General features: G+C 38.1%; 2 protein-coding genes and 1 pseudogene across 4 annotated transcripts; 1 reads left to right on the forward strand and 2 right to left on the reverse strand.

The window, feature by feature from the left end:
- Positions 1-8,643: 8,643 nt before the first annotated feature.
- Positions 8,644-11,670, reverse strand: LOC100589058 (annotated as a pseudogene).
- Positions 11,671-25,320: 13,650 nt separating this feature from the next.
- Positions 25,321-40,159, forward strand: C2H5orf46 (chromosome 2 C5orf46 homolog). 3 transcript variants are annotated; one of them, XR_004033193.1, is made up of 5 exons: positions 25,321-25,421; positions 30,049-30,193; positions 34,773-34,830; positions 36,147-36,282; positions 39,200-40,159. XR_004033193.1 is itself a non-coding variant. In XM_003266603.2 (4 exons), exons 1-3 carry the CDS (start codon positions 25,352-25,354, stop codon positions 34,819-34,821), a joined length of 264 nt encoding a protein of 87 aa, XP_003266651.1. In that variant the 5' UTR covers positions 25,321-25,351; the 3' UTR covers positions 34,822-34,830; positions 39,200-40,159. The 3 variants fall into 3 exon arrangements, 2 of the variants coding, with proteins under 2 accessions (XP_003266651.1, XP_030682726.1); XM_003266603.2 differs by lacking the exon at positions 36,147-36,282; XM_030826866.1 differs by lacking the exons at positions 34,773-34,830; positions 36,147-36,282 and having other exon boundaries at positions 25,338-25,421.
- Positions 40,160-50,163: 10,004 nt separating this feature from the next.
- On the reverse strand, positions 50,164-53,190 carry SCGB3A2 (secretoglobin family 3A member 2). The gene is made up of 3 exons (XM_003266602.3): positions 53,043-53,190; positions 50,705-50,907; positions 50,164-50,326 (listed from the first exon to the last, which is right to left on the reverse strand). Exons 1-3 carry the CDS (start codon positions 53,095-53,097, stop codon positions 50,303-50,305), a joined length of 282 nt encoding a protein of 93 aa, XP_003266650.1. The 5' UTR covers positions 53,098-53,190; the 3' UTR covers positions 50,164-50,302.
- Between the last annotated feature and the right edge of the window lie 18,899 nt (positions 53,191-72,089).

Below are 72,089 nucleotides of genomic sequence, written 5' to 3' on the forward strand. Positions count from 1 at the left end.
AAATACAGGACATCCCAGTCCTTAAACTGGGAGAGAAAGGCCAGCTTTCACTGGAGAAAACCCAGTTTCCAACTGAAACAAGAAGACAAACACTAGAGTTTGCCTCTTAAATTCATGAACACCAACTCACAGCTCTCTACTCAAACACAGGCAAGTAAGCATTTCCAAAATTAGATTTTTATACAGCTCAGACACACCCTTAGCCTCCCAGACCATGGCAGAGCCACCAGCTGACCCCACACCCTCTTCCAGACTCAGAAACTGGGGGGCCAGAGACTTGCTCAATGTCAAACAACTATTAAAGACTATGCTCCAAATCCCTTCTTGCCCTTTAATTAACCCTTGGTGCTTTCTTTTGGGAAATCTGACAACCATGGGGTCATCTTGACCAATGGCTATGGAGAACTGCCCTTGACAAAATTCTCCTTCCCTCCTGACTAAAATAGATCCTCAAACTATCATATCCATAAATGGCCTTAGGGAAATGGTCTAACATCTTCCCAAATTACTGCAACAGAAAGAAAGGAAAAGGAAGGAAAGAAGGGAGGAAAGGCGAGAAGAAAGGAGGGAAGGGAGAGAGAGAGAAAGAAGGAAAGGAGGAAAGAAAGTCTGTCAATAATGAGTGCCAGAAATGCAAAATTACTTCAAGTTAAAGAGATGTTTTACTTGTGATTTCCTTATAAGGAAATAAGTTTCCAAACTTATTTGGCCACGTGTCTTTCTTACCTCCTCCATGGAGAAGCTTATAAGTTTAGTGTTCTATGAAACACAGTGGAATATGCTCATGTAGTCCAATATTCTTAAGATCCCATTTGCAGACAAGGTTCAGAAAGCTGAAATGACTTGTTTAAGGCCCTTCAGTATGCCTTCAAAAGAAGGAGGGTTGCAATCTATGTATTTTCACCTTTGAGGTCAATAATCTATCTACTGCATCATGCTTCCTCGTTATGCTTTGGTCCATAGGACTTGAAAACAACCTAAGCTTCATGAGGCCAGGAACTGTCTGTCTTGTTGACTGCTGAGCACCCAGGACAGTGTCTGGAACATTGAAGGTATCCATAAGGTTAAAAGAAAAATCTTAGGCAAAAATTTAACAGAATGTATTTAAGCAAAGAATGATTCATGAATCAAGCAGGAAAGTCAAAAGGAAAAGAGAACCAGAAGTTCAGACAGCCCCTCTCTGCAGCGGGAATAGCAAGCTTTTTTAGACCAACCATGAAAGCAAAATAGGGAAGTTACTTGATAGGCTACAGCTAGGCATTTGCTTTATTAGGGTGTGATGCAGTGGAGAGTCCCAAGCTAGAGGTTAGCTGGAGGTTTCTAATTGGTTAAACTTAACTTGTGTTTTACCGTTTACATTTAATTGAGTTTTGGTTTGCTTATGTTGGAGTTCCTATTACAGAGACAATCTCAGGCTAATGGCCTCCTTCTTACTTGCTTTAACTATAAGTATTTAATGAATAAGTGCTGCACAACAATACAGAATCGCATGTCGCATTGTCTTACTGACTCTTCACAACATCCCTAGGATTATTATTTTCAGGTTAGACCTTGAGATTCAAAAAAGTCAGTAACTTGTCACAAGTTCATAGAGCTAGTAAATAATAGAAGAGTCAAAACTCATAACCAGGTCACTCTGACCCTAAACTCCATATTCTTTAACTATAATTGTATACTATCTCCATATTTCCCAAGTCCTAAAGTACATATAAATCATCTGGGTATCTTCTGAGAATGTAGATTCCAATTCAGTAGGTTTGGAGTAAGGTCTGTAATTCTACATTTCTAACAACTTGCTAGGAAAAGTAGATCCTGCTGTTTCACAGATTGTACTGAACAGCAAAGCACTATCCACACTCATAGAATGTCAGAGGTTTAAAGGGAAACTTAGGCAGTCAAACTGGAAATATGGAGCCTGGGTGTTACAAAGTGCTTACCCATAGGTCATTTATTAATGCTTACATCACAACGCTGAGCTAAAACCAGACCCCAATCCCATTGGTCCCTACTGTAGACAAGACACCACAGTGGGACAGAGTCAACACGCAATGAAGCAGCATGGAGAAAACCAGAAGGAAAATACTCAATAACAGTTTACCACTGCCCTGTGATGGTCCACCAGTGTTCACCCATGTCCAAACCCAACAGGAAAACAGGAGGCAAGGAAGCCCCTTGACGTAATTCAACTAAGTAAGCCTCAGTGGGTCACAGGCAGGGTAAACAAAGGTGGATGGTGGTTCTGGAAGTGCAAACTGAAGCTAGCTGAGGTATTTGACTCTCTGTGGAGACCACACCAAGCAGATTTCAACTTTTTCTTTTATCTGGAGTGGAAAAAAACAATAAGAAAAAAAAGTAGGGATGGGAGGTGTTTTTTTCTACTCCGTGCCTACGTATTTCATCTAGAACTGGACCACACTCTTATCTGTGGAAAAGAAATATGTCTTTTTATTTGGGAGGTTAAACCCTTTGCAAGTGCTTATAGAATAATCACAAAACCCTCTCACTCTTTTCTCTCCCCAAATAGACATGCTTTACCACCTTAAATTCTCTCCTCTCTCAAACTCCAGATAATTAACTCTCAGAATTTTCCTGCAAGTTATCTGTTTCTTCTCAGATTCACTGCTAAGTACCTCTTCTTATACGTAACAGTTTTTTATGGTACTCCATCAACATTTTTTTTTTTTTTTTGCCTGTTCAAGCCTTTCTATCTTTGGGGATCCACCCTCAACTCCATTCTTTCAGTTCCATTTTGCCATCTACCTGTGGGAAAACTTTACCTAAACGCTGAAGATGCCCCTCAATTTTGATAAGTGCCCAACCGAAATTTACCATCATTCCTCTGATCTTCCTTCTGTGCTCCCTTTTCATGGTAAAGTCACTATAATTTCCCCGCTGATCACCTAGATTCCAAGACAGGTCTAACAAATTATAGCTTAATAACACTGCTAGGAATTTTATCCTCTGATTATTTTCCACTGAGAAAAAAATAATCATGTTTAATCCACCTTTTTTCTTGCCTGGGTTAATAGAATACTTTCATAATTAATTCCCTGCTTCTTGGTTTTTTCCTCTCTGGTACAATTTACACACACCACCATCCAAATAATATTCCAGAATTACAGTTCTGATCACATTATGTATTTTTAAAATAATGCAAGTTTCTGAACAGCCATTGAAAGGAAAGGAGCTATGGATGTGTACGGATGAAGAGAAAAGGGAGGCCAAGTTAACATTCCACCTATGTGAACTCCATTGGCTATTTTGTTCTTTATCTTACACGTCTTTTTGTTGGAGGTGAGTGGTATATTTGTTTCCCTTTTCATTCATTTTCTATTTTTTTTTAATTTTGATATTAGAGTTAGTACAAGAAGGAGGAAGGGGAAAAATGAGACTAGTGGTAACAGAGGAGGAGGGAGTCATGAAAAGCCTGAGTGACCAAACTGGTCATTAATAGTTGCCAGTCATCAATGAAGAAATTGAAGGGAGGAATGATCTTTTCAAAGAACCAGTGTTTCTATGTATAGCTGAAGCATAAGTCCTTCTTTGACTTGTTTTCTTAGTAACAATACTATTTCTGGAGACTTAGAAGTCCTGGCAAGGAAATGCCAAAATTCTAACAATTTCATTTGGAATGAAACCAAAACTTAGAAAGCTCAGTTTAGTAGAGTTCTGCAAAATCTTGACTTATTTAGCAGTCCTAAACATTCTTAGAGAAAGTATATTTTTCAACTGCTGCAGCAAAACATACTTAGAGGGATTTGGTAAGAAAAATAATGAATGCCAACTCAGAAGAGGAAGAGGATGAGTATGAAAATAGTGATAATAAAGATGACGTGGAAGATGAGCTGGTCCACCCAGAAAATATGAGGAAGAGGAAGAGGAGAATGAGGACAAGAGAGCAAGCTCAGAATTGGAAAAGGGAAAACAGGAAATAGGCTGCTCATTTTCAAAGAAAGAATAATTTTAGAATAAATATTATGACAGCTATGTTGACAAAGAGAGAAAGAGTAGAAGATAAAAAGAATACCTTTGAGGGAAAAAGAGGAAAAAGGATGTTAAGAATAAGAGAGCGAAAGAGATAACAAGATCATTCTAAAACCAGACTTCCTGATCCTGCTAGTTTTGCAATAAGATGATCATTAATGGTTATTTCTGTAGAAAGTAACATGTCACTTTTTATGGGAAGTATGTGTTCTAGCATTTTCACATTGTCATTATGCAAAATAAGATTTATTAATATGTTAGTGATAATATTTTATAGGGAGAAAATGTTCATTGAGATCATTGTCAAGTTCCATATACATTTATATGGAATTTTAGCTTTTCTCATTTTTTTTGTTAGTGATGATTAGCCATCAATTAAGACATGACTAATTTTACACAGGTTTAATGTGGTTCACTTCATTCATAATGTGTCAAACCATTTTTTTCATGACAAGTTGATCATTTTCATAGCTGACTCTAAAATATCTAGTTTGTAGCCTTTTTGTTTGTTTGCTTGGTAATGTTTTTAATAACTTTTAGAATTTGTTTATTTGTTCATTTTTTTTGTCACAAGAGTAGTTTAGAGAGTAGCAATAAGATAATGAAGATTTTATTTGACTATGTGGTGCATGGATTTTAATATTCTTCATATAGCAGTATGTATATTGTGTGTTAAGTGCCTTACAAATCGTTCCTCAAAGTTTTGAACTTATCTTCTGTGAATTTATGTTTTAAATAAAATCATAACACTTTTTATTAAAAAAGACAATTCTGGTTATTCTTTGCTGTATCTCTTCTCTGTTTTATCTGTATTACAGTTTAAAGTTTTTCAAACCTAATCAAGTCAAATGAAGTAAAGATTTGTTATTTAAAAAATAAAATTACATAATGATTTCATATTGGGAATTGCAACAGGAATTGCTTTTTAAAAAGAGCCCCATTTAACCCCACCCAGGCTGGGTGGCACCCAGATGGCTTATGGGTAGACTGACTCCACCCTCACCTCAAAGATTGACCCAGACCAGCCTAAGCCCATGTACATTATCCTATCTCTCATGCCACGCTGATTGTGTCAGGCATCAGTCAGTACATGACACTCCCTTGGCCATAGCAAAACAGTGCAGGAGTGGGCAGGGACATAAATGGGGCAAGTTCAAAAAGGTGCAGGAATTTATTTTCCTGTAGTCAAGATCAAGAAGAAGAGCACTTTGGGAGGCTGAGGCGGGTGGATCAGCTGAGGTCAGGAGTTCAAGACCAGCCTGGCCAACATGGTGAAACCCTATCTCTAGTAAAAATACAAAAAAACTTAGCTGGGCATGGTAGTGGGCACCTGTAATCCCAGATACTTGGGAGGCTAAGGCAAGAGAATTGCTTGAACCCGGTAGACAGAGTTTGCAGTGAGCCGAGACTGTGCCATTGCACTCCAGCCTGGGCAAGGAGAACAAAACTCCGTCAAAAAAAGAAAAAAAGAAGAAGAAGAGCAGCTCTCTTCTTCTGAATCATGTGTGCTGTGGTTTGAATGTGTCCCCCAAAGTTCAAGTGTTGGAAGCTTAAACCCCAGTGCAACAGTGTTGAGGGGTGAGACCTTTAAGAGGTGATTAGGTCATGAAGGCTCTTTCCTTATAAATAGATTAATGTGATTGCAGGAGTGGGTTTATTATCACAAGACTGGATTTGTTATAAAAGTGACTTTGGTGCTCTCTCTCTCTCTCATTTTCTCTGTTTCTTCATCTCACCCACGCAATACCTGCCACCATGTGATGGTGCAAGAGGAAGAGCCTCTCTAGATGCAGTCCTTCAATCTTGGACTTCCCAGCCTCCAGAACTGCGAGCCAACACATTTCTGTTCTTTATAAATTACCCAGTCTCAGGTATTTTGCTATAGCAACATAAAACAAAGACAGTGTCATTTGGGAGCTTGAGACCTAGAACTCCTTCAGCTATTTTTCTATATCAGAAAGCCAGCCTGAGAATAAAGCCAATACATAGAAGAAAAAAGACAGAGAAAATCAAATAAAAGCTCAGCAGAAACTCTGAAGCAGCTATTTCTGAAGCCAAGGTTATTTCTGGACTTTTCAGATAATTGAGCTAATAAACTCCATTTGTTGTTTAAGCCAGTTTAAGTTACATTTTGTTTCTTTTAACCAAAACAGATGTTGATACATCAACACAATAAAATTCAGATTCAAAATCTGGTGTGTGTGTGTGTGTGTGTAAATCTGATAATTTCTTACTCTCTATATGCAGCATCATTCTTTAGCCCAGCGCTGCTCAGTCGAACTTTCTGTAGTGATGGAAATGTTCTACAGCTGTGCTGTTCAGTATACTAGCGATTAGCTATATACAACTTATAAGCACTTGGAATGTGACTAGTGTGGCTGTGGAAATGAATTTTTAATTTGATTTGACTAATTCTAAGTGCTCATATATGGCTAGTGGCTACAGTATTAGACAATACAACTGTAAACTAATAAAATTTTCCCTGACTGTAACCTACTCTTTCCACCTTCCTTTGCTCACCTTGTTTTTTCCACTTGGAATGTCTTATTTTCTTTTGTCACATAATTAATACATAACCATCCTTATAAGTAAAGTTCAAATGCCCCATATTCTATGAAGCTTTTTTAAAATCACATTGTCCCAAACTATAAACATCCCTAATGTTTTATTTTTGATTTTTTTTTAATTCCTTGCATGATCTAGTTTGAGTATTTGTCCCCTTCAAATCTCATGTTGAAATTTGATCCTTAATGTTGGAAATGGGGCCTGGTAGAAGGTGTTTGGGTCATGGAGCCAGATCTGTCATGAACTGTCCTCACAATAATGAAGGAGTTCTTGCTCTATTCATTTCTGTGAGATTTGACTACTAAAAGGAGCCTGGCTCCTCCTCCTCTCCCTCCTCTCTCACCATGTGATACTTGCTCCCCTGCACCTTCCCGCATGAATGGAAGCTTCCTAAGGCCCTCACTGGAAGCAGATGCCGATACCATGCTTCTTGTACAGCCTGCAAAGCTGCGAGCCAAATAAACTTCTTTCCTTTTTAATTACAGCCTCAGATATTCCTTTATAACAACACAAACAGACTAAAGTCCTGGCATTTATAAATAATGCTCTGTTTTTTAAAAAATTGACATTTAATAAGCATTTGTTTTAAAAGGAGAAAAGTGGACAAGTATATTCATATTTGATATTCTAGGAAATAGGGAAAGTTAAAATAATTCCTGTAAATGGCTAACATAGACCTCAAATCTGTCTCTTTCTCCAAGTCACACTACTGTTAATATTGATTCTCAATTAATACACATGAACGATTCCCTTATTTCTCTCTCTTTTCCCTTACACCCACCATATGAATAATGCACCAAAATGACCATCTGATTATGTCTCACACCCACTCCAAACACATTGAGGAATCTTTGCTGTCAAATGAATATAATTGATTTTTTTTATTTTTGAGATGATTCTCGCCCTGTCGCCCAGGCTGGAGTGCAGTGGCACGATCTCAACTCACTGCAACCTCTGCTTTCTGGGTTCAAGTTGTTCTACTGCCTCAGCTTACCGAGTAGCTGGGATTACAGGCAAGCACCATGGCGCCCAGCTAATTTTTGTATTTTTGTGGAGAGGGGTTTCACCATGTTGGCCAGGCTGATCTCAAACTCCTGACCTCAGATGATCCACAAACAGACTAAAGTCTCTGAATATATTCCATAAAATCCAATAATCCTCCAACTATCAGATCAAATTCCACCTTCTCCAATCTGGATGAATAGGGACACCTTGGAGTGAATTCAAAAAAGTAGCAACAATGATAGAGAGGAGTCTTTAAAGCATGTTCTTTAAGAAAGTTTGAAGAAATTGAGATGCTTACCATGGAGGGGAGAAGATTTAATGACTGGAGAGCTGTAATGGGAAAATAGATTACACTTGTTGGCCAGGTCCAAGAGCAATAACTATGGCCAATGCTTGGGAATTAGAGAAAGACGCTTTCAGCCAAAACGATTAAGAAATATTTCACCAATCAAAGACTGGTAGAATCTTTCTTGTATTTTTAATTAAAAATTCTTTTTTAATTGAAAAAGAATTCTTGTTTAATTACAGGATGCTTCTTTAATTGAAAATAATTGTTTTTTACTTGAAAATTAAATTAAAATTCTTCTCAATTAAAAAATAATCTTGTAATTGAAAAGAATGCTTTTTCAATTAAATAATTCTTTTTTAATTGTTCCTTTTTCAATTAAAAATGGAAAAATTTTAAATCTATTATATGTTAACATATTCTCTTTGCCAAAGGCTGTGCTATTTTCTGTTTACATGCATCATCATATGTGAGTCTCTTAACAGGTCTGAGAGCTAGGTGTTATAATTCCCATTTCACATTAAAAAAAAAAAGACTCTTAGCTTAAATTCCTTGTTCAAGATATCACAGTCAAAGATTTGGCAGAGGCAGCATCCAAACCAACTTTCGTCTGATTTCAGAGTCCATGCTTATCTAGCACCTAGTAAGTTGCCCTAGTGAACTACTCACCTTTGGACGTGTGAAAACCAAGTCTGGATTACACTCAGGGAAACAATAGAATGGGGTTCTAAATAGCTGATGAGCAGTTGAATGAAAACGTCTTTTTACCGTCAATGTTCAGTTTCCTTTAATGATTCCCGTCTTCATGAAGGGCAGGTGCAGGCCGCTTGGCAATGGTAAAAAAATGTTCTCTTGGAGATCTTGTGCTGACTGAAGGCTTTGCCCAAATGCTTGAAGACCCTCTCCCAGGAAAAGTACTCTCCGACCAGTGTCTGGGTCTCTTTGCTTCCAGAATCCAGTTTCTGCCTTTTATATGACTCGGAGTCCATCTGCCAATCTGGACTCAGCAGAAAGGCAAGCTCCTGGCCTTGGAATACCCAGACTCAAGAAATGGAGCTGCTATTGTTGATTCTAAAGAGGATGACACTAGCAAAGGCATCTTCTTCAGCTCGTCCAATCGCTGGAACATTCCAGTGATGAGACTGCAACTCATGAAGGTCTGGGGAGTTCTTCAGGGAAGCGATACTCAAAGTACCACAGGGACCAGCCATCTTTATCAAAGTGCTCTCCAAAACATGTCATTGCCTCAGAGTGTGTCCTCGATGGAGTACTTGTGCTTAAATTCATTCAACTCAAAGGTGTTCTTGGGCTGCTCACATTCATCTCCGCTGAAGGAGCAGGGGTGGCCACCTTTTTCTCCTCCTTCCGCTCAGCCTCGGGCTTCTGCTTCTCTTCCCGTGAACCTTTTTCCGTGGAGTGTCCTTTTTAGGCTGGCTCTCTGCAAGTATTTTAGCATCAAAGTGGGCCATGTTCTCACACAGTTTCATTTCCATCCAAGACAGTCCGGAACTGGGGCTGGTAAAGGTAGGTGAGGAACCAGCAGCTGATAATGGGAATGGCCTGGTAGAAAGAAGATCAGCAAAGTTCACCCACTGCACCGCCTGGGCTGCTGCCTCTGGAGCACTTCCTCACAGCTCCTCATTGCTCGCATAGGTGGCAATAACATTGCTCTCCCACACAGAGAATCCATCATCATCCTCAAATGCTAGAACCTTGTGGGAAGGAAATTCAGGGGTACAGCTGGTTTGGCCAAAGTAAAAGTGAGCGTAGAGCACGCGAATCTGAGCTCCGCATTACCAAGCAGAATGAGGGCCTGCTCAGCATACACCCGCCCTCCGGTTTTCAGGACGTGTTCAGGCTTCCAGCCGCCTTGGTGATTTCGCAGAGAAAGGGGGTGGGGCTCTCCACGCTGCAGCAAAGTAAGCAAAGTAAACGAAAACATCTTTTTTTTTTTTTTGAGATAGAGTTTCACTCTTGTTGCCCAGGCTGGTGGAGTGCAATGGCACGATCTCAGCTCACTGCAACCTCCGCCTTCCAGGTTCAAGCGATTCTCCTGTCTCAGCCTCCCGAGTAGCTGAGATTAAAGGCACCTGCCACAACACGCCCAGCTAATTTTTGTATTTTTAGTAGAGACGAGGCTTCACTATGTTGGCCAGGCTGGTCTCAATCTCTTGATCTCAGGTGATCCACCGGCCTCCGCCTCCCAAAGTGCTTGGATACGGGCATGAGCCCCTGGCCCGGTGGAAAACATTTTTGAGAACGATTACAGCTGTGGGATTTTAGCCTTCCCAATAACATGAGAACTTTAAGTTTGGAGTAGTTTTACAACATTCAGAGATGAGTTTAAGAGGACAGTTACGATGGAAGCAGCAGAATTAGCAAAAGCAGAGTATGATTTCTCCCTTTCTCCTACGTACGCCAGCATTACAGATGTATCTTATTCTGCTTTATGTTGAAGTTCTTTACATTTGAGGTACTTCAGAAGTGCACAGGGGACATCAACACACAGGTTTCACAGATATGCAAGCCCTTGGAGAGACGTGGAACCTGATGGAATCTATTTCCTTGCCTTCTACTACCTCCAGGCACCAATGTAATGAGGCTCATCCCACCATTAAACTGACAATTTTCCTGTAGGTGACTAAAGACTTCCTTGTTTCTAGATGAGTAAAGCATCCCAAACCTTATCTTCCTAGATCTGTAAGCAGTAGCCAACACAGCAGAACAGTTCCTCTTTTCATAAACTGTCTCTTTCCTTGGTTTCTACGGGATCCAAGTATCCTCTTTTTTCTTTTTTCTCTTGAGTAGCCTTTTTGAAGTTTCTCCTGCAGGGCTTTCTTGCTATGTGTGGTCCTCAAGCACCTACCTAAGTACTCTTTTAATTCTACCCACTATCCCTGGAGAGTCTCATCTGCTCTATGGCTTTTTTCCCCCCATTTGTAAAATGATGACCCCGAATCCATCTCTCAAGTAAAGTCTTCCCTTCTGGGCTTAAGGTTTATATTTACTCACACAAAATTCTTAATTGCCAATCATCTCCAATGTAAATGTCTCAGAATCACTTTAAATTCAACCTGTCCAATACGGAACTCATGATCTTTCCCTTGTCCCCAGCTCTCTTCATTGGGTATCCACAATGCTGAGTAATATACCACAACCACACTACCACCAAAGACAGAAACATACTTGACATCTCCCTGCCCTCACACAACAAATCCAGTCATCACTGACACCTGTCAATGGGACTGACTGAATATCATTCAAATCTGGTAGTTCTCTATTGAAATGGCAATGCTTCAGGGAAGCACTTTGTAATTCTATGGAGGACTTAATTTCCTGGTGGAAATTAAAATACATATTAAATTATATATTATATTATTATATTAAAGTACATATTATATTATTTATTTTAATTCTTATTTTAAAATAAGATTATATTTAAATATTAAATACATGTTAAAATACATATTATATTATTAAATTAAAATACATATTATATTAAAATACATATTGAAATACATATTATATTATTATTAAAATACATATTATATTATATATTTATTACCCACATTATAATACATATTATATTATTATTTATTTTAATTCTTATTTGTATTATTTTTAATTTTTTATGGACTTCTGAAATTATGTGTGTTAGTAGAATATTTTATCTACTAATTTTAATAGAATGGAAGGTATATTACAAAAGATATGTCAAGATTGCAGCATTAGGGCTAATAAAGTTACAAAAGCTTACTGCTCAAGTCCATCCACTTGGTTACATTACCACTGGCTCCAACCCCATCTCCAAGCACTATCGTTATGGTCATTATTATAACAATGTGATTATAATGATAATAATGATTTCCTAAATGGTCCCATTGCCTTCAGTGTTGGTTCACTCTCATTTTCTACTACCGATCAAAAAAACTGGAAAATAAAATCTGATCATGTCACTTCTCTATTTAAAACCCTTGCATATTGCTCTTAGAAAAAGTCCCAGCCGTTTTAAAAACTTCACAGAATTCTGGATGAATCAAGCCCTAGATATTTTTCAGTTTCTTTTTACTCTGCTCCGTGACACTTTACTTCAAGTCCCTGTACTACTGAACTACTTAAGTTTCTCGTTTGTTGTCATGCTTTTTCCTACCTGTAAATCTTTGCCTAACACCTACTTATCTCTCACATCTCAGCACAGATGACTTTCCTTGAGGAGATTCCTTTGGTCTTCCTTTATCTGCCCACAATAATCTATTGTAAAAATTATGATGCTGAAGCATAATTCCCTGCTGAATTTTTTCGTTCCCCCCGACTAAAATGTAGGTTCCATGGTGGCAGGGGTAGTGCCTATCCAATCTCGTGTTATATCTCCTGTGCACAGTATATTTCCTGACACTTTGCAGTTACAAAATATCTGTCGATAAATGCATAAATTAAGGAATAGATAAATAAGTATATGAACAGTAACCGGGTTCCCATTTTTCAGACTGGAACCCTGTTCAATGCATTTTTATTAATGGTTTTAGTATTAGATAGCAGTGAGTTTAAGTCCTAGCTCTGCCACTTACTAGTAGATTGACAATAGGGTAGTGAATTAAAATGTTCACGCCTTTGATTTATTGTGTCATTGCTGCTGTTAGTTTTTTTTCTGTTTAATAATTTGCAAAATGAGGATAATTATATCCACGATGACCTACATTTGTGAGTAGGGTAATTGTGAAGAATGCATGAGTTTCCACCTGGGAGCAGGCATTAAGAATGGGAATTATTTTTGTTATACTCTATTGAGCTGTTCAATCAAGAGACACAACAGGATACCTGATAGTGTACAAGACGTTTGGGGTTTTTGTTTTTTTAAGTTCATCTTCGGGCTTTGGGTTGCTGTCAATGGCAGCTGTTCACAGATTAGTCATAAACAGCTTGGTGAAGGAGGCATGAGAAAGATAAAGGGTGGTGGCCTGATTACCTCTAGCCATCCTCATGCACAAACACACACCTACCTGTCATGTATGGAAATGTCTCAGGATGTGGGCCCAGCCCAGATCTCAACAAAAGCATTGGTTTCAAAGATTGAGGGAACATAAAAACAACCTCGGAAATCACCCCTTCAGTCATCACAGAATGCCAGTGCTAGAAGAAACCCTAGTCATCATCCCATCCAAATTTATCATTGGAAAATGAAGAAACTTGGACCTAGCAAGGGGGAAAAGAGGTATTCAAGATTACGCAGAAAGTTCACTGCAGAAATGGCATGTAAACATAACCACCACTTCACATGTAGTCTAATCACCACCACCACCATCAACAAGGCTATTATAAATATATTTTTTCCTTTATTAGGGTATAATTTACACATAGTTAAACATCAAGGTATATTTTACATACAGTTTAAATTTACCCTTTAAAGTAAGTTCTGTGAGTTTTGTTAAACACGAACAATTTTGTCACCAGACTATATACTCATGACGCAAAATGTCCACCATCCAAAAGAATTCCTCTGTGCTCATTTATAGTAAGCCTTCCCCTCTCTGCTCAGCCCCTAACCACCAAAGTTCTGCTTTTTGTTGCTACAGTTTTGATTTTTGAAAACATTATATAAATGAAATTAGAATTATACAGTTTGAGTCTGGCTCCTACCACTTAGAATAATACTTCGAAATTCATTCTTGGTGTTGCACAGATTAGTGACTCATTCCTAATGGTGCTGAGTAATATCTTATTATGTGGACGTACTAGAGCTTATGTTTAGGGCTATTACAGCCACCACAAACATTCATCTGTGGTTTTTGTGTAAATGTAAGTATTGATTTCACTTGAGTATATATCTAAGAGTGAGATTGCTGGGTAAATACTTACATGGTTATACAATAAGTGTATATACTGCCAAACTGTTTTCTTATGTTACATTCCCACCAACAAGGTATGAGAGTTTTAGTTTCTCTATATACTCTTCAGCACTTGCTATTTTTTTATTCTTTTTTTGTTTTTCTGGCTTTTTAAATTTTGTTTTTAATTTTTTAGTTTTAGATAGGTGGGTAGCAACATCTCATTATGGTTTTGATTTTCATTTCTCTAATGTCAAATGGTGCAGATTATCTTTTCATATACTTGTCCTCCACATGTCTACTCGAATTTCTGTTCAAATATTTTGCGCCTTTTGTTTAAATTGGGTTGTTTTCGTATTACTTAGTTTTGAAACCATAATTTATGTATACTGGTTCCAAATCTTTTAACAGATATATGAATTTTCTCCTAACTTGTGGTTTGTCTTTGCTGTTTCTTAACGTGTATTTCTGTCTGTGTCAATCATGTTTTTGGTATTATGTCTAAGAAACCTTTATCTAATCCAAGGATACAAATATTTCCCTCTATATTTTTTTCAAGAAATTTTAGAGTATAAGTTTTTACATTTAGGACTGTGACCCATTTTGAGTTACTTTTGATATAACAATATATAGATCAACATTTATTCCTTATTTCTTTTTGTCCAATTGCTTCCCATTATGTATTGAAAGTGTTATCTTTTCTTCATTGGTTGACCTGTGCACCTTCACTGAAAAGCAGTTGATCATGCAAATGTAAGTATATTTCTGGACTGCCTTCTGTTCCATCAATATGCCTAGCCTTTCTCTAATATAATACTGTCTTAATCTTTCAGCTTTATAAAAGGCTTGATATTAGTTTGAGTGGTGCCTCAGACTTCGTTCTATGTGGTTTTATTGTTTTCAATTTTTTTGTTATTCTAGTTATTTGCCTTTCCATTTAATATTAAAATTAGTTTGCTTGTTTTTATACAAAATCATGCAAGAATTATGATTAGATCTCTGTTGAATCTATAGATCACATTAGGAAGAGTCAATGTCTTCTAATTCATGAATACAATAAATATCTTCATTTATTTAGGGGTCATTTTTTACTTCTTTTAACAGAACTGTATAGTTATAAGCAAACATAATTTGTAGTTATTTTGTTAGACATATATCTAAGAATTTTATGGGTTTGATGTTATTAGAAAAGGCGCATTTTAATTCCAATTTCCAATTGTTCTATGCAAGTATGTAGAAATGCAATTGATTTTTGTAGGTTAACCATGTATCCATCAAACTTGTTAAACGCACTTATTATTTCTAATAGCATTTTTGTAGATTCTTTGAGATTTTCCACATAGCCAGTCATGCCTTCTGTAAATACAGACAGTTTTACCTCTCCCTTTTCAATCCTTTTACTTCTTTTTCTTCCATTATTACACTAGTAAGGACCTTTGGTTCAACATCAAAAAGGAATAGGGAGAGAGGATATTTGTGTCTTGTGCTTGATCCAAGAGGAATGCATTAATCTTTCATCATTAAGTGTGATGTTAAAATCTTTAAGCGTGAGTGTTTTATAGATGTTCCTTAACAAGTAGAGGAATTTCTCTTCTATTGCTAGTCCTCTTAGAGGTATATGCATAAAGACATATCATTTTATATATATATGTATATAACTATATATGTATATTATATAATAGATATTGAATCTTGTTGAATGACTTTTCTGTATCTATTGAAATGATTTTATGCTTTTTCATCTTTAATCTGACAATATGATAAATTGAATTTATTGATTTTTCAAATGTTGAATAAGATTTACATTTCAGATATAAACCCTACTTAGTTGATTTGCTAGTACTTTTGGGGGGATTTTTATTTTTATGTTTCTGAGGGATATTAATTTGTAATTTTCTTGTCTTGTCATTTCTCATTCTGATTTTGGCATCAGGGTAATGTTATCCTCCCAAAATGATTGGGCCAATAAGTTCAATGAAGTATGATCAGTATCATTAGCCATTAGGGAAAAGCACATCAAAAGCAAAATTATATTCCACTCCATATCTACTATGATGACTAGAATAAAAAGGATGCAATAACAAGGGTAGGTTATAATATGGAGAAACTGGAATTCTCTTAAATTGCTAGTGGGAATGTAAAATAGTGTAGATGCTTTGAAGAGTTTGGAAGTTTCTCAGAAGTTTAAAATGACTTATCATATGACCCAGCAATTCCATTCCTATGTGTATACCCATGAGAAATGAAAATATACGTTCATTCATACACTTATTCAGGAATGTTCACAGTAGCATTATTCATAATAGCCAAATAATAGTAGAACAAACCAAGTGTTTATCAATAGGTGAATGGATAAATAAAATGTGGTATATCTATACACTGGAATATTATTTAGCAGTAATAAAGAATGAAGTACTGATACATACTATTATGCAGAAGAACCTTGAAAACATGATAAGTAAAAGAAGCTGAATGCAAAAAGCCACATACTGTATGATTTGTTTTATATAAAATGTCAGTGGCAGAGGTGATTCCAGAGTACCACAGGAACAATAGCCAAAGCTCAAGCCAAGGAATCAGATGTAAACAAGGAAGGCAGGTAAGAGTCCAGTGGCTTTTGTTTTTCTAGCAGCTGGAGCTATGGCTGAGGGTGGAGGCAACATTTCAAAACAGGTACTACGTCATGCCTCACTTTGGTACACGGGAGGGAGTGAAGGGAACATTTTAAAAAATTATAAATTAATTACATGGAAATAGTGACTCCCCCCTAAATTAAGAAGGCCATAGTACAAAATTAATAGTGTAAATATTTCTATGCCAATTATGCATAATTTATCTATGCCAGATAAGGGTATAATAATACCTAAATGACAAGGTTTTTGTAGGACCAAATGAGGTAATAAATACATAATTGATATGAAAGCTATAAATTGTTAAACTATAAATCGAAAACTATAAATTGAAGAGTAACTGTGATCAGTTAAAGTAGGTTTATCTACTGAGTCAATGATAGAGGTAACACAGATCCGTAAAAAACAGTTAATCCAAAAGTAGGCCAAAAGATGGAAAATAAAACATCTAGCAACATTGTAGATTTAAAAGCAATTATATTAATAATTACATTAATGTAAGCAATCTAAACACATTAATTATAAAACAGAGATAGTCAGATTATGCTGTTTACAAAAAAAAATCCACTTTAAATATAAAAACATAGATGAGAGTAAGTGAATGCAAAAAGATTTATCATTAAACACACAAAAAAAACTTGGAATGGTTATATTAACATGAGAACAGATAGTATTCAGAACAAGGAATACTATCAGAGATAAAAAAGAACATCGCGGCGGGGCACGGCGGCTCATGCTTGTAATCCTAGCACTTTGGGAGGCAGAGGCAGGCAGATTGCCTGAGCTCAGGAGTTCAAGACCAGCATGGGTAACATGGTGAAATCCAGTCTTTACTAAAATACAAAAAATTAACCCGTCTCTACTAAAATACAAAAAATTAGCCAGTGTCTACTAAAATACAAAAAATTAGCCAGGTGTGGCAGGGTGCGCCTGTAGTCCCAGCTACTCGGGAGGCTGAGGCAGGAGAATTGCTTGAACTCCTCGGGTGGAGGTTGCAATGAGCCTAGATTGCGCCATAGCCCTCCACTCCAGCATGGGCGACAAAGCGAGACTCCGTCTCCAGCAAAAAAAAAAAAAACCAAACAAACAAGCAAAAAGAAACACTGCACAATCAGAAAGGAGTCAATTGACTAAGAAAACGTAACAATCCTATATGTATAAGCAAGTAACAATAGATTCTCAAATCTACAGAGTAAAATTTGACAGACAAGAAAAGAGAAGTATACAAATTTAAAATTCTAGTTGGAGACTTCAAAACTAGTCTCTCAGTGATTGATAGAATAAACAGATAGGAAATCAGTAAAGATACAGAAAACCTGATTATCACAATTAATGAAAAATGACCTAATTAACCTTTATAAAATACTCCAACTTAAATATAAATTTTAGTATGTGCAGAGGAAACATTAATCAGGATAGACTTTATGGAGTCATTCAACCAACCTTAACAAATTTAACAAAATTGAAATGATGCAAAGAATGCTTTCGTAACTTAATGGCAGTGGCAGATATATAAACAATAATTCATGTTATTGTTTATATAATAGAGCTGTGTGCACAGTGAGCACACAGGAAAAGAGATTAATTGTACCACGGATTAAGTCAGGGATGTGGTTACAATGTCTTTCCGAAGGATTTAATGTTTGAAGGATGAATTGGTGGGGATGAATTGGTTCAAGCAGAACAAGTAGAGTGATAAAATAAGTCAAGTTCTGGAGCATGCCTGGTAAGGTAAAACAGGAGGTAACATGGTTAGAGAGTGGTGGGAGGCGATAATGCAAATAGTCAGCATTTGTTAAACATACATGATGCTAAGCTTTTTACAGCATGATTTCATTTATAATTTATTTATTGCATTGATATTTTATTTCAGATTTATTAAAATTTTTGGCACTGATACTTTTATTATCTTTATATTGAAGATGGAGAACTAAAGTTTAAAGAGTATAAGCAAACTGCCAAATCACATTGTTAGTAGCTGAGAAGATATTAAATTATTCAACAACGATGCGAACACCAACCCAGCCTAGTAGACTGGATATGAGCATCCCAGTACATGCCCAGTAAATACCAGCCCTGGTGAGGTCAGAAATTGAATGCAGGCTACCTGGCTCTAGAACTTGTGCATTAAGATTATACTACTAAAGTGAAGCTAGAGATATTGATTGTGAATGAAGTATGAAAGGCCTTATTTATATGCAATCAGGAGCCATTGAAATTATTAGAGAAATGACAGAGGATGTAAACATAATTATGTTATAGAGTGATAAAAATGGCAGCAATGTGGAAGACAGCCTGGAATGGGGAGAGGCAAACATCAGAGAGACTTTAGATTGTTATTGCAAGAGTCAAGACGAAGCCCCAAACTGTGACACTTACTGTGAAAGTGAAAGAAGTTGATAAATTTTAAGGATATTTAAGAGGAAAATTGATAGCACTTTGTGAGAAAATTGTTTCTGTGGTAATAAAAGGTAAAGAAAATTCACATTTCTAACATAATTTGATGCACAGCAATGTCGTTATCTGAAATTCTAATTAGGGAACAGAAGAGAGAAAAAATTCCTAGCTATGAGTTTAAATACTTAATGATTTTTTACTCTCCACTCCCAAACATTCTCTGTTCCTTCTCTCTTCTCTTTCCCCTCCATTTTTTTTCCTTCCAACATGTTCATTAATTAAAACAAATTTTGAGATTCAGTTATTTCACTTCAATCTTCACTTCTAATAACACCGAAGAATTTGAGGTTCATTCCTAGAAATATGCTGTGCTTTTCCATGCTTCTGTGTCTTCACAGATGTCATTCCTCCTGCCTGAGGTGTCTTCTCCACACCTTAGTTGCATAGTGAACACCTACACAATCACTTTTCAAGGCCCAAACAATGATTTGCCCATGACCCCCTCCCGCAGGCAACGTTAACCACTCCCTGATAGTCTTCTACAGGAATCTGTTCACAACTCCATTAGCATTCTCATATTTAAATTGAAATTATTTGGTTACGTGTTTGCCACCTCAACAAAGGTAGGTCAGGGACTGTTGTTTTGTATTTTCTTGTCCCCAGTGCCTGGCAGAGTACCTGGCAAATAGTATAAGCTCAATAAATAAATGTTCACTGAAAAAGCAACTGTTAAATGGATCTATGGCATGAAGATTGACTAATGTATAAGCTACATAGAGGAAGGTGATTAGGGTAACAAAGAGTGTGACCATTCCTCAGCATGTAGACACCATGGGAATGGGACCCCTAGCTGAAGCCACATGCATCCCTTGCAAGACTAGTCTGAAACTTGAGCTGGAATGAACCAAGAACAAGAGAGGGGTTTATGATTTCTTTATGAGGCTTGCAAGGAGGAAACATATTCCAGATGTGATGTTAAAGAGGAACTAGAGCCCTTTAAGGACTTCTAGTTTCCTCATATGATTTCAGCTTCTTACATACTATTCTTCAATCCCTCATGGAACTTCTCTCAGTCCTATTCTGCACTCCCTGATCACGGGTTTTTTAATAAGAAAAGGATTATGAGGGCTTCTCCAGGTAGATTCACAAATAAAAGTACCAGATGCCTGGCTAAATTTAAATTTCAGCTAAAAATGTAAGAAACAATTAATTTCAGCTAAACAACAAATAATTTTGTTGTGAAATTATTGGTGAAATATTTGGTATATACTTATCCTAAAAAAATTCCTCATTGTTATCTGAAATTCACATTTAATTGGGCATCATGTATTTTATCCTACAGCCCTATCTCCAGTCCTATTTCTGCCGAGGATATAAAAGACACCGTGTAAACTGCATGTTTGCTATATCAAACTGAGCAAAAATATAGTGAATGAAATAGGCCAGAACTTTATTCAGAGGCTAATGAAAAAAAGCAGAGTTGGCATAGATGAATCTGTTGGCAAACAGGTTGGTAACATGGTGTTCCTTGCTTGGCCCAGGCATTTTGCCAGTAGCAACCATGAGCATATGCCAGTACAACTTAACAGAATAGCTAAAAGCAGGAACATTGGAATCACACCTTCACGTGTCCAATTCCCTGCTCTGGCTCATATATGATTTGTAACCCTGGGAAAACTCCTCTAAGCTTAAATTTCCTTGTATAAAATGAGGAAATGGTAGCCTCTCAATGATTTTACTGATACATTGCACCTAACTCAGTACCTGACCAGAGGAGGCAGCCTATTATTATTATTATTAGTGGTAGTGGTGGTGGTGGTGGTCCTAAAATGTCACTCCCTCCTCTAAGACAACTCAATGTAGAATAGAATAGAATAGAATAGAATAGAATAGAATAGAATAGAATAGAATAGAATAGAATAGAATAGAATGCAATGGAATAGACAAGTTTATTAGTTATTTTTCAATTAGTATTTGCAAAGCACTGTGCTAGTTTTACAAATTTTCTTATCTAATATTTATAACAACACCAAGAGGTATCATTATTCCTATTTTATGGACACTGGATCCCAAGCACAGAGAAATAAGAAAATATTTTAACGTTACAGTGTCACACATCTTGTAACGGGCAAATCTGAAATTCAAAGTCAGTTCTGTATGATCCCAAAACCCATGCTTTTAACCACTAATGCATACATTGACATCTCTCCATGAGATTGCCAACCCAAATTGTAATTCTTTTCTACCTTGAGAAAAAAAACACTCAGGTGATTTTTTAATTAAGTCTGGAAAAGTCTGTAGGAATTAAAACATTTCTTATTTCCTTCATTCCTATACCTTCTTACCAAGCTAGAATAGTGTTGTAGAAGAAGGTTCTCTTCTTCTTCCCAGCTTGGAGAAAACCCTCTTTCATAATCTCAGTTTCTCATCTAACCTAAAGCAAATTCACTTGCTTATGGCAATGGAAGATAAATCACAGCTTTTTAACTGTTATTTATATGGCCAACATTAAGGGCTCTTTACAGTTATCAGGTGTTTCATTTTTATCTCCTATACTCTTACAATGGTGCTGATATATAGGCAGAAATTTATATTATGTCCCTTTTACAGATGTAGAAACTGAGACCCAGAAGGTATCTGTCATTTGCCAGAGTCACACAGATAATAAGCAAAAGAACCTGGTTCCTCTTCTCAGAATTATTTATTAGCAAATTTATTCAATGCATATTTGTTGGGTATCTTTTACAAACAAGGCACTATCCTAGACAGCAAAGCCATCTCCCTGAAGAAGACTGATCAGAATGCTTCCCTTTGATATTTTAACATTTCTTGGAAAGACAGACATTAAGTCATCAAAATTTAAGTGCTGAGAAGAAATAATACAGAGTGTAGAAAAGTTAATCATATAGGGATCTGAATTGGATTTGAGAGTCACAGAAGTTTTCACCAAAGAAAATACATTTTAGCTGAGACCTGAAGCTATGAGGAACAAACCAAGAGGAGAGAAAGAATAAGAACAACAAGCAGGGAAAACAGAGGGTATTGAATCTGGGCCATGCAATGAGCTAGTGTTACTGACAGGAATCGAGGCCAGCTATCCTGACACTCAGAACAGTGCTAGATTTTGACACCAGACCTCCAAAAGCAGCTGATTTAGGATTTGTCTGCTTGCCCTATCCAGCTGCTATTCCTAAGAAGCCAGCAAATTTCTGTCTTAAGTTGCTGTATCGACAGCCTTCTCTTATCTATAGAGTGCCCTTTTGATGATTAGAAAAATATGCACCCTTTCCCAGCAAACACGGCACTGTGTCAGGATCCATGGCCTAACTGATAGAGGACACTTGAATGTCATTCCCCCACTAGTCTCTTGGACAATCACAGTGCTCAGTCATCAGTAGTGACCGTGATGACATAAATCTACCTCAGTGAAGGCCTTCTAATGTCTAGATTTTATTAGAGGCTCTGGCCTTGTCTGTCCTATACAAACAGTGGTGATCTAGAGTCTAGAGTCTAGATTCAACCCTTTGTACAAGAGAGACAAGACCAGTGTCTTCCTGAGAAGCTAGGTTGGGGAGGCCTGGGAAGACCACACCACACAAGGTGCAAGTAGAGCTCCCTGATTACTTTCCAGAAGTGGTTTGGTGCCTTGTGAAGAGTACTAACTAGTAAGTAAGAAACATTGCCATAGCCTTGGCTCTAAGATGCTGGATGAACCTCCTTTTGTCCATACTTTAGTTAATTTTCCCATTTATAAAATGGTCTTTTGACACATGCAAAGTATAAGTATTGGTAAATCAATAAGTTTAGGTATTCCCAAGTCCACATTCCAATTAACTGAATTTATAGCATTCCTCAGGATAACCAATATCATCTAAACTTGAACCAAACTTTATTCTTTTGTGTGTATTGCAAAGGGAGATTATTTTACACCTGAAATACATAGCAGCATCTCAAATCCAATATTCTGTTTCACCAAGTGCAAATATATTTAACCCAGTTAATTATTTCTTTTTTTAAAAAAAAGATGGTAAGGTAGACTTTATTCAAGGGGAACCATGGTGATGGGTATGGGTATAGAGACCACGGCAATGGAGTCTGGCAGTTGGGGAGAAAGATTGGTCTAAATTCCCAAATTATTTTTTCTTCTTCTTATGTTTTTTTTGTTTTGTTTTATTTTGTTTTGTTGTGTGTGTGTGTGTGTGTGTTTGTGTGTGTGTGTGTGTTTGGTATTTGCCATGTGCCTTGGTTAATATGTATTCAACTCTAAAAAAGATAGTTTTGCCTTCGAGAAGCCTATAGCCTATTGGTAAAGACATTTAAAAAGGACCGAGCAGGTACATCAGAGGATCATCTATCTCTGTTTGGAAAAACTGGAACAAACTTTCAGAGGAGGTGAAGTCAAAGGTGAGACCAAGACCAAGCAATAGAGTAGGCTCCATGAGGATTCAGAAGTAATAAAACATTCTTCTCTTGAGACCTACAGGCTAGGAATCAACCTAAGTGTCCATCAACAGGTGAATAGAAAAAGAAACCATGATATGTATACACTGGAATACTATTTACTATACAGCCTTTAAAAAGAAGGAAATCCTATCATGTGCAACACAGTTGAACCTGGAGGACATTATGTTACATGAAATAAACCAGGAGCTGAAAGACAAAGAAAGACAAATACATACCACATGATCTCATTTACATGCGGACTCTAAACAAGAAGAACTCACAGAGGCAGAGAGAAGAATGATAGTTACCAGAGACTGGGAGTTGGGTAGTGGGAGGGACTGGGGAGATGCTGGTCAAAAGATACAAAATTTGAGCTCAACAGGAGGAATAAGTTTGAGACATCTATTGTACATCATGGTGGCTATAGTTAATAACATTGTATTGTATACTTGAAAATTGCTAAGAGATCAGATTTTAAGTGTTCTCGCCACACAAAAAAAGATAAGTACAAGTAATCTGGGTATTAAATAGCCAGATATAGCCTTTGCACAATATATGCATATTTCAAAACATCATATTGTGCACCATGAATATGTACAATATTTGGCCAATAAACAAATAAGTAGATACACAAGCTGAAAGAGAAGAGAGCTGTTAAAACACTTAGTTCTCCTATGAGAACACATGGACACATTCGGGGGAGTAACACACACTGGAGCCTGTCAGGGTTTCAAGGGTAAAGAGAGCATCAGGAAGAATAGCTAATGGATGCTGGGCTTAATACCTAGGTGCCAGCCGGGTGCGGTGGCTCACACCTGTAATCCCAACACTTTGGAAGGCCGAGGAGGGCAGATCACGAAGTCAGGAGATTGAGATGATCCTGGCTAACATGGTGAAACCACATCTCTACTAAAAATACAAAACTTAGCTGGGCATGGTGGCGCATGCCTGTAGTCCCAGCTACTTGGGAGGCTGTGGCAGGAGAATCCCTTGAACCAGGGAGTCGGAGGTTGCAGTGAACCCGAGATCACACCACTGCACTCCAGCCTGGCGACAGAGCAAGACTCGGTCTCAAACAAACAACCAAACAAAACCTAGGTGACAGGTTGATCTGTGCAGCAAATCATCATGGCACATGTTTACCTATGTAACAAACCTGCACATCCTGCTGGCTACATGTGTAGCCCAGAACTTCAAATAAAAGTTGACAGAAAAAAAAGAGAAAAATAAAAGTAAAATAAATAAGACAGTTTGTTGTTGTTGTTGTTGTTGTTGCCTGTTTGTTTTCAGACAGAGTCTCACTCTGTCACCCGGGCTGGAGTGCAGTGGTGTGATCTCGGCACACTGCAACCTCCACCTCCCAGGGTTCAAGCGATTCTCCTGCCTCAGCCTCCCAAGTAGCTGGGATTACAGGCCTCTGCCACTACGCCCAGCTAATTTTTTGTATTTTTAGTAGAGATGGGGTTTCACCATGTTGGCCAGGATGGTTTCGAGCTCCTGACCTCTTGATTCACCCACCTCGGCCTCCCAAAGTGCTGGGATTATAGGTGTGAGCCACCGCGCCCAGCCAACACTTAGTTCTTATACAATGGGGTCAAGTGTGCTATAGGACAGATGATGAAGTAACAAACTCTGCCTGGAGAAGGGTGGAGTGGTTACCATGAAGGTATCACAAAGAAGGACCATTTGAACTGAGGAATACGTAGGAGTGATCCGAAGGGAGACGAGGAGGAGGGTAGCTGAGGAAGAAGGAAGAGGAAGAGCAGAGGCATGGGATGTGAAAGGGCATGCCCATGTGGAAACAAGGGATTATCCCAGAGCATGAGGGAAGGCATAGAGTGTACAGGGAGGGCATAGGCTTGCCTTGCCAATCTAATTTGTTGCCTGCCGCTTGACACTGACGAGTAATTCTACCTGATATCCCTTTAATTATCAATGCTGGCCTTGAAACTAGCCTCAAGAGATTCGCTCCAGAACCCTTTATAGATACAAATTTTAAAAATCAAGAGGGTTTTTCTTTCCCTATATGAAAAATGTTTGGTTTGAATGACAGGGTATGGCTCATTAGTACAGATCCAAAAGCAAGCTGTGCAGACATCTTGTGCAACAATCTAAATTCCAAAGCAGATGATGTCACCTATCTATGCCCTATAAATGGAGCATTGTTTCACATGTATCTGAACAATTTATCTGCATCAATACCCCGTGCTACCAGAATGGCTGTCTCAGTACTTCGCCTGACAGTTGTCCTGGGACTGCTTGTCTTAATCCTGACCTGCTATGCAGGTAAGTGCTTCTGATCACAGCCCATGAATTGTTCAGTAGTTAGCAGTGACTAGAGAAAGCTGATGGCACTGATTGAGAACATAAAAGAAAGAAGGGGTCTTTGGGCACTCCAGAAAGAGCACTGGCCTGGGAGACAAGAGGTGTATCTTCTAACACAAAGAAAGTAGAATTTTAACAAAAACCTAGCCTCTATTTTCAGTGGATGTATGAAGTTTGAAATTTTTTACGTGCTCTTATGATATAATGACACTATTCTAGTATAAATTCCATGGGAGCTGACTGGCATTTATTTTTTGATAATTATACCTAATAATGTTCAATGGTGGACAATATGTACTCTGGAATAAAACTCCTAGACCTGGCTCTATCACTAACCAGAAATGTGACTTTAGGAATGCTATTCAGTCTCTCTAGGCCTCACATATAATTGGGGACATTTAACTTTCTCGTAAAGTTATCATGAAAATTAAATAAAAGGAATGAAACAAATTGGAAGGGTACCTGGTTGATAATAAGCATGCAATAAATATTACCTGCTATTGTTGTCATGTATAATCTCATTTGGCTCTCATAGTAATCCAATGATGTAAACATGTACAGTTTTATCATTTTCCTTTTTACAGGTTAATAAACAGGTTGCAGAGGGCAAGTTACTTGAGCATACATACAGGTGGAAGTGGCACCTGGGAGTGAAACCTAGGTTCCTAGATTCTTTCTACTATTATCGAGCAACTATTTCTTTCCCACCTTTTCCAAGCACATAGAAGCTCTATGCTGCCTTCTCATTAATTAATTTATTGTTTATCTGCAAAAGACTGTGAGGTCCATTCAGAATGATAGACCAGAAAACAGAGACAGTGCAAACATTTAGCGACAGAATCCTTTGAATGTAATTTGGCTGAACAACACACAGGCAGACATTACAACAGAATTACTCTAGATATGGCCACAGAGATTATTAAGTCCATTCTACTCCTAAAGAAATCACTACAGTGAAGTGAAAGGAGAGATTTGATACCAAGACCAGTCACCACCCTGTCTCTTATAAACTCTGAAACTGGTTAAATCAGTTCACTGCTTTGAACCTCAGTTTCTTTATCTGTAAAATGGGATACTATCAACTTCACCAGGTCAAATGAATATGCTTTTATAATTACTTTGTAAACTATTAAAACTGTACAAATATCAGCAATACTGTTTCTTAAGAACATTATATTCACATTCACTAAGAAACTCAACAAGATAGTTACTGTAAATAAAGGCTATCCCATATAATACTTGAAAAAAGAAAATATTAAACTATTGGCTTTGAAGATTGTTTCTAGGATGTAAGTTCATATTTTAATAGCATTTTTAAAATTTATATTATCTTCTAAAGCACTAGAGGAGAAAGTGAATTATAAATCATTTTGTTGCTATTACTATTAATAGTAACAATAAGACAGAGAAAATTTATTTATTCATTCTTTCATTTATTATTTATTTATATAAGGTAAGTTTATCTTGGGATTGGTACTGTTAAAGGCTGTATATATATGATATATGTATGTATATATAATATAGATATATGTATGTGTGTGTATATATATAATTTATAAAATATCTTTCAATCCTGACAACATATGAGGAAACTGAGACACGCAAAGTTAAGCACTGTGTGCAAGTTTACATGGCTAATTTTTGTTAAAGGCAGGAATCAGACAGGTCTATAAAACTCCAGAGCGTGCAATCCACCACACTTTAATACCTCTCAATATATATGGGGTTCACAAGCTAAGGCCAAGATTTTGATTTCCACCCACTCCAATCCCAGGCTTCTTGTATCTTGAAAAGCCAGCTTTTAGTGTCATATTGAAATAACAAGTCAATAGAATTTATTTTGCAAGTAGCCAGATAGAAACACGGGAGAAAAAAATCTCATCTTTCATGCAAGAAATTACTGCTTTGCACTTGGCAAATGTCTTTACAGAACAATTGTTTGGAGGTTGTATTATACAATGTGAATAATGTGCTTTGTGGAGTTAAAAAAAAATTAGGTTCAAACCCTGGGTCAGCCACTTTCTAGATGAGTGATTTCAGGTGAGTCATTTAATTTTCCTGATCATCTGTCTTCTCTCCTGTAACTGTGATACCACTGCTGAGCTGAATGACGATTAAGGCATGTGCTGAAAGCACTGATGCCGTACCTGCACAATAGGCACCTTACACATGGGTTCCGCTTCCACCTCCTTCCCACAATAAAAACAAACCAATCCTTTTGAGTACCTGGGTTGCCCAGCACTTTATGTGAAGGTCATATCTATAGTTCTTTTTTTTTTTTACCTTGACTCTTAGCATAACTATGCACATAATAGTGGGCTCAGGCCAGGCACGATGGCTCACACCTGTGACCCCAGCACTTCAGGAGGCCGACGTGGGCAGATCACTCAAGCCCAGGAGTTCGAGACCAGCCTGGGGAACATGGCGAAACCCCACCTCTACACAAAATACAAGAATTAGCCAGCTGTGGTGGCATATGCCTGTCATCCCTGCTACTCAGGAGGCTGAGGTGGGAGGATGTCTTGAGCCCAGGAGGTTGAGCCTGCAGTGAGTCATAATCACTTCGCTGCCCTCCAGCCTGGGCGAGAGAGTGAAGCCCTGTTTCAAAAATAAAACATTAAAAATGTAGGCTCAAAAATACTATTTGAATGAAGGAACCAATAATCGGATATATGAATAGGTGATGATTAGTATATTGATTTTGGTTATAAGTCCCAAACTGGTGCTTCTATCAAATCTTTAGTTGTGTCATAGTAAACAATAAATGCTCATAGAATTGCCTGCCAATCTTTTTTACTAATAGTTTCCATTTTAGGATATAATATAGATGTAAAGTTTCTGACATAATTTGGCAGCCTCCACACAAAAGGTAGTTACATCTCCTTTATCCAAAGTCAGGGGTACATTGTCTGGAAGTTGAGACTTCTTGAGTTAAAACTTGTGCTGAGTTTGCCAGATAAAATACAAGAAACACAGTTAGATTTGGATTTCTGACAAACAACGAATAATCTTTTAGCATCAGTGTGTCCTAATTATTGCATAGATCTTTCTTATAGTACCAGAAAAGCATTTGTTGTTTATCTGAAATTTAAATTTAACTAGGCATCTTGTATTTTTATTTGCCCAGTCTGGTAACATTACTTGTCAGGGTACAATACAATTAAAAAATAAAGGTCCCACTTAATCCTGTGACCAGGGCTCAAAGGGGAGACCACATGTAGCTACTGTCACTCTTCCATCTCTTCTCATCTCCTGGGAGTAAAGACAACCAAGCAAAGTCAAAAAGCCCCCAAGAGATCTTGAATATAATCAACAGACTCTGAATCCTTGGCCCTCTTTCCAACGGGCCCTTAAGAATCCAGTGTAAGAGGCCTGCAGTTATCGTCCCAGAATTTTCCTTACTCTCTATGAGGTCTTCTGTAAGCCTCTTAATCTTTTCACTTTTCAGTTCAGTGAGCTAAAAAAATGCATACTCTGTAAGATTGCTCAGGGGATAAAATTACACAACATTTGTAAAATCACTATGAAACTACTAGGTGATATGCAAGTGATAAAATTTCTTTGTCATCGTTATCGTTATACTATCTTGAATCTTCCAAAAGAAGTGCAAATTGCATAACTTTTCCATCAAAGACTGTGCAGCTCATCAGAGTACTTTAGAATCCAAATCTTAATGCCAAACTGACATGGGTTTGAATTGTATTTCTGCCACTTACTGTGTGACTTTCAACCAGTTTCTAAACATCTCTCAAATTATATTACTTTACCTTTAAATTGGGATAATTGTTCCTACCTTGTAGAATTGCTATGAGGATAAAATAAGATAATCCATGTAGATCATCATAGGCATGTACTCAACAAATATTACCCATTGATATTTCATTTTTATTTATTTATTTTATTTCTTAGAGACAGGGTATCACTCTGTCACCCAGGCTTGGAGTGCAGTGGAACAATCATGGCTCACTACAGCCCCTATCTTCTGGGCTCAAGAGATCCTCCTGCCTCAGCCTCCCAAGTAGTTGGGATTACAGGTGTGCACCATCACACCTGGCTACTTTTTACTTTTTGTAGAGATGGAAGTCTCACTATGTTACCCAGGCTGGTCTCAAACTCCAGGCCTCAAGGAATTCTCCCATCTCACCCTCCCAAACTGCTGGGATTACAGGCATGAGCCACCTCACCCAGTTGATAATTTATCTTTAATATGATTATTACCATGGGCATGGAGATCATATGGAAAAACAGACATTCTGTATGTCAGTCCTGGCACTGGCACTTACTGGCTGCTTAACTCGGGGAGAAGTACTTAGCCTCTGGGAACTTTGGTTTTCTCACTCACAAGGCGGTGCCAGTGTCTACCTAAATATCAATATCAGTCTGTCTATTTGTTTATTTTTACAAATAAATGAGATAATGCATGTGAATATTTTATCCAGACAGGCATTAAATGTTCAATGAATATAACCATATAAGGCTATGAAATTAGTGAGTGGGTCAGAAAGAATCCCAAGCGTTCCCGCCACAAAAAGGAGGATTCCTTCTTTGTTGCTGAGAATCACTTCTGAGATTCTGTTCTGTGTTTCAGACGACAAACCAGACAAGACAGATGACAAGCCAGACGACTCGGGCAAAGACCCAAAGCCAGACTTCCCCAAATTCCTAAGCCTCCTGGGCACAGAGATCATTGAGAATGCAGTCGAGTTCATCCTCCGCTCCATGTCCAGGAGCACGTAAGCACTGAGAAAAACGTTGCTTTTTGTCCAGTTCTCTGTTGATAATGAGCACACAATGACCACATGGCATTAAAATATATGAGAAACAAAATTTGTGGCATAAGTAAATGTGTTATTTTTCGTTGAAAAATGTTGCGCTACTTAAAATATATTTTGCATCTGAATCAATTGCCCTGAACTTTTTGGGGGAAAGTACATTCCCATCAAGTGGTTCCATACAGGATTTTTTTTTTTTTTTTAATCTCAGGAGCAAATAGGGAGGAGGAAAAACACTAGACTAAGAAACAAAAAGCCAAGTTCTGATCCTAACTCAGTTGCTATTTTACTAGGCGGTCTTGAACAAGGCCCTCCCACTCTGAAGGCCTCTATTTGCTCATATTTTAACTGTAAAGTTAAAATAATAGATGGCCCGCCCCTTGTAAGCACTGTGATTATGTGATGAAGGTAAGAGGTAGTGATACGTTCATTAGTGATGGGTGTGATGAGTCCTGCCTATATTTTCTAGCTTGAGTAGCTCAAGAAGATTAGCAGAGACAGTAGATAACCTCTCTTTAAAGACAATCTAGAGAACCTCTCAACATGAGTGTTGGTTTTCATCATGAGGGACTGCCTTCGGGCAGATCACCAATCCCAGAGTCTTCCCGGTGTTCTCAGCCTACTTCGAAGCCTGTGTCTAATTCCCAATACATGTTATTTTTGCCTACATAGTTCTGATTTGACACTACTACCTCACTGTATGCTTTATTCTCCCCATATTAATCTCCCAAATTTCAGTGCTCCAAGATGAAATTCACTCTTTCGAATTTCCAGGTGCTTTCAATTTCCACTGCTCTAAGCCTCTGCTCTCTAATTTTCTCCCATATAGATCCTTAAGCAGAGTTTGACTAGGTGTGGTATATCCACCTGATACAGAATCCACTGGGGGAATTTATTTTTAAAAATGCAGATTTCTGCATCCCATTTTGCAACTTTCTAGGGACAAGGCCATGGATATGGTTTTCAACAAGCTTTTCAGGTAATTCTGATATACAGAAATTTTCAAAAGCCATGCCTTGATCAGATGTTCTGGGTTGCATGGATGGGCCTTAAAGATCCACAGAGCCTTTACATTTTTATTAATATTTTGTGTCAGTGTGATTTTTTTTTTTTTTTTTTGCATTTTCCCGGGGAAAGTGTTCATGACTTCTATTAGATTTTTGAAGGGGTCTTTAACCAATAACAGATTAAGAACCACTTCCACGTAGGAGTAATCAGGGGTTTTGTAATCTCTGATCTGCTTAAAGGGATAGATTGTCATCTGATTGGGCAGTGTTCTACAGGCAATCCTTCTCCACAAATTGTTAAAACTCACAGGTGTTTTTTTTAATTGTTACATTTCCTATTGTGGTTGCTTTTGCAACTGTTATCTTTCCAAGATTGTTAATGTAAACAAGGAGGAAAGTCATACGCCAACAATAGGAGCACCACCCATTAGATACAAACTAAAGATTAGACCCCAGTTGAATTAGTATTGTTACATTCACACAGCAAAGCAAGGAGTTAGAACATTAATAATTCTTTTCATTCCTTCCCTAGGGAATTTTCCAAGTATAACATAGGACATTTTTCTCTGTGTTAACTATAAGAGTCGACTCTCTGATATGCTAAAGAATTGCTGTCGGCTCTACGCTCAGAAATGGCCCTTCATCTACTGGTTTCCTTTTCCCTCATTATATTCTGAGTAAATGGCCTTCTTTCTGTTGCTAGAAATGATTACCATCTCATGCTCTCTTCCCTTACTCTCCCTCCTTCCTAAAATACTCTCCTTTTCTCATGACTAGTTCTTGAGCCTGCGGCTAATCTAAAAGTCACTTCCTCAGAAACTGTTCTATGACCATTGTTGTTAATACTGTCCGCTTCCATTCCCACTGCCTGCTATTCTCTATCACTGTACCTTGCTACACTGTCATAATATTTGTTACCATCTGAAATGACTTATTTATTTTTAATCAAGTAGCAAGTGAAAGTAGAGACCAGATCACGTGACTGGTTGCAAGAGCACAGTACCTGGCATACAGTGTCAGGCACCTGAATTAATTAATTATGGAAAGATATCTTGCAGATCAGACCTAAAGCCCATCTACCTCAATTTGACTGAGAAATCCTGAAGGATTTTTGCTCAAAGACACAGCAATATCTGCTCAAGAGATAAATCTGTGGGTGGTAGAGCCAGGACCTAAGACATACCCATAAATCCCTGTTCAAGGGAAGACCATAAGCAAAATAGGGGGTGGAGGATAGGAGGAGACATCAGAAAGTATTGCTAAGCACTTAACATGTACAAAGCAGGGACACGGATTGTGAAGGAAAAGTCTAGGCTCTTAATCCCTTCTCCTCAAATAATCTGCAGTCCTTATGGTAAAATTACTTAAGCCAATGCAATAACTAAAAATGCCTAGCAAGGTAAATGTCAGCCAAAGATCACAGGCAGTTTCCAGTGAAAGGAGTTCTCAATGGGTCCAGTGTGCTTAGGGAAGTGTTTATGGCAAAAGCAAGATGTAATTTGGGCCTTGAATGACTGAACAAGATTTGATTTGGAAGAGACAATGAGAGGAATAACAAAGATTCATAAGGGTGGGAATTTTACTTTATTTACTCCAATGTGTCTGATGCCTAAGTGGTGTGTCAGATGCATAGTAAATGCTAGAGACATGCTTTTGGGACAGTGAATAGACTGGATTGTTCTCTCCACTTGCTTTTGGATCACCTTGGAGCTACCTAGACTGCATTTTGCTCATCATTTTTCTGAAAAAATATACATATTCTTAACTCATCTCACCCTTTGAGAGCCCTTAATTCTTGGGAATATTTTCTCCTCTGGGTTCCATGATGTATTTTCCTGGTTCTGTCTCTACCACTAGACATTCTTTCTCATTCTTTTTATTTGACTTTTCTTCATGCACCTGCCCTCCAAATATCATTGTTCCTCAGAATTCCAAATGTGCTTGGTTTTTCACATTGCAGTTTACACATTGGGAATACTGCCTATAATCTAATGAGTTTCAAATTCACATTTCTGTTGTAATTTTTTCCTGAGCTCCAGATGGAATAACTGATTGCTTGCTACAAAATTCCATCGTTTTTCTACCACTATTTCAAATTCCACTGGTCTAAACCCAAGCCCATCATCTCACTCAAAACCTTTCTCCATATCTCATTAAGTCACATTATCATCCACCTAGAATCCAGAAACCTAAGGATCTTCTCAAATCCTTCCTGCTCATCACCACCTTTATCAAATTGCTGAATATTCTACCGTATATACCTTCCTTGGGTATATGTATATGCACCCTATATACATTTCTCTTTCTCAGCTCCACTGACTAGCTGGTCAAGTTGAGCCCTTCATCATCTCTTTCCCAAGTTCCTTTTATTGGATTTCTAAAAAGTTCCACTCTTTTCTGTCTCTCTTTTTATTGGATTTCTAATAAGTTCCACTTTCTGTCTCACCAATTCATCTTCTACCTACTACCAGAACTTATATCAGAAAAATGTAAATTTGGTCATATCACTGCCACGCTTGGAAGTTTTTCACGAATTTCCATTGCTTCCAAAATACAAGCAAATGCATAAATGCATTAGGCTGATGTCAAAGGTCCTTCTCTGATGCCAATGTATCTTTCAGTCACATTTCTCACCTCTGCAACCTGAAGCCCCAATGACTAATGAGTTTCATTTTAAAGCAGGTCATGTTTGTATAAACCCCCAATATCTGTGCATGTGATTTTTCCCTCTGCTGAAAATGCCTAGCCCCAAAGCCAAAACCCCACTCTGTTCACTTGGCAAGTCTAATCATTTTCTAAAGCCCAATTCAAAAACAAACTCTGTAAAAAAGTCATAGACACTTAACATCAGAAATTTCAGTTTTTCATATTCAGGGATTTCATAATCCTTTGCAGAAATCGTCATAACAACTTTTATCCCCACATTGTATTAAATTACTTGTATCTGAGTTGTCTGTTTTCTCCACTAGACTATAATTCACAAACCATATTTTAGTTATCTTTTATGATCTCAGCAGATACCCTGGTACCCAGTCTTTAAGCCATAGGGCATCATGTTTCTAGCATTTAGTAATGACTCTGGAGACCTCAGTTTTTAAATTTTCTTTGCAACTTACCAGCCATGTGCTTTGGACAGGTTGTTTAATCTTTAAGCTTCAAAGGTTTTCTCACACATAAAAAGAGATAATAAAGATGCATTCAACAAATATTTATTAATTTCTACTATTTGCCATGCACTGTTCTAGGTGCTGGGGATATATTACTGGAAAAAATACCAAAATATATGTCTTTATGGACTTTACGTGTGAATAGATACCTAACTAATGGGTTTGTTGGCAGGTGCAAAAAGATAATTATGCATAAATTACTCGTCCACTATGAACTATGTGGATATTTTAGGTCTTATTTCTTTCTGACATAGAAAAATCTAGAGAAGAACAGTATGGCTCAAACATTATACAGCACCTTAGTGATCATTCTAACACTCCTGTTCAGTCCGAATTGTAATTCTTATTTTCTCTTTTTTTCTCAAGAGGATTTATGGAATTTGATGATAGTGAAGGAAAACATTCATCAAAGTGACCTCCTCAGGTGATTTTTCACTTAAAATTTACAACTGAAATAATAGTGTATTGGACAAAGGAAAAACAGCCTGTCTAGTTTTATTTAATAATTTTGGTTACCCATGTCTACCTACAAGCAGAAAAAGTACATTTTAAAAAATTCTTACTGTAGTTTTTTTAATTAATTTTAAATGAATGTATTTTTATCATGTACAAGTTTCTAATAATAAAATTTTCTTAAGAGAGGAGGTACAACTGTGAGATGAAGTGAATAAGGATGGCAAGTTTGGGGACGTGGTTCCTGTCACAAATCTGCTAGGAACTTGCTTTGTACAAGTTCAGCCTGTGAAATGAGGGGCTAGCACGCACTAACAATCTAAGGACCCACGTAATCATGCAGTTAGTTACTCATGAGAAGAGTGAAATTTGCTGAACCTAATTCAAAGAGAAAGGATAACAAACTTTCTATCTCACGCAGTTAGATATATGGGCAAACAATATTGTTTGAGTGCTCAGAAATACTTGCTTTTTCCCTACTCGGGTCTCTCCTGAAAATGCATATTGAAATACAAAAACAAAAGTGTTAGATCTGAAAAAGTAGTAATATTAGTAGCTGGTATGAACTGTGTTCTTACTCTCTTTTAGGCATCAAGCTAAGTGATTAATGACTAAGTGCTATGTAGTATTTAATTCCTAATCACTATGCACAATAGATATTATTATTCTTAAATTTTATAAATAAGGAAATAAAGGCCCAGGGAGGTTTGCTAATGTGGCTATATTAATAAAGGAGGAAGACAGAATTTGAATTCAAGCAGCCTGATTCCAAGGCCTGTGCTGTATCTCTAAGCCATAGTGCTACTGGAGACAGAGCAGAATAGTATAGGAGAAGGCAGTGGAGAATAATGATTAAGCTAAGTAATCTAAGTCATACCTCAAGATGTTCATAGAAATACAACACTACCCCTTTGCTTAGTTGGTTACTTTATCTGCATATTCAGGAAGCATGGCCTTTCCCAGCTTCTGTTTGTGATCTTGTCTGGAAATGCCCCTTTTCCCCATTGGCTCCATTTCATAATCCGGGTATGATTAATGTAAGTTCAGAAAGTTACTATTATATTTCCCCGGAACTTAGCCCACCCATTCCCATATGCTTCTAAGGATGAGAATCAGGCTTGAGCATTGAAATCAAAACATGCCCAACCCAGACTCTCCTGACTCTTACCCTAAGGCCAATTAAGCTTTTAAACTCAGTCACTTATGTTTGTATACTTTCATTCCCATCTTCTCTGAGAACAGCCTACCTCTTCTTGCAGGTGTCCTAATACTTTGCCTTCATTCCAGCTTCTGGTACACACCTATAATTTTTGGTACCCACACCCCAAATCCTTGGAGTACATCCTACAGGTCTGGTCTATGATGTAGTCTAATAGCCAAGGCCACATGGAGGAGCAGAAAGAGCAGAAGACATAGACAAGATGTAAGTTCAACTTCTAAATCAGCCACTTAATGGTTATGTAACCATGGTCAGGCCACTTTAGCTGCCTGAGCCCCACTTTTCTCCTTATGAATTTTTAAAACGTAGGGAATCTTAATGCCATAACTTTTTTAACTGCACATGAAAAACTTGGAATTGATGCATGAACCAACTTAAGATGCCCTGATGAGCAGGGAGGAATGGCTGAATCTAGGGATATAATATAAAAAACATTAAACTAGGGAGAAGGAAGCAACTAAGGGAGAGACTAATTTTTGTATTTTTAGTAGAGACAGGGTTTCACCATGCTGCCCAGGCTGGTGTTGAAATCCTGGCCTCAGGTGATCTAAGTGATCTGCCCACCTCAGCCTCCTAAACTGTTCCGATTACAGGCATGAGACATGGCATGCAGCCAGCATTTCCTAAATTAAGATAGGTAGTTGGATAGATAGATCTTATGTTTCTCTTATTAACATTGATTTTTTTTTTTTTTTTTTTTTTGAGATGCAGTCTCACTCTGTCACCCAGGCTGGAGTGCAGTGGTGCTATCTCGGCTCACTGCAACCTCTGCCTCCTGGTTCAAGCGATTCTCCTGACTCAGTCTCCCGAGTAGCTGGGACTATAGGTGCGCATCACCATGCCTGGCTAATTTTTGTATTTTCTTTTAGTAGAGATGAGGTTTCACCATGTTGGCCATGATGGTCTCGAACTCCTGACCTAGTGATTCTCCCCCATTGGCCTCCCAAAGTGCTGGGATTACAGGTGTGAGCCACCACACCTGGCTGATCCCTCCCTTTTTTTTTTTTTTTTTACACGTTTCTTTAATGCTTCTTTAATCCACACCTACTGTATCAATCAGCCAATGCTACTAAAATGAATAACTAGCTGGCTATTGAGAAGTTGATGGACTCAGCAATCACATAGCTCTGTGTATCTCATAACTGTGGAAGGAAATGATAAAGTTATGTATAAAGGGGCCTTGGGAATGCCTTGGAAAAGATAAGAAGGAGTATCTGGAGGAAGGGATAAGCATTATGAATGCTCTACAAATAAGGTGAACTCTGAGAGAAGAGATTCTACACACAACCTGATATGATGAGTAGAGAGAGGTACAGTATTTGGAAAAGTATCCAATAACTGAATACCTGGTTCATCTGAGAACCTCTCAGCCCCTACTGAACAACATGGGCATGATTTTTACTGGCCTTAATATTTTCAATAAAATTAAAATTTTAACTCCACTTGTCCTGCATTGTTAAAACCATATGAATTCAAGTCATCTTTATTTGTGTCTTTTTTTTTTTTTTGAGACGGAGTCTCGCACTGTCGCCCAGGCTGGAGTGCAGTGGCGCAATCTCGGCTCACTGCAAGCTCCACCTCCCGGGTTCACGCCATTCTCCTGCCTCAGCCTCTCCGAGTAGCTGGGACTACATGCGCCCACCACCAAGCCCGGCTAATTTTTTGTATTTTTAGTAGAGACGGGGTTTCACCGTGGTCTCGATCTCCTGATCTCGTGATCCGCCCGCCTCGGCCTCCCAAAGTGCTGGGATTACAAGCGTGAGCCACCGGGCCCAGCCTTTATTTGTGTCTTAAGTCATTTGATATTTTAAGTATAAATTTTCTTTCCTGCATAAAAACAAATTTGACGAACCTCACTGGATTACTAAAATTATCAAAAGAGGTGATGGATAGAAAGTCACTTTATGAATTCTTAATTTTTATACAAGTGTTTTGGATTAAGGCAAAATCTACTATAGGACACACTAGACTTTTATGCTTAGACTTGCTCAGTCACAACTTCCTAGGGAGGGATCTAGGAATAAGTAAGTCAGACAGGAAATTCCAATGCACCCGATGAGCAAAACTGCCCATGGCCACTTGATTACCTTTTCATGTCACTTGATTACCTTTTCATGAAGTCTTGTGGAAAATTTTTCTTTTAGAAATTAGGCAAAAAAAAAAAAAGCCTTCCCTAAAGTCAGATTCCTCTTTTCTGCTTATAAGATTTATGTGATGGCTGGGCACGGTGGCTCATGCCATTACAGGCGCCTACCAAATCCCAGTGCTTTGGGAGGCCGAGTGGGCAGATCACCTGAGGTCGGGAGGTGGAGACCAGCCTAAGCAACATGGAGAAACACCGTCTCTACTAAAAATACAAAATTAGCCGGGCATAGTGGCACATGCCAGTAATCCCGCTACTCGTGAGGCTGAGGCAGGAGAATCGCCTGAACCTGGGAGGCAGAGGTTGTAGTAAACCAAGATCAAGCCACAACAAGCCTGGGCAAAAAGAGCGAAACTGTGGCTCATAATCCCAGCACTTCGGGAGGCTGAGGCTGGCAAATCATGAGGTCAGGAGATAGAGACCATTCTGGCTAAAACTGTGAAACCCTGTCTCTACTAAAAATATAAAAAATTAGCCAGGTGTGGTGTCAGATGCCTGTAGTCCCAGCTACTCGGGAGGCTGAGGCAGAAGAATCACTTAAACCTGGGAGGCAGAAGCTGCAGTGAGCTGGGTGGGATCACAGCCACTGCACTCCAGCCTGGGCGACAGAGAGAGACTCTGTCTCAAAAAAAAAAAAAAGATTTCTGTGACTTATTTTTTTCTTTTTCATCACCTATCTATCCAGAAACTCAGTGAAACTGGTGACTCAACTTATCCTTAGGAGTTTATTCAATGTACATTCTCCCTTCATTCTTTTTTCTGATTCTTTCTTTATATACTTTGAATTTTTCCTTTTGTTGTTGTTGCTCATTTCCTCAAATATGTATTATAGTTGATTTTATTATGAAACCTCTTCTATTTTAAAGTGCAGAAGCATAAAAATTTTAAGGAAAAGGTTTAAAGTTCTTTGGTTTATTTAACGTCTTAAACCCTCTCTACTTGATAATTGTTTTCCTCTCTTTGGTTTGTGTTTCAAAGGACACACCCATGTGGCTCCTGGACAATCCAAAAGCAGCCAAATCCTGCTTTTCCAGTTCTGCTTCACAAGTCCTCCAGGACAGAGCCCTCAAAGCAACTCCCAGTGAGTTCTCAGGATTCAGCTCTGGCTTCAGCCAAACAGAACTCATTTTGAACACCCCGACTGCATTTTTGCTTTTAGAAAGTTAGAATAAATATGGCGCTTTGGGATCACATAGTTGATGGGGAAGATTTGTGTTGCTATTAGTAATTTTTTCTGGCCATGCTTAAAGTTTTAATGATGCAAATATATATATCTCTTGGTGAATATTTATATATTCAACAGGATAACCAAAGAATGGTTCAAAATAAGAGGACTAAAGCCCAGATAATGTAGCAAGTTCAAATTCACAGAGCCAATAAGTGACAGAAACAGGATTAAAATCTGACCTCAAAACAAGCTCTCAACTCCTAAAAATGTATGCAGTTTCAGAGTTAAAACTTTTACACATCTTTTTTGGAAAGTATTTTAAAACTATCTGAGCCCACTCTCCTACGCTAGTAAACTTAAAAACTGACCTTTTTAAAATTAAAGAGTCACTATTTTTCTCATAGAATAGCAGTGTCAGAGATGGAAGGGTCATTGAAATGTTTAGTTTCAGCCCTTTCATGCCATCACCTTATTACAGTGGATCCTCTGCAGCCATGGCTGTGGTTCTTGCCCACTTACCAGAAGTAAAATGTGACATAGCAGAGCTAGAAATACAGTAATCTCCCAGAATTGTTTAATGCGGACAGTAAGACAAGACTGAAATCTTATCGTAGAGCAAGATGCCAGTTAAAGCAGTGCTCTAATCTAGAATAAAGTTTCTACGTGCTGCTTCTACTGAGTTCTCAAAAGCTATCTTGGGTTTTGTCCTTCCCAAACACATAAACTCTGAAAGTAACTCAAATGTATGTTTAATAAATCTTTTGTTTGTTTGTCTGTCTTCCTGTTTTTACTTAGCCAGAAGAGGTCTGCATGCAGCACAAAGAATTTTAATAATATAGGTAGATAAACCAAGAGTGAATTCCTACTAAATGTTGACAAATGCATGTTACTTTCTACAATAAATTCAGACAACTCACACTCTGCATTTTCTAGGGATTGTGTCAATTTCAAATATCACATCCCACTTAACTAAATACCTAGAATGTCTATTATATTCAGTATCTGGCACACAAACTGCTTCTCCCCATCAAATGTGGCTGCAAAATCTCTTTTCCGATATTGACTCACTGATTTGTGCCTGGACAACACATTTACTACAACTATATTAATTAATACACTACCTATATGTGAGAAACACACTCTACCAGAACTTTTCTGCCTTTATCTTCACCTGTCTATTGTACATTTTGAAATCACTTTTTCATGTTGAGGGCTGGGAAAGTGCCATATCAATACGGGATTTGATAAATTCCTAACAGGTCACCGACAAGGATCTCCAATGATCTATAGAGATTTTGAAGATTTTGCTTTACAATGTGTGTTTCCTCTTCCTCCCCTTCATTGCCTTCTTCCCCTACCCTCCAAGAAGACCCATGTCTTCAGCCAGCAGGTACACCTGTTCTTAAAGATCAAGAATCTCTTTCATTTGCATAGAATTTTTCTTTTGCAACTCTTTCCCACTATCATCTCCTTGTAACCTCATAACCGCAATGTGATTGAAGTGAATTAGGGAGGCATTGTTTTCTGCATATGACAGGTGAAGAAACTGAAGCTCTGGGAGGCTGATTGGTATCATGCCTAATATACCAAAACTGGTAGAGGCTACATGGGAACTCCAACCAGGTGTGTCTAACTCCCAGCAGGGAATTCCCCTCTGACATGCTGAGGACACAATCTACATCATCACTGTTCTGTCCCAAATCCCAAACTTTCTATCATGACTCAAGTACTTGAGGGAATTTACACTTGGCTTTTTACAGAAACGCTGAGTAGATAGAGTAATTCTATTTAAATAAAATTCAATTCAGATTAATTCCTTCTGCCATTTTCCATCTCATTTGAAGCAAACACTACACTTTAAAATTTCTTTACAATGGTGGCAAAGATCCTATCTGAGCTATTCACTTCCCTTCCTTTCTCCTACTCATTATCTTTCTCTTTTCACTCCAGCCATATTGGGATCCTTGTCAGTCTTTAAACAGTCCAAGTATGTTCTTTTTATAGGGCCTTAAATTTCCTCTTCCCTGTGCCTAAATTACTCTTTCCCAAGATGGCCACATGGCTTGCTCCTTCATTTATTAAGGTCTTCTCCTAAATATTACCTTCTCAGTGAAGCCTTCATTGATCATGTTATTTAAAACTGTGTCTTCTGCCGTAATACGTCTATCTTCTTTGGCTGCTTAATTTTTCCTCCTATGGATATATATTTTTAAATATATATCTTTTAACGCAATGTTAAAACTTTATTTATTTCATTCCTTTTTCTGCCTATCTTCATTAAAATGTAATCTCCAAGAGGCAAGAATTTGGCCTCTTTTGTTCAATGTTCCTGGTGCAATCATGAGCAATTAGAACAGTGTCTAGTAGAGAGCAGCTGTTCTGTAAATATTTCTTGTATTTTGCAAGAAGTAAAGAAATTTAAATGATAGAGCTTCTACCCAAGGGCAAGATAGTAAGGGTACACAGTTGAATATCCCATGATTTTTGCTTTCAAGTAGCTCACAGTCTTGATGCAGAAGATATGCGTGCATAATCAACTAAACATACGCAACACGGTACAGCATAACAGAGGCACGGACATGGGAACGTGGGAACCAGCACAAAGAACCATTCATGCTCCCTCGGAAATCCGGAAAGATTTCTCTGATGTAATAATATTTGATCCATGACTTGATGGATGATAAAGGATTTGAAGACATGGAGAAGGACAAGGAAGGGCATTTCAACCACAGAAGAAAGCTTAAACCAAAACTCAGACTATGGCAATGCTTGACATTCAAGGATAGCCTTACCTACCTTTTTTAAGAAACAGATTTCATTAGGATACCTTCCATGCTTGGTCCTGCATAAATGTTACCTCATTGAATCCTCATACTTAGTACAAAAATTAGATATGATTATTCCATTTTGAAATGATGCAATTGAGAATCTGACAAGATCACCCAGTTGAGTAACACTGGAGCCAAACTTGAACAAAAGTCTGTGTGACTGATTTCCTTTTGTATTTATTTTGAGAGTGAGAGGAATTACTTTCTTTTTAAAAAAATTAATTTTATTTTATGTTCTGGGATACATGTGCAGGACATGCAGTTTTGTTTCATAGATAAACGTGTGCCATGGTGGTTTGCTGTATCTATCAACCCATTACCTAGGTGAGAAGAATTACTTTTCAATGTGTACTAATTGACAAAATGTTTTCTTCAAAATTTAGATCCAAAAATTATTAAAGTGGCATATGTTACCATGTGAGAGGGAAAAATGAGGGGAATATGGAAATGTGTATATACTTCTAAAAGTTAACAGTCTCCCACACTAATCCCATTATTCCCAAACCAGCCATATCAGCAACCAACATTGATGCTGTTGTCCCTGCCTGTTCAAACATATCCAAACATATTCACCTGTAGAGTGGGGTTTGAGTGAGTGCTTTACTCTGCAGCTTGACGGTCTTATTGAATAATTTCTCATGGCATTTAGTTTAGGTAAAGAGATAGAAATCTTTGAAAAGCTATTCAATATCTCATTATTTCCCTATTGATAGACTTTCATATTGTTTCTATTTTTTCAGCTTCTCAAAGGATTCTGCAATAAACAAGCTTATATGTATAACCACATGTGCTAATATTTATATATAAACATTTTTATTTAATGTTTTTATAAAAGATTTTCAAAAATTGAATTGCAAGGTCAAAGGGCATTTTTAAAAATGCTAATGGACATTGTGAAAAAGCCTTCAAAATGTAGCCACTCCCTTATTGGCCCAAATGGACACTTTATTGACTCACAGCATATAAGCAATTTTCTAAACTTCTAACTAATGTACAAAAACTGCATGCATTTAAAGTGTACACTTAAATAATTCAAACATATGTATATACTCCCAAAACCACACAATTTAAATACTGAACAATCTTGGAGCTCACAAATAATCATCAAAGATACAAATAATCATCAAATAATCCTACATAAACCTATAATTACATTTTGAAAGATTTGCTCGGGAAGGAAGGAAGATGGTTCTCTTGGAAGCTGTCACAAATGTGTATCAACTGGATGAGGGAAGGTTCCTAAGGAAGGGAGACATGTGCTGAGATCCCAAAAGAGAAATAATAAAGTGGTTGTATAGGACAAAATTCATAAGGCAATGAAGGAGAAGAGGCATTTATAGTTGAGTGAATGGCATTTGCAAAAGCCCTGTGGTAGGTATACTGTGCTCTAGCCATGAAGAAACGTCAAGGTGGCTGGAAAGCAAATAAGAAGGAAGAAAGTAAGTCTTACGGGACCTCATAGGTTATGGTCAGGATTTTATTCTTAACTCCAAGAACGATGGAAAGCCACCAAAGGGTTTTGAGCATTGGAACACATATGATCATTACTGCATTTTAAAAATATCAGTTGGCTGTTGTGCAGGCTAGATGGAGGGGTCCAGAGTAAAGCAAGAAGCCAGCCAAGAAGCTCTTGAGCAAGGGAGGGTCAATGCAGACAGAACCATGTGGAAGGATTCAAGAGAATATTAAGACATTAGGTTGACAGGACATGGTGATTAGTTCAATACGACGTGTCAGGGAGAGGGAAGTAGCAGGAATGACTCGTAGGAGTCTGACTAATGCAAGTGGATATGGTTGCATATGCAGTGTTGCCACTCAGGTATATGGAGAACATTGGATACAAAATTTCCCAAGGCTTTCCTGGGCTCTAAGGATAAATACAGGGCCATGACCATGACACCCAATGCCTGGTTTGACCTTGGCTTGTGTCCCTGTGCTCCTGCTCCCTGGGCTACAGCCACATAAGCGGTGTTTCAGTTCTTTGAAGAAGCCAAGTTCTCCTTATCCTCAGGATATTCATGCACTCAGTACCTTCCACACAGAAAATTATTTGGTTAAGATGGGTTCTTTCAACCTCAAGTCCCAACTTGGCATGTCCATAGACATGACCTAAAATAAACAGGAAATCTCTTGTCACTATTACCTTTCTTAGGATCCTATTCTTTTCCTTTATTGTTATTATCATAACTTATAATTATCCTTTTACCCATGTTTATTTGTGTGGTTTCTATCTCTCCCTTTACACTGTAAAATCTATGGAGATATGGGTCATGACAATTTATTACTGTATGCTTCCTGTCCAGCAAAGATCCTGCAACCAATATTCAATAATTATTTGCTGAATCAAAAATATATAGAGGAAGCAATTAATGACCAATAGCTATAACTGTTATTATGGTCATTGTCAGTATCAGAAAGCAAGTTCTCATTTGATAATGAGACAGTTAAGGACAGAACACAGAATGCACCATTTAACAATGCTTGAAATGAAGTCAGAGGTAGTTACTAGAAAGGGGGAGCATCAGGTAGTTGCCATTTAGTTGTGAATCCCCAGTGAAAAATTTAATGCAATAGAAGGTGCTGATATTTCTTATTATCTACCTTGCATAGATACACAAATGGTTTCCTTGATTTTGCTAATAACATACGAGCGCCCTCTGCTGTCTTTAATCTGCCTCAATAGCCTGCGAGCTCTTCATCTGGTTGCTTTCTAAAATAAAAAATAATGTAGCAAATAAATTGTACGTACCTGTCTGTTTGTTCTGCCTATCTTAGACATGAAACTAAGAAATCATATAGTTCATACCTTGCATGGCTTGACCCTCCAGCACATAATAAAAAGGGATTTACAGCTAGCTCAGGGAGAACAATCATACCCTAGGCATTGTCTTGGGTCCCTAATCCCATCTTTGGAAATGACACTTCTCCGACCTCAGTCACCTGAGATACCAACTGTTCTTCCCAATTGAAATGTGTGACTAGTTATCAAAATTTTAGACATCATATAATTCTGGACCTTGCACTTCCACTTTCAAGTTTTTTCTGAAGACATAAAGACAAAAATATGTGCAAAATATGCATGCTCACTGTAGCACTTTTTATAATAACAAAAAATATAATTAGATATTAGAAACAATATAATATACATTATATAAATTAAATTAATATTCACATAGATAACAATTTAAATAAGGCATATGTCATTCATATGTGCAATGCATCATTCATATATGTTTGTAAATATTTAGAAAATGTCTCGAAAAAAGCACATCAAAATGTGAACAGTGGTTTCCTCTAATTTGTGGGATTTATGGATGAAGAGAATGAAAGTTACTTATATGCATATATGTAACCACAGTTATATATAATTATAATTGTATATATTATAATTATATATAACTTATGTTAATTATATTCCATATAATTATATGTGTATTATATATTTCTATATTCCGATGATCTTTAAAATAATTTTTAAACTTTTTAAGATAACTATAGATTCACATGAAGTTTTAAGAAATCATACAGAGCAATCCAGCATATTTTCTACCAAGTTTCCTCCAATGGTAGTATCTTGCCAAACTATGCTACTACATCAAAACCAGTATGCTGACATTGATACAGGTAAAACACAGAACATTTCTGTCCTCATAAGCATCTCTCATACAGCTCTTATATAGCACACTCACTTCCTTCCTGCCCCCACCCTCTCCTTAACCCCTGGAAATTACAAATTTGTTCTTTATTTCTATAATTTTGTCATTTTGAGAATGTTACATAAATAAAAGTATACAGAATTTAACCTTTGGGGTTTGACTTTTTTTCACTTAGCATAATTCTCTAAGGATGCATCCAAGTTACTGTGTATATAAATAGTTTGTTCTCCTTTTTTGTTGAATAGTATTTCCTTACAAAGATGTCCAAAATTTATCCATTCATCCACTGAAGAACAACTGTGTTGTTTCCAGTTTTTGGCTACTAAAATAAAATTGTTATGACCATTTGTGTACAGGTTTTTGCATAAACATAAGTTTTTGTTTCTCTGGGATAAATGCCCAAGAGTACAATTGCTGGGTTTTATGGTAGTTGCATGTTTAGTTTTTTAAGAAAATGTCAAACTATTTTACTAGAGTAGCTGTACTGTTTTACTTTCACATCAGCAATATGTGAGTGATCCAGCTTCTCTACATCCTCACCAGCATTTGGTGTTGTCACTTTTATGATAATGTTTATCATCAGTTTCTGCCTGCCTTCCCAAACATAATTTGTCCCCAGATTCCTTCTTAATCACTCTCTTTGATACACTCCTGGAAAAAAAAACCTTCCAACCCAGTAAATTGTCAGATTACTGCTATTACTCAGAGTACAGTGGCAGAGAACTTTATCCCCAATCTTTTCCATTTAATACCTTGGTGAAGGCATAGAGAGGCATCCTTCTCAAATATGCAAAACACTGGGAGAGAGAGCAATGAATGGCTTAATAATATGACCGGTGGAACAAAACAAAGGGACCAACCCAATTAGATACAACTTAACAGAAACAATCCCATTTATTCAACAGAACCAACACCGACTATCTTCAGGCTCTGTGCGATGTGCTGAGGATACAGACATGTACATTAGAGTCACTAACCATTTAACTTCACAGTCTAGAAAAGAGACTTTGAAATAAGTATGAAAACAAATACATTTAAACTTATATTATTAATGTGTCTACCGATTTAATGTAGGGTCTGACTTTTTTTTTTCAATTGGCATTAAAAAACTATGGATGAATTTGAAGTTGGGGAATAATTCCTGTATTTTAGGAAGTCTCCTTCTGTGTGTGGCTGATGGATTAGAAGGGGACCTTTGGGAATACAAAAGTCACTTAAGAGATTAACACAGTAGTTTGAAGGGAAATGACAAGATCTGCAGCTGGGAACAGTGGCTCATGCCTCTAATCCCAGCACTCTGGGAAGCTGAGGCAGGAGGATCGCTTGAGCCCAGGAGTTCAAGACTAGCCTGGGCAACATGGTATCTAAAAAAATACGAAAAAATATTAGTCAGGCATGATGGTATGTGCCTATAGTCCTAGCTACTCAGGAGGCTGAGGTGGGAGGATCACCTGAGCCCAGGAGGTCCAGGCTGCAGTGAGCTGTGATGGCACCATAGCACTTCAAAAAAAAGAAAAGAAAAGAAAGAAAGAAAGAAAGAGAGAGAGAGGCAGAGAGAGAAGAAAGAAAGAAAGAAAGAAGAAAGAAAGGAAAGAAAGAAAGAAAGAAAGAAAGAGAAAGAAAGAAATACAGAAAGAAAGAAAGGAAAGAAAGAAAGTTTTAGGAACAGTACCAGTGGTGATCATGAAAAATGTGTGCAATAGTTGTGAAAAGGGTTGATAAGGCTAGCTTACCAATCAGAAAGGAGGCTGATGACAGAGAGTACTTAGGATTATTCCCAAGTTTCTGTCTCAGGCAACCATGAAAATGTCTGTGCTGTAAACTGAATAGCAAATTAGAACATAGGAGTGGGTTTTGAAAGTGAGACAATGAGTTCAGGTAAAAATGTTTGAGTTGAACCTAAAAAAGAGCATCCCTTGGAGGTGTCTTATAGGTAACTAAATCTCTTCTTTAAAAAAAAAAAAGATATAGATTGTAGCCATTGATTTTAGAGTTCCTAACATAAAGATTATATTGGCATCCATGGTAGTACATAAGATTCTCCATAAAGGTTATACACAGAGTAAAAATAGAAGGGGAATCAAGTTTAGTAACTTTGGAGGTGTCTTATAGGTAACTAAATCTCTAAAAAAAAAAAAAAGATATAGATTGTAGCCATTGATTTTAGAGTTCCTAACATAAAGATTATATTGGCATCCATGGTAGTACATAAGATTCTCCAATAAAGGTTATACACAGAGTAAAAATAGAAGGGGAATCAAGTTTAGTATCTTTGGAGGTATCAACATTCAAGGGAAGTCAAAAATAATAAGGGCCATTTAAAGGAACTGAAAAATAGTGGTCAAATAACAGAAAACTAAGGTAGGAGGAAAGATGGCATGTAATTCAATAGAAAAGAAAATTGCAAGTACGATAGAGGCATCTAAGGTGGCAATTACTTTGAAGTCATCAGGTAATGTTGTCAATTACATTACATTAATCATATTTGGCACTGCTCTTTCCTATAGGATAATTATACATCCCCTTCCTAAAGAAGTCAAACATGGTCAAATGACTTGCTCTGGCCAATTAAACATGATTGGAAGTCATATACTTCACTTTTAAGAAGAAGCTTTAAGAGTTAGCTCATTGTTCACCAAGTTCTCTTTTCCTGTAAACACAATAAGCGAAATGCTCAAGAGAGACTATTCCATCAGCTACTGTTATAGATTTCATAAAACATTGATCATAGCTATAGCCAACCAAAGATGGCCACATAGTGTGAGGAACAAGTCATACACTGTGCACGTAAGCCACTGAGATTTGGGATTATTTATTACTGCAGCTGGGCAACCTAATCTATCATTATAGGCATAGATAAAGTAAGGAAATAAAATAAGAAATTTCACAGAGTGAAAACTATTTTAGTTGCCAAAAAATGCAAGTCAAGCAATGGTAGGAAATTAAGATAATATCCCTAGAGATAACATTTAACATCATCTTAGTCAGAAACCAATTAAGAAACAGAAACTACTCAAAGTACTTAGAAGGAATGTAATGCAAAGAATTGATTGAATAGACATTAGAAGAGCTAAAAGTAAACTAGGTGATGGTAAGGCACCCAGAAGCTGACAACAGGAGGAAATCACTAACTTCAGCTGGAGAGAAAAAGAAAGGAGGTGGTGTAACCAAAGCCCAGAGGCTGGACTCACCCAGCAAAAGCTGGGACCAAGGCAGGCCTATCTAGCAGGACCTGGAGCCTCAGACATGGTACAGTCATTTCCAAAGACTTCTCCCTAATACAGAGCCAGAAAGGGTCATACAATAGTTTTCCTCTTTTCCTACTTCCTATCTACTGCCTGCACCTCCCAGGGGCAGAACTTAGAGCCCAAATGTCAGCTGATTTGGGAACCTGAGAAATGCAAGCTGCAGCAATCAGTATCATGTCTCCTATCCTCCCTCAACACAGAGCAGAGCAGAGCAGAGCAGGGGAAGTGTAGGAAATGGATCTGACAGCAAACAGTCCAAAGACTGACACAGGCCAGGTCTGAAGGCCGATGGTGGCAGACATTCTAGGTAGGAAGAAACTTGATTTTTCATTAAGGTGTAAGAGTGTTAGAGAGAAAAGGATTTAGTTATCTGTTCAGTGTGGCTGTAGTAGAGCGCATGCAAAGAAAGGAATGTAGATAAGAAGACCAGATGTGTAACCAAAGGCCAGATCATGAACAGCCTTGCATGCCATGCTCAGAAGCTTGGAATCTATTCTACAGGCTGTCATGATATTACCAGAAAAATTCCTTGGAAAGATAATTATGTCATCACTGTAGATGACAGAGTAGAGGAAAGAAAAGATAGTTCATCACCCATTTGCCTAAGGATGATGTAGTAAAGGCCTAACTTGGTGGAAGGATTGGTGAAAGCTATTGAGTGGCCATAGCTTAACTACAAACTTAATAAAAAATAGCATTCTAGGGAAACAGAAGCCAAACCAATGAAGTTAGTAAGATGCTAGTCTTATCAGACAATATTTTGAAAATTATTTTTTCATTTTTTAAATGTAAAAATTTATTTAGGTTGGGGGATAGGAAAGTGAAGGGTCTGGAAACACCGTCAGATAAAAAACAGTTGGGAAAAATAGATATGTTTAACTTAGAGATAAGGAAAGGAGAAGGAATGATTACGTCTTACTTAAGATTCCAGGTTTTCTTTATAAAAACAGGCTCTCTTGAGTTTGTGAATCAAGGGAAAACTAATCTGGATATGTCCTTCTGAATAGAGTCCCCAGAAATAAAAATAGGACGACTGAAAATCTATTCATTGCTTTATTTGTCCTTTTCATGGGTCACTACATTTTATGGCATTTGGTCTATAATTGGTAGAACAGGTATCAGCCAGGGAGAATAGGAGCGTCATCCTCCATCCCCATCCACCTCCACTCTTTATCTTGACGTCACACCAAGTGTGATAGCGCCTCCTGAAAGGCAGAAGGACAAGAAAAATTAGAGCAGCTTACATGTAATTCGCATGTTTCAAAAAATATTCACTTCCAGTATCCTGTTTGGCCACCATTTTACTGATGGGGAAACAAAAACTCAGAGTGATTACATCTCATCCAAAATCATGAAAGTGCTAAATGGTAATGCCACAACTATAACACATGTCACTGTTGTTCAAAAACCCTTCCTGGAAATGTAGAAATTGTATTTTTCCTGAGATTCCAGGACATGCAAACTTCCTATGAGTATAATCAGTAAAGTGGAAATGCACATTTACAAGGGACAAGAAGAGGAGGTAGACATTCAGGGTGAGTATGCCTCCCCTTCGGCAGATTAGCCTCCCAAGCTGTGGTTACCAGCAGTTTCTTCACAGCTTCAGAAGCCTCTGGTCCCAGCTCATCCACACACTTCCTTAGCCCCTCCACAAGGTGCTCAACAGAAATGCCCAGGGTTTTCAGAAGAAGCTTTAATGGATCCATAAAGGGAAGAATGTTGTCCAGAGGTAAAGGTGCCAACTCGTCAACAGGAAGGGGCACTTTGTTGATGAGGAAGGCAGTAGCTGCAGGAAAAAGAGAAACCAGATGAGACAGGCACATCCGGGCCCAGATTATGACCTCCTTTGAGGCTAAAGGAGAGATGCCATAGTGAATCTCTACATAAGGACAGGAACGGACCCAACCACAGCCGAAGAAACTGCTCCCAACCAATTCAACTCAACACTACAAACATAATTGAGCACCAACTCTATGCTAGTCTGTGCAGATACATAGACAAATAAGACAAGGATGCCCATTCAGAGACTTCACACAGTCCAGTTGGCGATAGAAGATCTGTATACGCCACCGTGTAGCATGTGCTATGCTAACATTATTGGACAAATCTCCATGGAAACACAAGAAAGGGATGACTAATTCTAACATGAGAGAGTGCTGCAGGAATTTTCCAGAAGTGCTGTTAGAGCTATGTCTTGAGGCAAATGTCAGAATCATAAGGTAAAGAAGAGGAGAAGCATTTTAGAAACATGACCAACAAAGGCACGGAAATGTTAGGATAAAAGTGCATACACAGGATGGTGAGCCTTATGCCCAGAAGGCTGGAGTGCAGATTTCCAATAGGTTATGACCAAAGGATGGAAGATAAAGGGAGTGAGGCTGCAAAAGTTGAATGAAGGCAGATTTTTTAAAGTGTTGGATGTCACACAAAGGAGTTTGGATTTTTTTTTTCCTGAGGGCAGTGGGGTGCTATCAAGGCTTTTACATAGGAAAATTACATTTTATATCTTTTCCTTTAGGAAGATAACTTTCCCATAGAAGATGAATGGTGGGAAAAAGTAGAGATTGAGGAAAACATGTACGATACAATTTTTACAAAAACATGTGCAGATATATAAATGCACACAAGCATGTGAGCACACATGTAAGAACACACATCTTCCTACTGGCTAAGACCTGCCATAGTTTATTTTCCTTTGGAAACCTATTATTTCCCCTTTCGAATTATTAAAATGGAGTCTGTATGTATTTTTTTTTTCATTTTCAATCACCTATTGTCCTTCCAAAATTCTCATCCAGAGGGGGCGATATTTCTTTTCCCCACCTCCTTTCTGCTGCCATCTTTGCCCATAGATACCTGTCCCTGGACACTAGAGAAAAATGAAATATCCAAAACTGGTGAAGTTACAAATTCCTTCAGAAATTCAATAAACATCACAAGCCAAAGTTGCCAGTGTAGGTGTGGGCAGTGATCAATTTTTCATTATTAATCTCCATACTTCTTATTTCAGACATTTTGGTTAATATCTTCTCTGCATGTATTTACAGCTTCCTGGGAGAAGATCTTCAAAGACTTCTGTTTTCTCAGTGAGCAGTGGCTATTATGAAATCTCTTTTTCCCATGTACCCAAACTGCCTTCCTGATAGTTACAAAGATTCCTTCCAAAAAAATAAATCAGTTCCCATTCTCCTCCAAGAAACCAGCTTCTATACCCTTATCTGAAAATTAAACTCATCACCCACCAATACACTAAGAGTTCTATCTGGATATCTCACAGTGCGTTTACAGTAGTCTACAATTATAGTAACTTTGGTAGAAGCCTTATCTACCCTACCAGACTAGCACCTTAAGAACAATATTTATGACTGCTTCATGTCTAAATCTTCCAGTGCCCAACAAATTGTAGACATTCAATAAATATCCATTGAGTGGATAAACAGATGAATGTAGCTATCTCAGGAGAACCAAGCTAGCAAATTGGATAACTGGAGATGATAGCAAGAATGACTCCATATAGTTCAAAAGCACAAAAGAAATTATAAGTCAAATTTTAACTCAAAATTGAGGAAAACAAGAAAAACGAATGGTGACCAATATTCAGCAATGAAATGTGCTTTGTTGACCCTCCGTGGAAGTTGGCTAACTTCCTATGTAGGATGTATTAGAATACTTATATTGGGCTAGAGCTTGGATGGTGGGGATTTGAAATACTTTCCAACATCACCATTTTCTGTGGTTCCAAAACTTCTTCCAGCCCTGCAAATATGTGCAATTATTATGTGTCAGTTAAAAATAAGATAAAAAAAATAAAATTCCTACCACCATATTCCACTGTCAGTGAGGCAAGGCTTACTAGTTGTGCTCTTATTAATAGAAAAGTAAAGAAATATCACATATTCGAGATGTATTCCAGTTACTTACCAGAGTAACTACAAAGGCTGATGGTCACCAGCAGGAAGATAGTTACCAGCTTCATGACAGTTATCTGGGATATTTTTCAGGAGTTTAAAAGTCAGAAAAATCTAGCAAAATCCACCAAGCCAGTGGTTCCACTTGCCATACAAAGTGTGATGGCTGCTTTTGCACACACATATTTATATGCCCATTGAAGACCTGAATTCTAGTCCCTACCACTTGACTCACCCCACCAAAGAAAGGGATAAAGGTTATGTTTTCTCACTAAACAATTTGGAGGGGTTTCCGCTTTCCCTTGTGTTCTGGTGAGAAACAAAGGTCTACAGTACAGCATTCTCAAGTACCTCTTGCATAAACCCTTGCACAGAAATAAAAGTGGAAGGCAAAGAGCCCAAAGAATCCTTCTCCTGGAAGAACATTGAAAAGAAGTGAAGAATTTATATTGGGATTAGAAGGAGTGTTTTCCTCTAGTTTTCTATATTTTCCCCCAGTTTTCTACTCATTTAAAGTTTGGAGAATCACATTAGCTAATGAACTACCCAGTTGTGAAAGCAATCTGGAGGCCACCCTGGTATAATACAGAGTCAGCTTAATGACATTTAGTGCCACATTTCTCTGGAATTCACCTGCCCCCGGCCCACTCACACATCTACTATGGCAAGAGTTTCACACCTCTGTTACGTTTTCCACTGTCAGTTATTTTGAGTATGTTCAGAGCATGTCTTCTCTGAACCTTTGAATAGAATAATAGGCTTAAGATCTAAAATCAGAGTGCCTTTTGAAAAACCTGGGATTTAATTTTCACTATTTATGTAATCTTGGATTTGACATTTTTAATCCAGGATATTGGTCCTGTCATCTAAAATGGAAACATAAATAACATGACCAACCATAAGCTGTGTAGCTTGGGGAAAAAATTGTTATTGCAAGATTCTTTGGCAATCAAATCTGATAAAATCATTCAAAAATACATAATTATAAGGTGCTGGCTACAGGAGTAGTAATTTGTTTCCAAGGCTGTCTTTCTGGATTCAGGGTTCAGCCACAAGACCTCAGGACAACTTCAGTTGTGAGCACAAGTCCTGGAGTTCTTTGGGGCATCGAGTGGGCCCAACATGCAAGGAAGAGAGTAAGAAAGAACCATGAAGGGGTGAAATAGAAAGCAGAGTCCATATGGTCACAGGACCAGCTCAGGGCTCCCCAGCCACTTGGTACTGCTGGCTCCAGCCATCCCCACAACCAAAGTGGAACCCAGAAAATTTTGAGAAAACACACCTTAAGATGCAAGGCCAGAGGTTGGGGCTTTATTTATCCTCATCTGAGGGTGTGGTATTGTAATAAGTATCTAATAAAATTATGCAGACAGAGCATTCTGCTGTGCCAAACCAAAATTAATATCTAATTTATGTCACATTTTACTAATTTTTATGTTACCATGTTGTAACTGTCATTTCTTTATCTTTCTGCTACTTTATAAACTACTTTATAAACTACATGAAAGACACCATGAATGCCTGCCATGCACCTCAATCCTGCAACTTCTCCTTCTTTCTCTACCAGTACTGCTTCCGTTTCTCCTACATATTCCCACTGATGCCAGTGATATTAATATACCAAGCCCCTCAAAGAGCCAAGGTTGTGTGCATGAGTGGTGGTAAGATTGACGCCATTGCCAGAGGAACAGGGTCCAGCTGCTTGCTCTCATGGTCCAATAATGAGATACAGGTGAACTGGGAAAGAAGAGAGTTTATTTTTGTAACCAACCACAGGGAGAAGGTTGGAGTAATTTACCAGACCAACTAAAAGTTATGAGTTTTTCGTTTAGCATATATAAATGAATTTCAAGCTCTATGCCTACATGCAGGAATATTTCTACTCAGCATAAATCTAATCTTTAACTAGTGGTCTGCGAGCTGGAAAGTTTCTTAATTTTACATGGGTCCTGGTATGGTTCATATGTGCATGAATGCTTTTATCACTCAATCAGGTTTGAGGATGAGAAAGCCCAGGTAGGGTCTTAACGGGTTTGTTTCTGCATTCCAGCTCTCCTACTCAGGCACCAGTTTCTCCAGTTCTTCAATGTTTAACTTACACATTCATCATTACAGCAATGGGCTTATGGAGACTTCGTTGCTTATGGAGATCCAGCCTGCCACAATGCCACCCTTTAGTTTTTTAATATGGTCTCTTTTGGAATACTAAACCAGTGCTGCCCTAAAATTTGTTTGCTTGCTTTTAAATCCTTTCTCTTCACTTTCATTCCTGGCTCTGTATTATAGAAAGCTGACTTTTTAAAATGTGGTTTCCAGGCTTCCTTGCCAGCTGCATCTGATTAAGTTAAGCCAGTGGAAGGCACAGGTGAAAGAGTGGAGAGAGAGAGAAAAGGAGAAGGGATATGTCTCCCTCTCTCCAGTTCAGGAGCTATCTTGGGTAGTGGCTGTACCCTCTCCAAGGCTCATCTTCTTTCAGAAAGGTCCTTTATCTGTGGTTCCCCCTGTGCCACGCAGGCCAACATTGTTCCAGCTTTTACTGCATGGCCCCAGCTCCTAGATCCCACCTTCTCATCACTGTCCTTCCTGATCTAGAGGGAGTAACAACTTTCTGCATTTTCTAATCTCAGAGTTGATTCATCTTCTGCTTGGTTGCTTTAACTGCATTTCTAGCATTTTGTAAATTACCCTCCATGTTGAATTCTTTCTATGTGGTCACTTGGTATGGTTTCAACTTTTTGGCTGGACTCTGACTGACACAGCATCCTAAAATGTTGTAGCGCTTTCAATAAAAAACAGGTTTTCCAGTTTCTAAACTGACTTCTGTCTTACAAATGCCAAGTTATAAATCCATGACAGATAGGACTGAGGCCTCCCTAGGTGAAATATAGCATTATACATGCAGAAATCCTTCTCTCTTTTAACCTCTGAAATGATTGGTACTGAATCAGGCTTCTCTGCTGGTCCTAGAGGGCAAGTTCTTTCCAGGAGATTTCTGAGACCCCTGGGCAAATAGATTTCTGTTGGGTCTATCTAGTAGTCAGCCAGGCATGCAGTCTTGACTGGAACCTACATGAAAAACATCAACTCAAAAGCACCCACAAATGTCCACATATGTATACATATATGAACACTAGTATGTATGTTGTGTGTACACGCAAATAATATTATACATACACACATAACCATCAAGCACTATTGTTTTCACTCATTTGTTCAACAAATGTTTATTGAGTATCCATTGTGTGCTAGGCACTGTTTCAGCAATTAGGACTAGTGCAGAAAACCAGACAAGCAAATTCCTTGCCTTCCTGGAGCTGACAATGTAGTGAGATACACAGGCAAGAAACACGTAAACAAACAGAAAACACTAGTGGTTAGTGCTGTGAAGAAGCAAATAGAAAGCTGTGATAGACAACAAGTGGATTGGGGATATGCTCAGAATTGAAAATAGACTTGGACTTCTTCACTTCTGTGCTTCCTATGTTTTGAGCCATTGTATTAATCATGTCCTTTAATTCTGTATTTTTGATGTTTTGACCCCTTGGGGCCTTGCTGACCTTGAAAGGACTGCCCTTCCCAGGACTAGCTAATTCCTAGAGATATCACCAGGAGCATGCCTTTCATATGCAAATTAACCAATCCAGAGCCCAAAGCCCCAACGACCTCTATTGGGCTTGTGCACTGTGGGCCATTATTCCTATGCCTTAATCATCCCATGACCAACTAGGGACAGCCCCAAGACCCCAGAGCCCACCAAAATTATTCAGACTAGCCCATTTAAAACCTGCTTACCCCATCTCTCCTGTCTTCCTTCAGAAACCACAATAAAGACTCCTGCTCACATTTTCCTCCACTCCATCTGTCTCTTGAGTAACCCTGGTGCTTCCCATGTGCCTCCAGCCCCATGGTGTGTCATGGCCCCTTGTATTGGGATCTGAGCACACTAAAATCTCTTTTCAACGGCAGTCAACTCCTGATCTGTTCACAAGAAGAAGAATAGAACCTACATTTTAAAACAGCCATGTAGCCTTTTCTTATGCCTTTGTTATGGTATTGTTACTGTAACCACTCAACAGATTCACCTTGCCTGCTGCCTAGACAGAGCCAATGCATGAAGACAGGGGAATTGCAATAGAGAAAGAGTTATTCACTTAAAGCTGGCTGTGGAGGAGACTGGAGTTTTAGTATTACTGAAATCGGTCTCCTCAGGCATTCAAGGATCAGAGTTTTTAAGGATAACATGGTGGGTGAGGGGCCAGTGAGTCAGGAGTGCTGATTGGTTAGGTTGGAGATGAAACCACAGAGAGGTGAAGCTGCCCTGTTGCACCGAATCAACTCCTGGGTGGGGCTACAAGATCAGATGAGCCAGTTTATCCATCTGGGTGGTGCCAACTGATCCATCAAGTGCAGGGTCTGCAAAATATCTCAAGCACTGATCCTGCAGAGCCGTCTCTTGTGGAAAAAATACACATTCTGTAGAGAATCCTTTTCTCTTTCCAGGTCTTTTTCCTGATCCAGGAGAGAAGTCTGATAAGAAACGTTTACAATGTATTCTCTCTGAAGCCTCCTACCTGGAGACTTCATCTGCGTAATAAGAACCTTGGTCTCCACAACTTATTATCTTAATCCAGACACTCCCTTCTATTGATTCCAAGTATTTAGATAAACTCTCAACCAATTGCCAGAGAAAATATTTGAATCTAAGACCTGGAAGCTCACCTCTCCCCAACCCTTGAGTTGTCCCACCTTTCCGGATCAAACCAACATACGTCTTACATGTATTCATGAATGTCTTATGTCTGCTTAAATTGTATAAAACCATACCATAGACAGACCACCTTGGGCATATGTTCTTAGAATCTCCTGGGGCTGTGTCATGAGCTGTGGTCACACATATTTGGCTCAGAATAAATCTTTTTAAATATTTTACAGAATTTGATTCTTTTTATCAACGCTGCTTTCCATATTGATTGAATCCTGTTTAGTGGAAATCAGTATCATCTAATGATACTGGTTAACCTTTCTAGTTGTTGCAGGGAAATTCAAATGGAATGTAAGCCTGGGAGGATGAAACACAGAATGACAAATAAATCAAGAGAGAAAACAAAGCAAAGAGAGAGAGAAACAAAGCAAAATCTAGAGAGCACTCAAAGGGGAGATAAACTATCAATGTGGGCTGGATTTTTCACTGAAGGCCTCGTGAATTCAAATGGTTCTTGAATTCAAATATTTGATAGGCAGAGAGATGAGCAATAACACTAGAATTCACAAAGGCTTATTTTAGAAAACAAACAAAGACAATAAAGAAAGCTGCATGGGACAGTGTCTTTCACTTTTCTATGCCCACCACTCTTCATGCATAGCATCTGCCCATGACAGTTATCGAACAATATTTAGTTTACAATCAGACAAGCCAAGAGTGCATAAGATGAGTTAGATGGGAGGGTGTGGCTCCAAAACTCTAAACTCTGATTGACTGATGAGCTTTGTCCTTGATCTGGAATGACTTGATCACTGGGAAGAAATATGGATTCTCAAGCAGGAGTATCTGCTCATGGGGATTATAAAACAGATTAGAGTAAGACAAGACAGGAAGATTTTTCAGTGTCCGGGAAGACTCTGGCCCCACCCATTACTGATCCAAAACCTTTTAGCTGCAGTCTACCATTCGCTCCTCAGCAGCAGCAGTTCCCAGTGCAGTTATTGGGCCCTTTTGTTTGGGTGTGGTCTTTTCTGATGTGTGGAATATGAATGACAGGGGTTTGGCACTTTTGGTTGACTCTTTTGATATCTATCTAAGTAATAAACTGGCTAAATCTAAAGATGTCTTCTTGCATCTTTACCAGTGTAATCAGTCAGGCTTTGACCTTGGCCCTAATGTCTTGTATATGTGAGCTCCACACCCTTCCAAAAAAATGCCAGACTACACATCCATCATGTGGGTGCAACTCAAAGAAGAACAAAAGTTCATGTTGTACTTTGCCAAGTTATAGGTCCAGGATTAGTGTCTTGGCTACAAATCATTTCCCCATTGCTAAATATCTACATTGTTAAAAGAAAACTTGAGACAAATTAAATTCAAAAGAGTTTAACTGAGCAAGGAAAAAAAGATTAATGAATTGGACAGCCTCCAGAATCATAGCAGATGCAGAATGACTCCAGGGATACCTCGTGATCAGAGCAAATTTATAGATTAAAAAAAAGGAAAGTGGCGTAGAGAAAAAAGAAGTGAGGTTCAGAAACAGCTGGCTTGTTACAGCTTAGTGTCTGCCTTATTTGAACACAGTTTGAACAGTCAGCAGCATATGAGTGGTTGAAGTATGGCTGATGGGATGGGCTGAGACTCAGCTGTTGCTATAGAAGCATATTCCTAAGTTAGGTTTTCAATCTTATCTACCCACTAAGGTAGGATACAGTTCATCCACAAGGACTCAAATATGGAGTTACAGAGGCTTTCTCAGGCCATATTTAGTTCGATTTAACAATTCCCCATTTTTGGTCGGCCTCTCCATTTAGAGAGATTGACCAAACTTTAGGAATTGACACCATTCTCTATCACCATCATGAAAGACTTCTTCAGTCTCATTACAGAATTCACAAGTCTTCTTTAATGTCAGTATGAAATTTACAAGTAGCAGTTTTGTACCCCTGAATGTTTCTTTATGTTGTTGCTGACACAGTTGGAGTGAGACCATTTAACTCTCAATGGATAGCCACATATAAGACATTTAGGACTTGAGAGAATACAGTGCACCAAGGGGACAATTATTAGGACTATGAAGAGGATTATACCAAAATACCAAGCCCTACTTCTTAACAGGAATTCTTGTGAAAATGAACTGAACCAAATTAACCAAGTGAAGGTTCAGACAATATAAGCAGTTCAACAGTCTTAGGGTCAAATTGGTCATAGTCCTTGTTCAGAGAGTGAGAGCGGTTAAGGATCACAGTGCTCCATAAAGTGGCCTGATTTAAAGAGGATCTCGTTTTTACTGTTACCCTGGTAATACAAGCCATAATAACTTGGAAAGCCTCTAGAAAAAATATAAAGATTAAAACCCTTGGCCTCTGATTATAAGTATTATCGTGAGAATTTTCAGGAGAAGCTATTTGAAAGGAGCAAGGAAAATTGCTTGTGCCCTTTTAGTTTTGAAAGTAAATCTCGCCAATTTACTGGAGCAGTATCACACGGTAAAAAGTGTGTTATTATGAAAAGGCCCCAAAGTTAATTGGACGGGTTCAGATAAGAGATCCTCTTGTACTTGATTTGAAACCCCCACCACAGGAATGACCTTTTTACTCCAAGGGATTTGTTGGCTTATTGAAGTGGAGTTTATGGTAGATAGGATAGCTCTGGTATCCACCATGACTGTACATGACTCTCCATTTATTTTAACCTTTGTTTCTCCATGTTTATTTAAAGGTATTATAGGGAGAAATTTACCAGAGAATTCCTTGGAGCCTCATCAATGTTGATTTTTGTCAGAAAGGCTGAGGTCTCTAGGGTTCTTTTTAGGGTGGAAGCAGTCGGCCTAAAGGGATGCTTATTGGCATACTGAAATAAAAGCAGACAATCTCTTTTCAAGTGTCCTGATGGTCCGCAATGAAGGCAGACATCTTGGGGTAAAGAACTTCTTGTTCTAGGTCCTTTTGGCTGTGATTTAAAATAAGAATGAGAAGGTCCCTTTGGTACCTTTGCTCCCAGCCCCTGTAACTATTGTAGTTGAAGGGTCATAAGTTTGTTAGCCTTTTGAGTTTTTTCTTGCTCTAGAGTCATCTCCAAATGTTCAGTTAAGACCACCAATTCAGTCATTCCTGTAACTTCCTATTCCAGTTTATGTGTTCTAATCAAACTGTTAAGTTCAGGATGGAGTCCATGTATGAACAGAGCAGTTAATGCCATTTCAGTCCCTGCAGGAAATACTCCTTGCTATACTTTGAGACCTACATGTTTCACAGTGTTTCTAAGTGAGTTCTGTAATCTGAAACTGGTTCATCCTTTTTTTGTTTACAAGATTGTATGATGGGCCAATCAGTTTTTTGTGGACAAATTTTAGGAATTAAATTTAAAGGGTATTTACCAATTTTTATAGCTACTTTTTGTCCTTCTCATGAAGAACTTTTGGAGGGGTCTTTAATATCCGCCTCAGGTTTGTCGCAGTCTGCTGCTGCCATCCATTCCCAAGCTTCACCAGGCCCCAACATCATGTGAATAAATTGATAAAGGTCAGGAAGTCCTGGACTGTAAGCTCCTATGAGGATTCTAAATTCCTCAGTAAAGTTTTGAGGATTTTCCCTTGGATCAAGGAAGTCCTTCACAATGGCTCTAAGCTTAGTTTTGGACCATGGAGTGAAAATAGTTACAGCAGGCAGGCCCGGCTGGTCAGAAGGTCTCACTTTGTAGGGCATTTGTCTGATTTCTTTTTTTCATCATCTTCAGGGTGAAATGGTAATTTACCAAAAAAGGTTAGTGGACTCAGACTATGTAGGTAGAGATGCATAAAGAGAAGGAATCGTTGAGGTTAGTTCTGTCAGAGTACAGTCCTCTTTCATCACATTCTTGGTCTGTTGCTTAAGCTTTTCATTTGTTTTTTGCAAAGAATCTTTTAAGGAAGCAATTTTTGATTCATGTCGTCTTTTAGAGGCCTCTGCATACCAATGAAAGAATATGTCCCACTGTTTTCGTGGGGCTTTTGATCCCCCCTTTTCTAATGTGCCTCACAAATAATTTTATCGAAATTAAAACTTCCCCATTGTGGCCATTTTAATTCTAAGTTTTCTCTAGTGCGGTTAACCCATTTTTCTAAAAATGCACATGTTCTGGGTCCATAATTTTTATACATGAAATTTACATGGGGTCCCGGAAGGTGGAGTCCCAGACTCTTTGGATTCAAATGATCCCATTTTAAAAATAAGGTACCTTCCTGAGGCCTGAGACCTCTAATTGAATCCAATTCAGTTAATTATCAAATCCAGTTCAGTCCTGGACTCAGTCCAACCTAACTATTGCTCAAATAAACACATAGAGCTCAGAACACAAGTTGGTGGAGCTCGGAATCTGAGAGCAAACTCACCCATGACCTCCAGCTACAATCAAGAGAGCAGTGAGCACAATAGGCTCCTCAGGTACCTCGCCTGGTCACCTGGTGTTCCTGGGGGTTGCTGGAGTTTTACTTTTAATCCCACTCTGACACCAGATCTGTTAAAAGAAAACTTTAGACAAATTAAATTTAACAGAGTTTAATTGAGCAAGGGGAAAAAAGATAAAAAAATTGGGCAGCCTCCAGAATCAAAGCAGATTCAGAGTGACTCCAGGGATGCCGCATGGTCAGAACAATAAAAGGAAAGTGATATATAAAAAAACAGAGGTGAGGTACAGAAACAGATGGGTTGGTTACTGCTTGGTGCATGCCTTATTTGAGCATAGTTTGAACAGTCAGCGGCGTATGAGTGGTTAAGTATAGCTTCTGGGATTGGCTGAGACTCAGCTATTGTTACAGAAGCATATTTCAATCTTGTCTACCTACTAAGGTGGTTATAGTTCATCCACAAGGACTCAAATATGGAAATATGGAGGCTTTCTCAGGCCATATTTAGTTTGTTTTAACAACACGCACTATGATTCTTTTGGCAGGACAGGGTGGAGGAGGCCTTTTTACTGAGGTGTGTGGGCTCCTGACAAGTTTGATGTTTGCTAAACACTGTCTCCAGCTTCTCCACATTTTTCTAGGGTTGAGGCTGCTCTTTTGTGCTTTGAGTGCCCTTGTTCTTCGTTCAGTGACAAAGAGCACAGGTCCTGAAGCCAGCCTGTCTGTATTCATGGCACAGCTTTTCCAATGGGGAAGTTATTTACCTTGCTGGGCTTCAGTTTTATCAACTATTTTATAGTTGGGCAACAAACTTCCTTCCTTCTAAGGGTGCTATAAGTAATAAGTTAACATATGCAAAATGCTTACAAAAATTAGTACCTGGGAATGAACACTCAAGACACGTTAGACTATTATTATTATTATCCCCTCTCTATCTTTACTTTTAGCTCTCCAGCTTCATAATTATAACCTCAGTCACAGCAGCCACCATCACCAAGCTCATGAACACTACTTCTCAACACTTTAATTTTGAGTGATGTTTGGGGAGTTTAATTTATAATTTCTCTGTAAAGAATTTTACCTTTCTTTAGCTTGTACACAGAATAGAAGTGGGAGAATGGATAATCACTGCATCCAGTGAACAAATTATAAGATTTTTTTTGGTATAAGATTTTAAATTTGAGGCAATTTCAAACTTACAGAAAAGATTTGAATACAGTACATAGAACTCTTTTTTTCAGAACCATTAGAGAGTAAATTGCTAGCCAATGTCCTATCACTCACAAATACTTCAGTGTGTGTTAAAGGGTTATTAATGCTGCCATATATGTTTGTGTGGATTAATTGAGATGATGTATGTGCAAACCCTTGGTTTACAGTTAAGTATTATATTAATGAAATCATGTTTGTCATTCCATCAAGTCTAGAAAAATTCAGGATTTATTTTTTGGCTGTCAGAAAAAACTGAAGAACTGGGGAAAAAGTCACAGGCTCTATTTCAATGGTCTTTCTTTTTAAGTCAACATAAGCAACAACAGCTCTGGTCTCAGAAATCATTTCAAATATCACAGGTTATGAAAACATGGCTTAAAAAATCTGTTACTATGAAAATGTGCCATCAAAATCAAATAAGAAAAAAATCTATTTTACAGGTTATTAGTCACAGTCAACACATTCTATTTAGATCTGAACTCAACCCAGTGAGATCATTTGCAACCTGGACTTCTCAGTTGTCTAATGCTATATAACAAAATACTCCAAAATTCAGTGGCTCAAAACAAGCACAGTGTACTTTTTTCATGATTCTTTAAAAATACCATACGGTTGCTTCATCTGTTTCATTGATTGATGTTTACTGGGGCACTGGGATGGCTGGAGAGCCAGAATACTGGCATTTGTGATTGGCTTTGGCTATGAGCTCAGTGGGGGCAGTTTGCAAAGCATCTTGGTAATTCATGAGTTCCAGGAAAATGCATTCCAAGATATGAAAATTAAAACCCTAGATGTCCTAATGTTTAGCCTCAAAAGACACATGGCATCTCTTCAGCCACATTCTATTATTCAAATGAAGCCATAGGACCTGCCCAGTGCCAAGAGGAGAGAAAATAAACTCTACTTCTTGGTGGGAGGAATTGCAAAGAATGTGTGGTCATATTTAATTCACAACAAACCCATAATAAGAAGATTATCCAGGCTTTTGAAGGATCATATGAGAGACAGTTAATAAACTTGGTGACATCAGCCTGGAGAGAAGATAAACCAAGAACCCCTTAAGAGATTGTTCAGATATTTGGAGGGCTATCATCATGAAGCAAGAATAGATTTGAATTTAGGATTGAATTTGAGAGGTGTTTGAAATGTGACTAGAAATTACAAGAAAATAAAGTTTAATGGCTCCGTATTGAATCCTATGAATAAAGGTTAGCTAATACCAAATTTACTGTGGAATAGGCTCTTGTAATAGATAAGGATGGATGAGATTATCTTCATTATGCTTTCCAACTCTATTAGGTTAGTGCAAAGGTAATTAATTTTGCACCATAATATCATCATATGACTCCAACAGCCTCTTTAACCTAAGATTTAATTCAAGAAGAAGATACTTAAAACTGCAACAAACAAAGCACTTTAAACCTGATTAAGCTTCTCACATATAATTTCTGGGACCCTATCACAAAAAGTATCAAATTCAATAAATGTTGATGCACACATTATTTTCACCCATGGGTCTCAATATTTTAAGGTTTTGACTGTCAAATCTATAATAATCTAAGTCAAAAGTACAGCTACTTAAGCCTCAACACTAATTAAAATATTTAAAACATTTCTTTTTTTGAAATATTTAAAATAATTCACAATGCTTCAATATTTTAAAGAGTTATGCTATCACAGGTCCTGAGATCTGGAATCTTTGGAATGACAATATGGATTAGATTATGTCTGATATGACTTCAGCTTCATTTTCTTTCTTTCAGGGTGGAATTATTAAAGTTCAAACCATGGGAAACTATGAATGTTTGTGGAATGTGATGTTGAACAAGAGTAACTTTCAAAGTGGTGCACAAATGCCCTCTTGTGGCCATTTCAGGGATTGTGCTACAGTTTACAAAACAAAAGCAACCTAACAGGCAATGTTAGTGATGGCCATCTTTGTGCCACATCCTGTGCTAGAAGAAAATAATGAATTGAAAAAGGAAAAAAATATATATGTTTAAAGAGGAGGAAGAAATATTGTTTTTAGTTTTTGTTTTACTTCTCAGATGATAAGCCAGCTAAAAGAAATACTACCTCAAATGCTGCAGAAGGCTTAGGACGTTTTATATTGAATTTGGGGTTATGGGGAAACCCAGAGGCTTAGAAACTTTTATATTGGATTTGGGAATATGGAGAATTTAAGAGTAAAGACAAAGTACTGAAATTGGCTGATGTACCTTGAAGACCTGGAGGCCTCTAATCTTAGGAGATTTCATAGCATCCCCTAAATATTTAGCAGTATAGGGGGGGACCTTCAGGATCCTTCTGTCACACTAGGATTTTGATAAATCAACAGACATTTTGGTCGACACAGGCTGCTATTCAGCCCTCCCTGCATTCCTTAGTCCATGAGTGCCAGCTCCAGAAATTCCAACCTATTATCATCAACAATTGTGGAAAGCATTTAGAAAGGACAGAACTAAGTTTATGTCCTGGACATTGTATATTTCTGAAATTTTTCATGTAATATTTCTGAACTCCAGTTGACCATGGGTAACTGAAACCGAGAAAAGCAAACTGGGGATCAAAAAGGCTACTGTACACTAGAGATTGTTCTGAGCTATTGTTAACAGGAATGTGCCAGATTTATGTAAATATATTCCATTTACTATTTAAATTCAGATTTATGTTCATATATTTGTATTCAACATTTACCTCCAACACTCTCCTTTCCCCTGTCTTCCAATTTTAAAACTTCACTCACTTTTTGGTCCTCCCACAAAGTTGCCCCTCTCGTCATTGAGGAAGTATCCATTTCTGACTTTCTGCACGTGAGGGAGATCCCTCACCATCACAACCATGCCATAAACAGACAGGAGCTCTCTGAGCATCAGTTTTCTCATCTGCCACAGTGTCCCATGTGGATGGCCTTTCCAAACACTATTTAATAATATTGCATCCTAATAATGTCCAACTATTTTAAACCAAATCATAAATCACACATTTGTATTATGCTTTCTGGTTGTCCAATTACATTTATTTACTGGGTTTATTTAAGCTTCAGAAGAATATATACTGATTTTATAGCTAAAGCTGAATTAGATTAAGCTCATTTTACAGACTGGTCTCACACTTTAGACTCAAAACTAAGCCTACAAAGTTCAATCATCTCATTGCCATCTGTGATTAAGCAACCACCCTTTCCATTTCCACAGCGGATTCTCTGACATGGTTTTTACAAAATTCTATCATCACACCCTTCTGATTCCAAAGTACAGAATAGTGAAGGGATTAAACCGGCTCTATAATAAGCACTCCATAAATATTTAGCTGTTACTGTTGTAATTAACGTCAAGCTTTACTATGCTCATGCACTTTTAAATTGTCTTTATATTTGTTTCAAAATCTTAGACATAAATTTCATCAAAGATGAGGTCACATTTCCTAAAGTCTTAATTATCTGGACCAGTGATCACTGAACTTCAGGGCCCTGATGAATAAAAATTGTTTTTATCCAAACTCCCTCCCTAAAAGAATTCTAGGCGTTTAGACAAACCTCAACATGTGCCCCCAAGTTCCTCCTTTCGATTGTATTACTTAGGTCCTCAACACAGAGACTTCAACAGTCTGATAACTGACACAGATGCCTTCAGAGTCCTTTGGCCCCATAGATTCAAAAGCCTCCAAAATGAATTTGGCTGCTATAAAATCCCAGCAGGGAAGCAGAGCTGCAAGCTGGTCAAGGTGAGTGTATGGGGTTCCACTACTGAGAGAGGCATAGGCAGGTTTCACAGTTGTCTGGGGGTGGCCATTTGGGGGCAGATGAAGGGTGAAAATTTGGGAAGAGATTGTGCAAGAAGAAGAAAACTTCACTTAAATAAGTAAGCATCTAAGACAAGGGAAATAACTGGTTCCTTCTGGAAAAAGGATTCTGCTTTATATAACTCTTTTGATTCTGTAATTTATACTCACAGGTATCATCTCATAGAATCTTTATCCTTTATCAGCACTATAATAAGTAAAGAAATGTTTATGGAATGTTAATATAAATCAAATGTGGTGCATGAAATAGTAATTAGGATAGTAATGATGGCATCAATAAAAAGAATGATAACCAACATGTTGGGTGTTTTTGACGTATCAGATATATTTCTAAATATTTCACCGAAAGATTTCCTTAGATTACCACAACCCTCTGAGGTATGTATTAATATTATATATTGCTTTTAAAAATTAAGACTCTAAAGCTCAGAGAGGGTAAATGTCTTGTCTAAGGTATTAGTGGTAGAAGTAGAATAAGCTGTGACTCTTGAGATAGATATCAAAGCAACCATTTCTAATATGCAGGCAAGACTGCTAGAATTAAACGGACATCTGGTGCTATGAACAACCAGAGAAAGAAGCAAGTAAGTCTACTAGGATGTGTGGGTGAAAGATTTCACCAACAGAAAATGGCGGAGGGGAAGGCGTTCTAGGTAGCAAGAACAGCATAAACAAAAGCAGGCATTAAGTAGAATGGAAGACTGGCCCCACACATTGAGGAACTTAAAAATTGAAACAGGAAAATAGGACAGAAACAGATAGCAACGCCAACAATGTGCAGCAGGCATTTCCCACAAGGAAATGAGAAAACAGTAATTCATATGGGTTAGACAATAATTCATATGGCCCCTAAATGCAGCTGATGTGACCATCTTCCCTTAAGAGAGTTTGGAGAGTCAGTTGCCAGGAGAGAGCCCACCTCCTCCAGGATGGACACCCACCTCCTGGTGTTCTTTACCCATAAAAAAGAGCATTGTAATGAGGTGAGGAAAAGATAAGATTTGGCTTCAGGAGGTTTTGATTCAAGACCCAGGTCTGCTAGTTCATAGTGCAGTGAGCTACAGCTCAAAGAAAACAGCCTTTTTGAGTCTTTGCTTTCATATATGTCAAAAATCACCTCAATATAAAACATTTGTCTTACGTAGCTAACGTGGCATTTTGGAAATTATTAAACAGTGTGAAGCACAGGAAAGCCCTTTTGTAAACTAAATTAAAAATACAAATATGAGCCCCCCTTCAGCCCATTGAAGGAGGAATATACAGTAAAAAGAAAAAAATCAGGTAAAGTATATGAATTTTTAATTAAGCAGAACTAAAGTCAAAATTCATTTCTGCTTTTTTACTGCTGAATGTTTGATTTTCAGTAATTTAGTAACCTCCCTTAACCTTAGTTTTCTCATTTGTAATAATTCCTTTCCATATGACAGATTTGTTATGGGGAATAAATTAAATGCAATATATGAACAGAACACTGGACTCCTAGTAGCTGCTTAATTCATGATATGCAATATATGGAACATAGCTAGCGTAGTGGCTGGCATAGAATAAGTGGTGAAACCTGTGGTTAATATGGATAAGAAAAGAAGAAGAAGAGGAGGAAGAGGAGCAAGAGCAGATGGGGGAGGAGGAGGAATACCACCAATGGAGAATGGCACATCCTAAAGCAGGGACATGAAAGCTATCTGCAGTCATCATAAGAAAGGAAGTGGTGATAATCTAAGCAGTTTATGTAGTTTGAAAGTTTGAGCCTAACTAAACCTTGGCTATTTTTAGGTAGCATGGAGAATGTGTCTGCATTGTCACTGCTGACTGTGGAGAGTCCCACGTCCATGCTTGACTATTGTGATGACTCTTTGAAGAGGGTCAAGTCTGCTCTTGACATCTTTTCCATGATCATCTACACAGTGACTTTCTTCCTAGGCTTGGCTGGCAATGGCCTTGTCATTTGGGTAGCTGGATTCCACATGTCCTGCACGGTCAACACAGTGTGGTACCTCAACCTGCCCGTGGCTGACTTCATCATCATCATCCCACTGCCTCTCCAGCTGGTTATAGTAGCTCTACAATACCACTGGCCCTTTGGCCAGCTGCTCTGTAAGCTCAATAGCACTATGTCTATTTTTAACTTTCTGGCCAGTGTCGTCCTTCTGACCCTCATCTCCATGGACCACTGTCTTGTGATCCTGTGGCCAATCTGGTCCCGGAACAATTTGCACACCAGCAAAGGCAACTCTGGGGCCCTTGAGGGCCTGGCTTTTGGCAATTTGTTTCTGTGTTCCCTACTTGATCTTCAAGGAAACTCGTGGTGGAAAGTGTCACCACTTGGTACAACCAGTATGACCTGCGGAATGAAACTCAAGGAAGTCACCAACTTTGGAAAGAGATTATCATTCCATGGCACCAAATGCTGGTCACAACAGCCTGCTTTTTCTTTGGCTTCTTTCTCCCTCTGGCTATCATCACTGGCTGCTACATCCTTGTAGCCTTGAAGTTAAGAGAAAGGCAGCTGGTTAGGTTCAGCTGACCCTTCCAGGTCCTTGCGACTGTAGTAACCGCCTTCTTCCTCTGCTGGTTGCCCTTGCAGGTGTCCCTGTGGCTGGACTTCACATCCTCCCAGGAGGACAGAGAGGGCCTGAACAAGGTGGCCTTACTCATAAGCCCCCTGGCCTCGTCTATGGCCTTTATCAACAGCTGTCTCAATCCAGTTCTCTATGTCTTCATTGGGCATGATTTCTGGGAGCACTTGCTCCACTCCCTGCTAGCTGCCTTAGAACAGGCTCTCAGTGAGGAGCCAGACAGCGCCTGAATCCCAGCTCCCAGGCAGATGAGTCCCTTATAATATGACCCAATTTCCTACTCCATTCTCCCAGCACTCAATCCTCTTCCCAAACAGCTCTACTGTAATCCAACATCCAACAGAATTTAAGAGAATAAACCACAAGTTTTAAGCGAGCTCTATGCGCTGGGCCATGTTTTAGAATACAACCTTAAGTGCCTGGAAGATGGAGGCAAGAAACAAACAAGATCTCATTCTTTAGAGGAAGACAGTTCACCAAGACTCAAACAGAAAAAAAAGATAGCTATCTTGGGACAGAACAAGTCAGAAAATAGGGTCAGGACCTGCAGCAATGACTTTATGATAGAATCCAGAGCACTAGCAGGAAACTGCTTAAATTTTACTTAATGAAAGTCAAGTTTGGACATATGCATCAGGTAAAACCTAGCAGAGATGAGCTACCTTGATTTTGAAACTTCAAGGGATAGCTCAATGTCATCAAGATCCTTTTGATGACTTGAGGGTGATAGGGTGTTTTTGAACCAAGGAACTTGAAAAATGGGCCAACACTCTGCTTCTGTGTATGTTACATGCTAAGCACTTGGTGAATGTGTAATGAGGAAAAGGAGTGGGGGAAAAATTAGGAAGAAACCTCAGTTGTGCCCAACATTAAAATGAACCTTTATCAATGGGTATCGATGGGTACAAAGTTACAGTTAGGAGAGATAATTCTCATGCTCAGTTGTGAAGCAGTGACTGTACTCAACAATAATGTATTATAAGTTAAAATAGCTAGAAGAGAGGAGTGTTGAGGTGATGGATATGGTATTTACTCTGATCTTATTGTCATTATATATATATATATATAATACACACATATACATATATATAAACATCACACTGCACCCCATAAATATGTACAATGATTATGAGCTAATTAAAAACAAAATAAAACTTGTTTTTTTTTTTTTTTTTTTCAAAAAAGAACCTCTCATTGTAGTCCATGGGCATGTTTCAAAATCTCAATGCATGTTCTTGCACACACACACACATGCACTCAATTTTTAACAATCTTTATAAATATAAGGATTGTAAATCTACTCCTCCTTTTTCTGTAATAGGAGTAATTCTTCGCATTCTGGAAAAGGTCCTGTTTCGAAGCCCAGAGTTACTAAGGAGGTACTCCGCAAAAGATAAATGGTAAAGACGCATTTTCCTTCTGAACTCAAGGTTCCTTGACAGTTTTAACTCTCCACCTCCCAGGCTTACTTGGGACACTAATGTATATTATGAAAGTGGCTGCCATCTGGCTGCCTGAAGTAGACTCAGAAGCTGGAGTCACCACCCCTTCCATCTTATAGCAGGTAGAAGAGGAGTCAGCTCCCATTCTTGTCCCAAACCCATCAATAAAGGGACAGTGATAGACTTCCCCTTCTATAGGAACCACAAAGCTGTTCATAATAGAAAAACTGGGAGTCACTAGAACAAGGATTTATAAATCCATATAGGACCAGGGTACCAGGCTCTGATCATTTTTTTGCTATTCACCAGAGTTCTGATATATTAAATGACGGGTTTGGGGAGGGCACGAAGAGGGAGGCTTAATGAACACCAAATCTGCCAAGGCCTAAAGAAATGGGAGCCCTTCATATACCTGATATCACAAATTCCCTTTGGGCTAGAAGTAATACATCTCCTGTGGAAGTGATAGTGATTCAGCTTTTTATTTTAGCTTTTGTTAAATCAATAAAGAGAAAAAACCTAGAGGGGAGAAAATAGATCGAATACTAAAATGAAGACCTAACTCCTTAATGGATAGGAAGGAGGTAAGACAGCAGGCATTTGCCATTTCAAAGAGAGCACTGTCTTATCAAGAATGATATACGTGGGTAAGCAGCAATCTCAAGATTAGGGCCTATGCCAGGATAGATAAAACCTCAAAGGATAAACATGTGAAATACATAATTTTAGAAACTAAGGAGAAGAGTTCCTGGGCCAAATTTAATGAACTAACCAGTCATGATAGTTGTTCCTCAATTCAGACTTATTGCTAAGAAAACACTTGAAAATCTGTAAGTCAAAGTTTCAGAGACAGAACTAAATACAAAAGAAATAGAAGTTGGAAGGAGAGCACAGCCATGGTTCTGGCAAAACAATTGTGAGTGCTGGGATGGGAAGT

Source organism: Nomascus leucogenys, chromosome 2 (assembly GCF_006542625.1).
Source record: "Nomascus leucogenys isolate Asia chromosome 2, Asia_NLE_v1, whole genome shotgun sequence".
NCBI classification, from domain to species: domain Eukaryota; kingdom Metazoa; phylum Chordata; class Mammalia; order Primates; family Hylobatidae; genus Nomascus; species Nomascus leucogenys.

What these genes read in the sequence shown, in the direction of transcription:
- C2H5orf46 (XM_030826866.1), top strand. Translation starts at nt 25,352, where the DNA reads ATGGCTGTCTCAGTACTTCGCCTGACAGTTGTCCTGGGACTGCTTGTC. An exon ending in AATCCTGACCTGCTATGCAG is followed by an intron (nt 25,422 to 30,048) that starts GTAAGTGCTTCT and finishes TCTGTGTTTCAG; the next exon opens with ACGACAAACCAGACAAGACA. An exon ending in CGCTCCATGTCCAGGAGCAC is followed by an intron (nt 30,194 to 39,199) that starts GTAAGCACTGAG and finishes TGTGTTTCAAAG; the next exon opens with GACACACCCATGTGGCTCCT.
- SCGB3A2 (XM_003266602.3), bottom strand. Translation starts at nt 53,097, where the DNA reads ATGAAGCTGGTAACTATCTTCCTGCTGGTGACCATCAGCCTTTGTAGT. An exon ending in CAGCCTTTGTAGTTACTCTG is followed by an intron (nt 50,908 to 53,042) that starts GTAAGTAACTGG and finishes TTTTTCCTGCAG; the next exon opens with CTACTGCCTTCCTCATCAAC. An exon ending in AAGCTGTGAAGAAACTGCTG is followed by an intron (nt 50,327 to 50,704) that starts GTAACCACAGCT and finishes TCTGCCTTTCAG; the next exon opens with GAGGCGCTATCACACTTGGT.